Source organism: Rana temporaria, chromosome 1 (assembly GCF_905171775.1).
Source record: "Rana temporaria chromosome 1, aRanTem1.1, whole genome shotgun sequence".
Classification (NCBI taxonomy): domain Eukaryota; kingdom Metazoa; phylum Chordata; class Amphibia; order Anura; family Ranidae; genus Rana; species Rana temporaria.
The window spans coordinates 63,970,498-64,042,586 of record NC_053489.1 but is presented as its reverse complement, the minus strand read 5'-3'; the positions used below and the strand labels follow the sequence as shown (position 1 = coordinate 64,042,586).

At 43.8% G+C, this 72,089-nt stretch overlaps 1 long non-coding RNA gene across 1 annotated transcript; it reads right to left on the bottom strand.

Annotated features, from left to right (window-relative positions):
• Positions 1-24,707: 24,707 nt before the first annotated feature.
• Positions 24,708-53,462, bottom strand: LOC120927812. Its single transcript, XR_005747133.1, has 3 exons — positions 52,828-53,462; positions 46,187-46,260; positions 24,708-24,894 (listed from the first exon to the last, which is right to left on the bottom strand). It is a non-coding gene; the product is annotated as an uncharacterized LOC120927812 (long non-coding RNA).
• Positions 53,463-72,089: the final 18,627 nt, after the last annotated feature.

Genomic DNA, 72,089 nt, shown 5'->3' with positions numbered 1-72,089 from the left:
CTCAGTGGAAAAAGAAAAATCTTGATTTTCTCTATGAAAGCCCCTTGATGAGAGATGAGATGATTGTGGAAGAAGAGGTTATTCCTGCAGTAACGAGTGATCAGATCTTTTATTCTTCACTGTGCTGGCCACAGATTTCCCCATATATTTACAAGGTAATGTGCTGGGGATCATTCACTATAAGCTAGGTAAGTAAAGCTATTATTTATTATTTAGTATATTTATTATCTTTTTATTTCATTTATACACAATTAGGCCCTGTACACACAGGCAAGAATCTCATCAGGAAAAACCCGTCGTTTTCCCAGACGAGATTCTTGGCAAGAATCTCTTGCCGCCCGAGTGTACACACTGACCTTTCAAAAGAACCGCGGTTCTCTTGAAAGGCAAGAATGCGGTGACGTAATCGCGTACGACGAGCATGCACTCGTCACATTCAGTGCTGTCGCCGCCATCTTGCTTCACCCTAGCTATACAGTGGAAGCTACCGCGCATGCGTCAAAGTCATTTCAAACATGCAAATGTTTCCACGGCGACAGGCAAGTATACACACTCTCGGGTTTCTCGTCGGGAAACAGGCCGACAAGAATCTCGACGAGAAAAAAAGAGAGCAGGTTCTCTTTTTTTCTCGTCGAGATTCTGGCCAGATTTCCAGACGAGAAACCTGAAAGCCTCGTACACATGAACGGGAATCTCGGCAAGAAGCAGTTTTTGCAGAGAAAACCGGTCGTGTGTACAAGGATTAAAACCTTGGTTTGTGAGCATAATTCATTCCAGAAACATGCTTGTATTCCAAAGCACTTGTATATCAAAGCATTTTTTTTACAGGGTATAAAAGAGAAGAGAGGCACCTCTAAGTGTAGCAATAAGTTGCTAAATGTTGTACAGTCATTAAAGCGGTGGTTCACCCTCCTTAACAACAATGCAGCATAAAATCCGGCATAGTAGCGCGAGCTACACTATGCCGGTCTTAATTTTTTTATCCCCGTACTCACGGTTATATCGTACATAGACAATTCCGTCTGCCGCGGGGAATGGGCGTTCCTAGCAAGAGGGAGGGTGATTGACGGCCGGCTCTGGCACGTCACGCTCCCCGAAGACAGCCGGAGTAGGTCTCGGCTCGTCACGGCGCCTGCGCACAGGCAATGCGCAGGCGCCGTGAAGAGCCAAGCCTATTTCGGCTATTTCCGGAGAAGCGTGACGTGCCACGGCCGGCCGTCAATCACCTTCCCTGTCCATAGGAACGCCCATTCCCCGGAATCTTCTATGTGCGCTATAACAGTGTAGGGTGAACCCCCGCTTTAAATGTAACCATTTTGCTACACTTAGAGGCTCCTCTCTTCTTTTTTATACTCAGTTGTGACAATAGCGCTACTCTTATATCAAGACATCGCTTGTATATCAAGACAAAATGTATTACATTTTTTTACTCATTTTGCAAAACGCTCTCAAACCAAGTTAGGTTTTTCTGTAACTTAACTTTACATTAATGAGGTAAAGTATAGTTAAAGACAAAACTTTTTTTTTATTACATTTTTGATATAATGTATGTTTACCATTATCAATTGTATTTTATTGTTATTATTATAATTTATAACGCCAACAGTTTATGCAGCGCTTTACAATATAAGAGGAAGACAGTACAGTTACTATACAATAAAATACAAGAGGGTTAAAAGAACGCTGCTCATAAGAGTTTACAATCTAATATAGTGGTGCAAGTGGAACAAAAGGTTCTCTGATGGAGGCATTAAAAGATTAGTTGGAGGTGCAATAGGCTTCCCTGAAGAGATGAGGTTCAGGGATCGCCTAAAGGCAGCCAGAGTAGGAGATAGCCAGACAGATTGAGGTAGAGAGTTCCAGAGCATGGGAGAGGCTATGGAGAAGTCCTGGAAATAATCATGGGAGGAGGAGACAAGGGAGCCTGAGAGTAGGGGGTCTTGAGAGGAGTGGAGAGGATGGTTTAGGTGATATGTGGGGACAAGATTGGTGATGTAGCTGGGGGCAGAGTTGTGAATGGCTTTGTATGTCATTGTTAGCATTTTGAATTTAATTTGTTGGGCAATGGGAAGCCAGTGTAGGGATTGGTGGAGAGGGATGGCTGACACTGAGCGGTTGGTAAGGTGGATGAGTCTGGCACACTGAAGAGGGGTTAGATTATGGAGAGGCAGGTCTATGAGAAGAGAGTTGCAATAGTCAAGGTGTGAGATAACAAGGGAGTGAATGAGTTGTTTTTGTGGTTTCATTAGTTAAAAAGGGGCGTATTATAGAGATGATACAGAGCTTACGAGCTTCTGACAATGATTTTATTTTTTTTTTTTTATACATTTTAGCATTTTCATGTCTGTGCTATAGTATTTACTTACAAAATTTGTATTCCTCTTCTAGTGTATCATTCTCCCCTGAAGAATCATTTTGTGAAATGCGCAGGATCCTGGTGGACATACTGCATAGTATATATCTGCTTTATCTCCCTGACCTAGTATATCCACTTGCTGACTGCAATACGTATAAATAGGTTGCGTGTTGAAGATTTTAGCCATAACACCGGTATTTATATTTCAGCCGGCGATTAGCTTTCTCATGAAATTAGCTGCTGGATCACTTTCAGAATCAGCCGGAGGGCTCGCCCCCTCTCGCCACTTGCTGATGTTTCCTGTTTTTACCGGCGCACCTGGGAAACGATCCAGCGGTCTATGTGGCTGGCCATAGAGGTGCACATGCAAGTGAAACAGGCCATTGTAAGGCTTCAAAAATGAAACAAATGCATCAGAGAGTTAGCAGCAACATTAGGAGTGACCAAATAAACAGTTTGGTACATTCTGGTGAAAGAAGAATGCACTGGGGAGCTTAGCAACATAAAAAGGCCTGGATATCCACAGAAGACAGCAGTGGTGGATGATTGCAAGATCCTCTCTATTGTAAAGAAAAACCCATTCTCAACTTGAAGGACACTCTCCAGGAGGTGGGCATATCATTGTCAAAGTCTACAATCAAGCAAAGACTTTACAAGAGAAAATACAGAGGGTTAAGCACAAGGTGCAAACCAATTATAAGCCAGAAGAATAGAAAAGCAAGATTAGACTTTGCCCAAAAAACATTTTAAAAAGCCAGACCAGTTCTGGAAAAGTATTCTCTGGACAGATGAAACTAAGTTTAATCTACACCAGAATGACTGGAAGAAAAAAGTGTGGAGAAGGCTTGGAACAGCTCATGATCAAAAGCACACAACATCATCTGTAAAACATGGTGGAGCTTGCAGTGTGAAGCATGGGCTTGCATGGCATCCAGTGGCACTGGGTCATTTGTATTGATGATGTGACAGAAGCAGACAGATGAATTCTGCAGTGTTTAGAGATATACTGCCAGCCCAGATTCAGCCAAATGCAGCAAAGTTGATTGGATGGCGCTTCATAGTACAGATTGACAATGATCCAAAACACACTGCAAAAGCAACCTAGGTGCTTTTATAGGAAAATAAGTGGAATATTCTGCAATGGCCAAGTAAATCACCTGATCTCAAACCAATTGAGTATGCATTTCACTTGCTGAAGGCAAAACTAAAGGCAGAAAGTCCAACAAACAAAGAGCAACTGAAGACAGCTGTAGTTAGAGCCTGGCAAAGCATCATAAAGGAGGAAACCCAGTCGTTGGTAATGTCCATGAGTTCCAGACTTCTGGCAGTTATTGCCAGTAAAGGATTCTCAACAAAATATTAAAAAATAAAATTTTATGTATGATTATATTAATTTGTCCAATTACATTTGAGCCCCTTAACCACTTAAGCCCCGGACCATTTTGTTGCTAAATGACCGGGCCACTTTTTGCGATTCGGCACTTTAGTCGCTTTAACTGACAATTGCGCAGTCGTGTGATGTGGCTCCCAAACAAAATTGACATACTTTTTTCACACAAATAGAGCTTTCCTTTGGTGGTATTTGATCACCTCTGCGTTTTTTTTTTTGCGCTATAAACAAAAATAGAGCGAAAATTTTGAAAAAAATTCAATATTTTTTACTTTTTGCTATAATATCCCCCAAAAATATATAATTATTTTTTTATCAGTTTAGGCCGATACGTATTCTTCTACATATTTTTGGAGAAAAAAATCACAATAAGCGTTTATTGATTGGTTTTTGAAAAAGTTATAGCGTCTACAAAATAGGGGATAGTTTTATGGCATTTTTATTCATTTTTTTGCTAGTATTGGCGGCAATCAGCGGTTCTTATTGTGACTTCGACATTATGGCGGACACATTTTTGGGACTAGTGCTATGAAAATGACACTGGCAGTGAAGGGGTTAACCACTAGGTGGCGCTGTAGGGGTTAAGTGTGCCCTAGTGAGTGTTTCTTACTGTAGGGGGGATGTGCAGTGTGTGACATGACTATTGACGATTACACAGAGCGGAGATCAGTGTCATTGTCACTAGGCAGAGCGGGGAGATTCTTGTTTACGTTAGCATCTCCCCACTCTATCTCTCTGTGAGATGATTGTGGGTATCCCTACAGAGAACGAGTCTGCGGGACCCGCAGTCAGGTTCACGGAGCTCACGACGGGCATGCGCGTGCACAATGGTGCTTCCTTAAAGGGGATGTATTTATCGGGGTATAGCGCGCGTGCGCCGGCGTATAACGCGCACCCCAAGTTTAGAAGGGAAGTTTAAAGCGGTGTTTCACCCTGCAGAACAACTTTTTAGCATAAAATTCTGCATAGTAGCGCGAGCTACAGTATTCCTGTCTTAATTTTTTTATCCCCGTACTCACTGTTATATCGTACATAGAAGATTCCGACTGCCCGCGGGGAATGGGCGTTCCTTTCAAGAGGGAGGGTGATTCACGGCCGGCTCTGGCACGTCACGCTCCCCGAAGACAGCCGGAGTAGGTCTCGGCTCTTCACGGCGCCTGCGCACAGACTATGCGCAGGCGCCGTGAAGAGCCAAGCCTATTTTGGCTATTTCCGGAGAAGCGTGACGCGCCAGAGCCGGCCGTCAATCACCTTCCGTCTGGATTGGAATGCCCATTCCCCGTGGGCAGTCGGAATCTTCTATGTACGATATAACAGTGAGTACGGGGATAAAAAAAATTAAGACAGGCATACTGTAGCTCGCGCTACTATGCCGAATTTTATGCTAGAAGAAAAAAAAAATGTTTTTTTTTTTATAGGGTGAACCCCCGCTTTAAGGAAAAAACTTACATTTTGGATGTCTTGCCCGGCGTCCATCAGCGGCCTTGTCCGGCATAGCGGCCTTGTCCGGCTGCGGCCTTGCACAGGGTCCGTCCAGCCTTGTCAGTGTCCGTCTGCGGTCTTGCCCGGCGTCCATTGGTGGTTTTGTCCGGCGTCCGTCTGTTTGAGTTTGGCGCCTCGGTCGAGCTGTGTAGAGCCGGATTTCCGGTGTGTTCGGCTCCTCTCGCGTGACTGCCGGCAGAGCCGAGTGTGGCCGAGTGCCCAGTACACTCGGCTCAGTCTTTGTCGGCGGCGCTCTGAGACAGCCGACAAAGACAGGATTGGCGTAAAAAAAACCCCACGATTTTCCCCTGATTTTAAGGGGAAAAATTGTGCGTTATACGCCGATAAATACGGTATACGTCCTTCTGCCTAGGAGTGCCATTGTATCGATGTAAATGTATATGCGGCGGTCGGGAGAAATGTATATGCGGCGGTCGGGAGGCGGTAAAATGGTTGTTCCTAAAATTTGTACTTGATATTTATGTTCAACCCCTTGAATTAAAGCTGAAAGTCTGCACTTCAAATTCATTTGGATTGTTTTGTTTTAATTTTATTCTGGTGGCATACAGAGCCAAAGTATGAAAATTGTGCCCATGTCCATAAATATATGGACCTAACTGTATGTTACCAGAAATAAAATAAAACAAGCTTCAATTACGAATCACTATCAAAATAAAAAACAATTACAAGGAAATAACTCAGGCTTGTCTAGTGTATAATCAGCACTATATGAAGCATAGAAAATAACACTACACTCCAAAAGGTAAACAGGATCCATAAGACAGAAGATCAGCAGGAGACATTAACATGATGAAGATGATGGGGACACGTATGTCTCCCTCTGTAAATTGCGTTATACTATTTACTGTGCTCTCCATACCCCATCCTGTGTCAGGTCCAGTAAAGTGGAATATGTGTATTTTATGGCGGTGACACCGATGTGCGATGGATGAAAGGACAGAACTTTTATTGGTCCTCAACTGCGCTCTGGAACAACATATCTCTATGGAGGTCACACATATGTGTAAAATAAACAGATAGAACAAACTCACTTCTTGTCATTGGGGACCTACAACCACTTCGATCTACTCAGGAAAAAAAATGTGTTCTTTGCAGCCAGACTCTGACCTCATATTTACTTCTGGGAAATGAGAACGCAGCCCTACAGGGAGACATTCTCAGGGACGGAGTATGAAGGAAGATTGGACTCCATTTCTCTAGAGAATGATGAATACGTGGAGGATATCGCCTGTAATGACCAGTAATGGACTCGCCTGATCCAGTCATTAGGCTCAGTTCACAGAGCTATAATGTATTATTTAATATAACAGTTGGTATTTTCAGCTCTTGTTGGCTGTCATTGTCACACAAACAGTTGTTGCGACAATATTATTGTTGTGTGTGAACAAAGTGATTAAAAACACAAAGCCCACACAAAGGATTGGTCATATCTAGTGTTATGATGCTCCTCTGATTTATTCTGTGAAATATCAAATAGAGAGAATCTTATAGTGGAGAGGTGCCACATCCCACAGTATCAGCACATTCATCAAAAAAGAAAACAAAAGACAGATATTTAAGGCAACAGTTGTAGACAAAAGTTAGTTAAAATTAACAATTATTATATATATATTCATTTTAAAGACCAATTAAAATGTTCTTCTATAGAACATATTTACTGCCAATACAGTAACATGATTGCAACTTTAAAGTGTAGGTCCTTCTTTACAGGCTCAATGACAAAAATTGTCATTGGGACAGAAAGTGAGGTGCAATCTTCTGAACAGATGCGACAGCAAAACAAATGTTACAGGGGTGATAACCCTTCTCTATGTTTTCTGAAAAGCTTAAAAATAGATTTTTTGGGCTGGAGCTACACTTTAAAAAAGTACCAGTTCAAAATTACAAACAGATTCTACTTAACAACAAACATACCTGTTTGCACCGCCTGTATACTGCTGTTCAAAGTATATAGGGCCAAAGGGGCTGGTAATGACCTGGGGGGACACTGCAACCCATGCTATTTTTCTCAATGATTTTCATTCATATTGCAGGGACCAGACATTACATTAAAGCCGCAAGCAGTTTTAAATGACTTTTTTCCTATAGTAATGTCATTTTGTGCAGGGACAGTTATAAACACGTGCCACTTCACAGTCATACTATAGACACCCAACAGGTACGATATTTAAAGACATTTTTCATTTTAAGCGTCATTAAAATCAATGCTCCCGAAAAAACTTCAGTTTTAAAAAAAAATGTTTGCATTGATACATGTCCCCTGGGGCAAGACCCGGGTCCCCAGACCCGTTTTAGGACAATAACTTACATATTAGCAGGTTTGATTTCGAATGTTCGAGCCCCATAGACTTCAATAGGGTTCTAAAGTTTGCACGAACGTTCGGTCCGTTCCAAGGTTCTGATGCGAACCAAACAAGGAGGTGTTCGGCTCTTCCCTATTGGAGAACAATGGGGTCATTGGTCCCATCATAGTGGATAGGTTCCCCCTTTTTAATTCTGCGTCCCAAATTTTTAGTGTGGCTCTTGTAAAGATAGTTAATTTCTTATTTCCAGGTCTTAAATGATGTTTTATCCATCGGAGCGCTTTAAGTTGAATTCCTATAATATCTTCTTCTAGTTTAACCCATTGTTTATCCTCCCCATTATGATACCAGTCTATAATCCTAGTCAAGGAGGCAGCTTGTAGATATTTGGAAAAGTCTGGTAATGCTAACCCTCCGGCTTCCCCGTTCTTCACTGTGGCGCTGTCATCGATTGTCTGTTCCCTAATATAGGGACGCACAATCAATGACATCAGACCTACAGCCACACCCCCCTACAGTTGTAACCACACATGAGGTCAAACTTAATCCATTCAGCGCCCCCTTGTGGTTAACTCCCAAACTGCAAATGTCATTTTCAAAGTAAACAATGCATTTTAAATGCATTTTTTTGCTGTGAAAATGACAATGGTCCCAAAAATGTGTCAAAATTGTCCGAGTGTCCGCCATAATGTCGCAGTCACGAAAAAAATCGCTGATCGCCGCCATTAGTAGTAAAAAAATATTTTACTATCCCCTATTTTGTAAACGCTATACATTTTGTGCAAACCAATCGATAAACGCTTATTGTGATTTTTTTTTTACCAAAAATAGGTAGAAGAATACGTATCGGCCTAAACTGAGGAACATTTTTTTTTTATATGTTTTTGGGGGATATTTATTATAGCAAAAAGTAAAAAATATTGCATTTTTTTCAAAATTGTCGTACTATTTTTGTTTATAGCACAAAAAAAAAAAAAAACGCAGAGGTGATCAAATACCACCAAAAGAAAGCTCTATTTGTAGGAAAAAAAGGACGCCAATTTTGTTTGGGAGCCACGTCGCACGACCGCGCAATTGTCAGTTAAAGCCACGCAGTGCCGAAACGCAAAAAGGGGCCTGGTCTTTTACCTGCATTTTGGTCCGGGTCTTAAGTGGTTAATTACATTTTTTTTTTTTTTTAATAACTAGGGGAATTGTTTGGAAAAGAGTACCGCTCCAAGTCCTGCGACCTATGCTGTGCTCCCGCCCTGTAGTACTGACAGGTGCAGACTCTGCGCTGATCCGTGGAAAAGAAATGTTCCTGGACTGCCGCACTCTGATTTATTGAAACAAAATGAACAAAGGATAAAATCCAAAGCTGTAAAACATCCAAAAATTCATGCAATACTGCATCAATGGTAGAAAGTGGACATAGGGGACAAAAAAGCTAACATGTTTCACATCATGGATAGATGCTTAGTCATAGCTGGACTAAGCATCTATCCATGATGTGAAACATGTTAGCTTTTTTGTCCCATATGTCCACTTTCTACCATTGATTGCAGTGTTGCATACATTTTTGGATTTTATCCTTTGTTCATTTTGTTTCAATAAATCGCCTATCAGAGTGCGGCAGTCCAGGAACATTTCTTTTTTCCTAGGGGAATTGTTTAAAAAAATGTATAACAGTTTTGGCAATATATCTATTTTTTTTTTATATTGATTCTTCCCATCCATGAGTATGTTATCTTTTCATATTTTTGTAATCATTTTATTACTTTTCGGACAGTCGCATTAAATTGTTGCCATTTAAACGCAAAATCCATTTGCAATAATGATGTTACTTTTTCTGTTGGTGATATATTTAGCATTTCCGATTTTTCATAATTAACTTTGAAATTACTCATTACAAATCGTTTAAATTATTTGATTAAATTAGGTATTGTTATAATGGGGTTGGTTACATATATTAATTCATCTGCATAAACTGCTGTTTTATATTCTTTATCTTTAATATTAATACCTTGTATATCTTTTTCCTTATTGCTTGTATAAGATGTTCCATCACGAATTTATATAATAAGGGAGATAATGGACATCCCTGTCGGGTTCCGTTTGAAATTTCTATATATTCTGATACCGTTCCATTTGTTCTTATTTTGGCCCGTGAATTAGAATACAATGCGACAATCCTACTAAGCATTTTTGGGCACATTCCTATCTGAACTAATGTTTCCTCCAAGAGTTTTTTTTTTTTTTTTTAGCTTGCCTGAAGTTCCGTTTTAAGGTCTTTAATATACTGTACAAGCAGTTAGCAAAGTATCCTCCTAGCTGCTTGCATGAAGTTACATTGCCCACATGTTGATAACAATTACTTTATGTGGGTCTATTGTTCACAATAGCAATGATGTTGTAGTGGTCGTGGGAGTTTTACAATACAAGTTGTACACCTATCGGTCACATACCTACAATTACATATAGCATATTATTATAACTACTCAAATATAGTAACAATCAGTGATGCATCCAGGAATATTATGTAATTATCAATATAAAATAAGAAATTCAAGCACTGGTTTTAGAAATTGTAATAATGTAGTATTCAACAATAACATTTATAACAAAGAATTCCTCAAGGGAAGTATGACTATAAAGTAATATGATTAAAACGTATGTAACAAAATTATATCTTTCTATATGCACAGAAATACACTTCACACACTGACACACCTAAAAACGCTTACAATGTCTCATTATACAGAAGCAGAAATACCAATATTGCTAATGGTTTTCAATCACTGGTACAGATGACCTCTCACTTATCAATCCTCCTGGTGCATATTGAATTACCGTATTTAATCGGCGTATACCGCGCACTTTTTCCCCCTGAAAATAGGGGGAAAATCACGGGGTGCGCACTATACGCCAATAGCATACCTCGGAGGGGAAGGAGAGGGACGAGTGCCCGCTGGAAATCACCGAGCCTGCCCGCTGGAAATCACCGAGCCGTCATCTCCTCTCGGCTCTCACTTGGCTGTCACGTCACCTAGGCACAGTCCCGCCTCCGCCACCAGCATTGGACCAGTGTTCTGTCTGTCACAGGAGATGGTCCAATGCTGGTGGCGGAGGCGGGACTGTGCGTATGTGAAGTGACAGCCGAGTGAGAGCCGAGTGGAGATGACGGCTCGGTGATTTCCGGCGGGCGCTCGTCCCCTTCCTTCCCCTCCAAGATATGCCATAGGTACACGCTCCTTCCCCTCCGAGGTATGCATAGGTGCCGCGCTGCCCGCGTTTAAGGGTTTCCTCACCCTCCCCTTCACCACCGACTGCTGAACTTTGGGGATAGAAGCCCCAAGCCGCGCTACAGTCCCGGTCAGCGCTGCCTGCGTCTGAGGCCCCGTACTCACGGCCAAACATGTCTGCTGAAACTGGTCCGCAGACCAGTTTCAGCAGACATGTTTGGCCGTGTGTTGGCCCGAGCAGACCATTTTCGGGCGGATCGGACAGGTTTCCAGCGGACAACTGTTTCCTGGACTTGCTTTAAAACAGTCCGCTGGAAACCTGTCCGGCCGGACATGTACCTTCGTCTGTACAGACCTACCGTACATGTCCTGCCGCCCGCCATCCCTCGCATGCGTCGAATGACTTCGACGCATGCGTGGAAGCATTTTAAAGGCAGGCCGCCCACGTCGCCGCGCCATTGTCGCGGCGACACCGCGTCATCGACGTGGCGACACCGCGGACACGCCCCGCGTATTGTTTACGTGCGGACTTCTGTTCGATGGTGTGTATAGCCATCGAACAGAAGTCCCCGGGCAGTCCCCGGCCAGACATGTCCGATGGAAATGGTCTGCAGACCGTTTTCATCGGACATGTCCTGCCGTGAGTACAAGGCCTGAGAGTTCCAGCTCCCTCCCTTCCACCATCGAGTGCTGACAGCTAGAAGCCCTAAGGTACTGTGTATCTCCTTGAACATAGGAGCTGCTCTCTGAGTTGCTTGCTGTACATTGCTGCTTATCTTATTTTTAATTTTAACTGCATTTACTATTTGGACTAAAAAAACATTTTTTTTCCAGAAAATTCCCTCTTAAAATTGGGGTGCCTGTAATACGCCGGCACGCGTTATACGCCGATAAATACGGTAATCTGGGACACAACAACTTTAAATACATTCATTATTAGCACTGTGCTGATGTTCTGTGATTTGCCCCAGTATATTAAAGCTTTCAGTTCTGCGTTGCATATAGGAGATGAAATGTCTTCTCATAATGCAACCAATATATACAGAATGTTATTCCAATATTTTGGTTATTGATCATTAGTGAACATACAGTGTCTTGAAAAAGTATTCATACCCCCTTGAAATTTTCCACATTTTGTCATGTTACAACCAAAAACGTAAATGTATTTTATTGGTATTTTATGTGCTAAACCAACACAAAGTGGTCATTGGCTCTTGCGGCTGTCAATCAAAGTCAGTCAGCCAATCAGGGGAGAGAGGAGCGGAGCTGTGTCTGGGCTTTGTGTCTGAATGGATACAAGGAGCTGTGACTCGGCTCAGCTGCCCCCATAGGAAGCTGCTGAGTTGGGGGCACTTAATTGGAGGGAGGGGCCAGGAGCTGCAAAGAGGGACCCGAGAAGAGGAGGATCCGGGCTGGTCTGTGCAAAACCAACTACACAGAGGAGGTAAGTATAACATGTTTGTCATTTTTATTTTTTAAACAAGACTTTGAAATCATTATTTATTCTAACCATTGAAATGAATAAACGCTCAAATGCTCAAGCAAGCGTTTAGGCACGTTTACAAGCATTTAATCGCGTTGGGAAGTTTTTGTGCCCAAACGTTTTTCTCCTGAATGTGATTTTGGTGTGTTCAGATTTCTGCCCCTAAAAGCCCCTGCCTCTAAACTTCTCTAAAAGCCTGTGTGTCATGCCTTTAAAATGGGTGAATCGTCTTTTATTAACACAAAATCAGCAAAAGCAGCCCAAAAGGTTGCGCCATCCGAATGGAACTTCCCCCTTATAGTGCCGTCGTACGTGTTGTACGTCACCGCGCTTTGCTAGAGCATTTTTTTTTCACGATCGTGCGTAGGCAAGGTCGTTTAACGATCGGGTTGAAAAAAACGTTGTTTTTTCTAGACCATTAAAAATGTAATTTTTTACAACCCGAAAAACGGCCGTGTGTACGCGGCATTAGTCTTTTGACTAAAATGGCATTTTAGCTTTAGTCCCATTTTAGTCTTTTGACTAAAATGCCATTTTAGTTTTTGTCGTATTTTAGTCGACTAAAATAGCATTAATTTAGTCGACTAAAATGTTTTAGTAGATGAAATAAACACTGTTGGTAACAATATAAATTAATACAGCTAAATTATAGTCATCAATAATTCAGAATTTGGGAATACACCAAGTGCCATCCTGGAAACAGCATTTTAACCACTTACCCCCAGGACCATATTGCTGCCCAAAGACCAGAGTACTTTTTGCGATTCGGGACTGCGTCGCTTTAACAGACAATTGCACGGTCGTGCGACGTGGCTCCCAAACAAAATTGGCGTCCTTTTTTTCCCACAAATAGAGCTTTCTTTTGGTGGTATTTGATCACCTCTGCGGTTTTTAGTTTTTGCGCTATAAACAAAAATAGAGCAACAATTTTGAAAAAAATGAATATTTTTTACATTTTGCTGTAATAAATATCCCCCAAAAATATATAAAAAAACATTTTTTTTCCTCAGTTTAGGCCGATACGTTTTCTTCTACATATTTTTCGTAAAAAAAAAAAAATCGCAATAAGCGTTTATTGATTGGTTTGCGCAAAAGTTATAGCGTTTACAAAATAGGGGGTATTTTTATGTAATTTTTATTATATTTTTTTTACTAGTAATGGCGGCGATCAGCGATTTTTTTTTCCCGGTACTGCGACATTATGGCGGACACTTCGGACACTTTTGACACATTTTTGGGACCATTGGCATTTTTATATCGATCAGTGCTATAAAAATGCATTGGATTACTATAAAAATGCCACTGGCAGTGAAGGGGTTAACACTAGGGGGCGGGGAAGGCGTTAAGTATGCCTGGGTGTGTTCTTACTGTGGGGGGGGGTGGCCTCACTAGGGGAAACACTGATCCTCGGTTCATACATTGTATGAACCGAAGATCAGCATTTCCCCTGCTGACAGGACCGAGAGCTGTGTGTTTACACACACAGCTCCCGGTTCCCGCTCTGTACCGAGCGATCGCGTGTGCCCGGCGGCGATCGTGCCCGCCGGGCACACGCACGGGAGTCGGGGGCGAGTGGGGGGCGCGCGCCCCCTAGTGGCGGCTGGAAGAGAGGACGTCATATTACGTGCTCTCGCCCAGCAGAGCCACCTTGTGGACGTATAACTGCGGTGCGCGGTCGGCAAGTGGTTAAGCGGTAAACTAGTCATGGCCGAAATCGTTGGCACCCCAGAAATTTGTTTTGCTATACACGTTTATTCCCTTTGTGTGTATTGGAACAAAACAAAAAAAGGGAGAAAAAAAACAAATTGGACATAATGTCACATAAAAAACTCCATAAATGGGCTGGTCAAAATTCTTGGCACCCTTAAAAATATTTGGTTGCACACCCTTTGGAAAAAATACCTGAAATCAGTCGCTTCCTATAACCATTAATAAGCTTCTTACACCTCTCACCTGGAATTTTGGACCACTCTTCCTTTGCAAACTGCTTCAGGTCTCTCTTATTGGAAGGGCGTCTTTTCCCAACAGCAATTTTAAGATCTCTCCACAGGTGTTCAATGGGATTTAGATCTGGACTCATTGCTGGCCACTTTAGAACTCTTCAGCGCTTTGTTGCCATCCATTTCTGGGTGCTTTTTGATGTATGTTTGGGGCAATTGTCCTGCTGGAAGACCCAAGATCTCAGATGCAAACCCAGCTTTCTGAAACTGGGCTCTACAGTTCGACCCAAAATCCTTTGGCAATCCTCAGATTTCATGATACCTTGCACACATTCAAGGCACCCAGTGCCAGAGGCAGCAAAACAACCCCAAAACATCATTTAACCTCCACCATATTTCACTGTAGGTACGGTGTTCTTTTCTTTGTAGGCTTCATTCCGTTTTTGGTAAACGGTAGAATGATGTGCTTTACCAAAAAGCTCTATCTTGGTCTCATCTGTCCCCAAGACGTTTTCCCAGAAGGATTTTGGCTTACTCAGGTACATTTTGGCAAACTGTAGTCTTGCTTTTTGATGTCTCTGTGTCAGCAGTGGGGTCCTCCTGGGTCTCTTGCCATAGCGTTTAATTTCATTTAAATGTCGACGGATGCTCCCTGAGCCTACAGGACAGCTTGAATTTCTTTGGAACTTGTTTGGGGCTGATTATCCATCATCCTGCATTGCAGTCTTTCATCAATTTTTCTCTTCCGCCCATGCCCAGAGAGATTAGCTACAGTGCCATGGGTTGCAAACGTCTTACTAATGTTGCGCACTGTGGACAAAGGCAAATCTAGATCTCTGGAGATGGACTTGTAACCTTGAGATTGTTGATAAATTTCCACAATTTTGGTTCTCAAGTCCACAATCACCCCCTGCCTCCAAAATTCCCCCAGGACCACTGCCTCTAATCACCCCCTGCCTCCACCCCCCTCTGCAGTGCCACCAACAACCCCTGTCTCCATCCCCCACCCTCTGTGGTGCCACCATCCCCCTCTGCGATGCCTCCAATCTCCCCCTGCCTCCAATCTCCCCCTGCCTCCATTGCCCCCTGCCTCCATCCCCCTCTGCGGTGCCACCGCAGCCACCATTACCCCCTGCCTCCAATCATCCCCTGCCTCCAATCTCCATGCGCAGTTCCAAGCCGAACCGATCTCGGCTTTTTTACTGGCACATTCCCGCAACCATGGACATTTACGAACGGAGGAAAAAAGTGTCTCTAAAAATACGGACGGTTGACAACACTGGTGGGAGGAATAGCGCCTCATCATTGATATTAATGAGAGGAATAGTGCCTCATCATTGGTATCAGTGGAAGGAATAGTGTCCCATCATTGGTATCAATGGGAGGAATAGTGTCCCATCATTGGTATCAATGGGAGGAATAGTGCCCCATCATTGGTATCAGTAGAAGGAATAGTGTCCCATCATTGGTATCAATGGGAGGAACAGTGCCTCATCATTGATTATAATGAGAGGAATAGTGCTTCGTATCACTGGAAGGAATAGTGCAGTGGGCTGGATGCGGCTCTTTGGTAGCCTTTATCCAACTGGCAGGCCGCAATTTGGGGATCTCTAGTCCATACCATTGGTATGTGGGTCGTGACCATCTTCGCAACCCTTTTTATTTCATTTTTTATTGCTAACTTTTGGTATGTTTTTTTTTTTTTTTTTTTACTTTGTAGATATGAGCACACTAAATCCATACAATTAGTGCTCTAGCGGAACAAAATCAAGAATCCCAGTTCTGTACGGACAAATAATAACTACATAGCTGGCATTTACTGGCACCACAAGTTGCATGATTGCTTGTTGTCTTTGGTGAACTTCAAACCTGGAACCTTGCTTCCACTATTGCTTTCCATTGGGTCTTTGCCACTTAGACATCATTCTGTCCTAACCAACAAACTTTCAAGACTTCCAAACTTGAAAGAAAAGCTGTACCACTTTTTTTTATTTTGTTTGCTAACCTATTTTATTATGAGTGTGCGTGTGTACATTGTTATATCAGTGATCAGAGACAGTCACCTAAGAAATATGCACAGCTGCTCCTGTTGCAAGTCATGTCACATAGGAAATATGTAATTTGTTTTTATATTTTATAGAGTGTAATAAAAGAGAAGTTGTATAGACTGAGTGAAAATGAACTTAGTTGACATTACATGAAACACGTAGGCAGCAGCAGCCATGATCTTTTCAAGTTGGGTTTTCTTGTACAGGCAAGGCATATTGCAAAGCAGGGACAAGGATTGATGTCTTCCCCTAGTAATAGCACTTCCCACACTGTACAAAAACACTGGCTAGGCACACAGTTAATCATTTGATTGCCCCTGATGTTATCGCCTTTCCAGCCATTTATATTAGTACAGTGACAGTGCATGATTTGTAGCACTGATCACTGTATTATGGCGCGTACACACAACGTTTTTTCATGACGAGAAAAATGCAATTTTTTAAATTGGTCATTGTGTGTAGGCTCTAGAGAATTTTTCTCGATGTGAAAAATGGGCATAAAAAATTTAGAACATGCTCTAATTTTTCTCGTAGTTTTTAATGTCGTCGTTTTTCAGGTCGTGAAAAACGGTCGTGTGTAGTCTTTAATGACGGGAAAAAAACGCGCATGTTCACAAGCAAGTTATAAGACGGGAGCACTCGTTCAGTAACAGACTGAAAAGCACGAAGACTGAAAAGTGCGAATCGTCTCCCACCGAACTTTTACTAACACGAAATTAGCAAAAGCAGCCCAAAGGGTGGCGCCATCTGAATGGAACTTCCCCTTTATAGTGCCGTTGTACGTGTTGTACGTCACCGCGCTTTGCTTAAGCATTTTTTTTTTCACAATCGTGTGTATGCAAGGCAGGCTTGACAAGAATCACATTGAGAAAAACATTGTTTTTTTCCATGACATTAAAAACGGTCGTGCGTACGCGGCATTAGTGTAAATGGTACACAAAAAAGTGTCAGTTAATGTCCGATTTGTCCGCTGCAATATCGCAGTATATAAGTCGCTGATCGCCGCCATTAATACTAAAAAAATTAAATAAAGAATTCCATAAATATATCCCATAGTTTGTAGACACTATGGGCCATATTCTCGTAGATCGGCGCATATTTACTCAGGTGTAGCGCATCATAGTTGCGCTACGCCGGCTTAACTTGGAGAGAGCTCTCCCATATTCCCGTACCACATGCGTCCTACGTTGCGCTCGCGGAGCTGAAATGTGTCGGCGTAAGTAGGCGCAAGTGACGGTAGGAGGGATGTGGGCGTGAAGAATGCTAATGAACCGTGACCCCATGCAAATGATGTCCAGACCGAACGGAGCATGCGCCGGACGTGCCCCGCCCTCTGCGCATGCGCAAAACAACAGTAGTCGTAAATCCCTGCTGAGTTGGGCCGGCCCAGTGCATAAAAGCGTCACCACATGCGCCCAACGAGTGCAAAGTGACTCCATTTATTCTGTTGGTGGTGTCCGTGAGATTTTGCTCTTTAGCTTTGCAATGCCTGGACCCAGGAAGGAAAGGAGAAAAAAAAATTTCAGCCAAGATGAGAGGGCCATCATAGTCTCTGCCATGGAGAGATACGATTCAAGACTCCATGGTGCTGACAGTGGCAGCACAAGTAAAACAAAAAAGGAGGAGATCCTTAGGAAAGTGACTGCCCAGGTCAATGCCTTAGGCCATGAGGCAAGGACCCCCCAGGAAATTCTTAAAAAAATGAATGACCTGCGTGGTGTGGTCAGGAACAAGATGGCCATCATTGCAAAGCATGCCAGGGGCACAGGAGGGGGGCCACCCTGTTCTACCCGGCTCACTCAAGAGGAGGAAGTGATTGCCCACTGCCTTCGGAGGGAGCAGGTGGAGGGTCTGGAGGGCCATGACTCAAGTGAGCCACCCATGAGGACAGGTAAGTGTGTTTTATCTTCTATCTGGTGTGTTGCATGTGTGGTGGGGGTGGTGGGTTATGTGACAAATGTGTGGGTCCACCAACATGTGAATGTTTTGTGTCATCCACAGGTGAGCAGGATGAAGCGGGGCCATCCAATGCTGCCAGTGGCCGTCACAGACCATCATCCACTGAGCAGTCTGCTTCTGTGACTGACCTCCTGGGAAGCCAACAGGCCTTGGTGGAGGGGAGTGGTCAGTCCTCCGCACAGGAGGTTGTTGAGGAGGAGGTCCAGGAAGAGGTGGTCCAGGAAGAGGTGGTCCAGGAAGAGGTGGTCCAGGAAGAGGTGGTCCACAGCGAGCAGGAGGTCTTCCTTTTTTTGGAGGAGTCGCATGTGGTGGCAGGACCATCACAAAGCCCCCGCATCTCCAGCCCCTCAGGGTCCTCCAACACCCTCTCCAGTCCCTCCCGTCCCATCCCCCTCATCTCCAGCCCCTCAAGGTCCTCACTCTATGCAAGGGGCCCAGCCACTCCTGTCCCCAGGAGGGCTACCCACAGGACAAAGGGTGCGGCAGAAATGCTGCATGAGAATCTGGCCAGGCAGCAGGACCAGCAAAGCCGTCATATGGGGGAAATCTTGGTGGAGTTGAGGCGCCTGTCCGACAGCTTGGCCTCCTCGGGAGCAGTACCAGATGCTCTCCAAGATGTGGCTGGAAACAGCGCAGCCACAATCACCAGCCTGGGTGAGCTGCAGACTACAACTGCCGAACTTGTGGGGGAGGTCAGGTGCCTGTGAAGGGCTGTTCAGGCCCAGACAGCTACCCAGGAGTCATTGCTCACCCGCATAGCACTAGCTTTGGAGGGCAGACAGGCAGGCAGGGAGGCACCTGGGAATGTTCCTCCACCTGGAGATGTTCCTCCACCTGATGCCCCAGCTCCCCCCAGGCAAGTGAGGGCCAGGAACCTGGGCACCAGGCGTAGCCCGCGCCGGGGCAAGTGATTATTTATTCTTCATTTGCTCTGGTTAAGAGTTTTATTTAATATTTGCTCTGGTTAAGAGCTTATTTTATTATTTGCTCTGGTTAGGAGCTTTTTTTTTAATTTTGGGTGCTGCACACAGGCAGTGTTGCAGAGTACAGTGTGAATGGTGTGTGAATGTGGGGTGGTGACATTCCTGCCAGTAAGGGGGGGGGTCACCCTCGGGCGCTGGTGATAAGTTCTCCCCAGGTCCGTATGAATGACGTATGAATGGACAGCAACATCATTGGGGCCTTGACGCGGCGTTGCTGCTCCTTAGTACCGTGCGGTGTACTTCGGTCTAATCCAATGTTCTGTGCATGTGGGGTGTGTGTTAGGGACCACAGTGGTGTGCATGCATGCATTTTCTGTGTGCCATGTTTAATGTTTGTGTTTAACGTTCAAAGATTCGCTCCATGAGACATCTCCTGACTGCTGTACCATCAGCAGACGGGGTAGCCTCGGTTAGGGGGGGACATGGTGGTTGGGGGGTCAGGTCATCACGTAGGTCAATCTGCAGGCCCTTTCTCACTGCGAAGTTGTGCAGCACGCAACATGCAGCGATGATTTGGCACACGAAGTTGGGGGAATACAGCAGGGTACCCCCAGTCTTATCCAGGCATCGAAAGCGTGACTTAAGGAGGCCAAATGTTCGCTCAACCACTGCACGGGTGCGTGCGTGTGCTTCGTTATATCTTCTCTCTCCTGGTGTTTGCGGATTGTGGAATGGAGTCATGAGATGAGGTCCCAGGGCATATGCAGAGTCACCTGGAAGGGAAAAGACAGGAGGATGTTAGTAATGCATGTGCCCCTCGTGATGTCTGCATCATGGGGGGGGACAGTCATACCTGACACCCATGTCACTCACCAACCAGCCAACTGTCCCCATACACATTCTGCTCAAATTGTCTTGGGATGTCACTTTGCCTGAATATAAAGCTGTCATGGCTGGATCCGGGGTGTTTTGCACGGACGTGCCATATGAGGCCATGTGCATCCACGATCACTTGGACATTGATGGAATGCCAATGTTTTCTGTTGCGGTATATGTGCTCGGTCTCGTGGGGGGCTGTATTGCCACATGGGTACAATCAATTGCACCCACAGTGCGTGGGAAACCATCAATTAGGCAGAAATCTGTCATTGCCTTCAGCCGCATGTCCTCCTGGGTGGGTCTGATTATGTGGTGCGACATGTGTCGGAGTATTGCGGGGACAACTTGGTGCAACGCATCTACTCATGCTGGTTTGGGATATCCCAACCACGTCTCCACTGGTTCTTTGAAAAGAGCCTGTGGCAAGAAAATGCAATGTTGCCAGGACCTTCACCAGTGGCTGCACTGCATGGGATTGTTGTGTTGGGCTGCTGATGTCATTCTTCAGGGCTCTGGTAATTTCAAGGATGGCAGCAGGGCTGAATCTATAACGGTGATACACATCCACATCAGCCATGCCAAAGAGGCTAATGCGCTGTGGGTAGATCCTCTCACGTGCCCTCCTCCGTGCCCTCCTCCTTCTAAGTGCCTCTTCCTCCTCACACACTAGCAGTGCTAAGACCACGCCTGCCCCTGGCATGTTGGCATACGAATGTGTTGTCCTAAAAATTTGGTTGCTCAGCTCGTCCGGGATGGTGCTGCTGTATTTGCTTTTTTCAAGCTAACTTACTCAGGTCTGGAGCAAAGTTAACCGAGCTTTATAAGGGGTAACTTTCAGCCGGACAATCGTCTTACGCGCACAGCGCGTAGCCTAAGCCGATCGCGCGTAGGTTCGGGAATCAGCGCATCTACATCATTTGCATATTTGAATACTAATTCTATGGCAGCCTAGGATGCCATCAGCTGAAATATACGCCTACGCTGCGTAAACTTAAACTAGTTAAGACGGACAGGAGTAGCCTGATTTCTGGCGGATCTGGTTCTGTGACTACGGCGCATAGATAGGACGGCGCATCTTTACACTTACGCCGCGCATCTCCATATACGCCGGTGTAACTTGTTTGAGAATATGGCCCTATAACTTTTGCGTAAATTAATAAATGTACACTTGTTTTTTTTAACAAATTCGTTTTTTTTTCTTTAATTCGATATGTTTTATAGCAGAAATTAAACTTTTTTTTTTTTTTCAAAATTGACAAGCTTTTTTTTGTTTATCTCACAAAAAATTTAAATCACAGAGGTGATCAAATACCACCAAAAGAAAGCTCTATTTGTGGGGAAAAGGACATCATTTTTATTTGGGTACAGCGTTGCTAGACCATGCAATTGTCCTAAGTGGCCGTGAGGAGCATCAGTGTGTCAAAAGTGAATATTCATTCGCTATTGCCACACAAGTACCGTATTTGCCGGTGTATACGACGACCGGGCGAATAAGACGACCCCCTAATTGTACATTTTTTTTAAAGATTTTTTGCCTGTACTCATTGTATAAGACGACCCCCGTTCCGAGGCTTCCGACGCTTCATATTTCTTCCTTCTTGAAGCCATATTCTTCTTCATTCTTGCTGGAGCTGGAGCAAATCACGGCGAGCGATGTATTATATTAATGAATACAAAGCCTGCTTGGATTGGCAGAGGCTGTAACATTATCATCCCACGCCTCTCTGACTCTCAAAGCCAATCCGAGCAGGCTCTGTATTCATTTGAATACAACGCTCACCGGGATTGGCTAAACGGTATATACTGTATGTATCCGAAGCTACATACAGTATTACCGCACATCCAGCAGGCATCTGAGGAGCTGACCCGGTGTATAAGACGGTTTTTGGCCAGTTTTTTTAAGTGTAAAATGTAGTCTTATACGCCAGCAAATACAGTACCTTTTTTTTTTGATCTGATTTATTGCCATGGGCCATGACAGGTCCCCTTTATGGAAAGATCTGAGGTCTATTAAACACCAAATCTCTCTTCTGGCCTCCAAAGCATCTGATCAAACCGAGATAGGTTCAGATGCTTTCACAAGCTGGTAATGGCTTATTTACATGAGGCCGAAACCAGAAGTGATGAAATCCTCTACAACCTTGGTTTCTGACGTCACACAGTGGAAGGAACAACATAAGTTTCTCTCACTGTGTCACGGGAAGCAGATGCCGCCTGTAAAAGTCATCCAGTGGCTTTTTCACGTGAAACAAAATCACCAGCTGAAAAAAAAACCCACTATCGGGTTCATGATTGTAGCTTCAACCATGATCCCAGTACACCCACTTAGGTTTATAAATGGCCTAAGAAAGGGAAGTGCTTAAAACATATTTGCAATAACTAACATTCCACCTATACAAGGATGATACAAATGTGAGCTGAAAACATATACCCTCAGCATAGTTGTTGATGACTTCCCCTCAGGCAATGTAGAAGGCACCCTTAGGGCTCTTTCACACGTCCGTTCCGTTCGTCCGTTTTTTGGACGTCCGTTAACGGACCGCAATGATTTCCTATGGGCTAGCGTCCGTTAGCGGATGAGCATCCGCTAACGTCCGTTAGCATCCGTCTTCGTTAAGTTCCGTTTTTTTGGACGGAAGAAAACTCTATTTTTCTTCCGTCTAAAAAACGGAACGGACGAAAAACGGACGTTAACGGATGATCCGTTTATCATCCATTCCGCTAACATCCGTTTTTCTATGTAAAAAGCCCAAAAAAAAAAAAAAAAGCGGATGAAAAAACGGATGAAAAAACTGATGCAAAAACTGATGCAAAAACTGACGAAAAACTGATGGAAAAACGGATCAACTGATGAAAAAAAAACTGATCTGAAAAACTGAACGGACGTGTGAAAGAGCCCTTAGAAGTCAGAAAATGGTGACAGGTATGCAGATGGAGGACTTATACACTTATAGAAATATTTGTGCGTGTACTTCAGGTTTAAGGAAACAAAACTGGAGTAAAAATGGCATTATCGTTTTTGAAAAGTTTGGTTTAAAACTGATATTTATATGAATACTTTACCCATACACAGTTCCTTATAAGTCATATTTTTCATGAAGGCATGTCATTCAAATGGTGACACACATGCCTCCACCAATCCAACATTAATGTCACCTCTCTTCCTGTGACCGATTCCATGGTTGCTATGGGCTACAGGAAACACCCTCTCCACTCTTCAACCACTGTCCCAAAAGCGGGGAGACGTCCGCTAGGGGAGGTGACAAGCACCTAACCCCCCAGACTACCAGAGTGACTGTCACCTTTACCATGTCACTCGTCTCTTGGCTGGTTGGTTGCCTTGCATGTGACACAGATAACATAGTCCTGCTTCCTCTGGACAGTACACTGTGTGTTATGTACGACGGCACTATAAAGGGGAAGTTCCATTCGGATGGCGCCACCCTTTGGGCTGCTTTAGCTGATTTTGTGTTAGCAAAAGACGATTTTCAGTCTGTTACTGCATGATGAATGTGCTTACTCCATTATGAACGGTAGTTTTACCAGAACGAGCGCTCCCGTCTCATAACTTGCTTCTGAGCATGTGCGTTTTTTTCACGCCATTAAAGCCCACACACAACCATTTTTTACAACCTTAAAAACGACAACTTTAAGGCTTCATTTCCATGGACGTTTTTACAGCCACTTTTCTGAGCGTTTTTTGCAGCTTAAAAACAGCTCTCCATGTTAGTCTATGGCCTCATGCCCACCATGACGTTTTTGAGCTGTAGATGGCTGAGCCGTTTTTAAGCTGCAAAAAAAAAAAACAGGACCAGTGCGTTCTGAAGCTCCAGAGTAGAGCTGTAAAAACGCCAGACGTTAAAAAAACACAAACGCTCAAAAACGTGCAAAAACGCTCAAAAACGCTACGGCGGCGTTTTTGAGCTCCAGCTAAATAAATAAATAACATGGACAGGCGTTTTTAAGCTGTAAAAAAGGCTAAAGAAAGTGGCTGTAAAAACGTCCATGGAAATGAAGCCTAAAAACGTTGTGAAAAAAATAGAGCATGTTCGAAATTTTTAATGGCCATTTTTTAGATTGTGAAAAATGCTCTAAAGCCCACACACGATCGTTTTTAATGGCATAAAAAAAAGTTATTTTTTAGAACCCGAAAAACGGTCGTGTATACGTGGCATTAGACCCATGTATTGTATTTTCTTCTAACTCAGTCCCCTTGTGTTGCTGTCAGGGCTGGGCTCAGCCTCCTTCTCAGAGAAGGCCCCTCAGCTGTCGGTTAATTGCCAGCTCTAATCTTTCCACAGTGACTAACCTGGTGATGATATCCTGCTTGTCAGTCCTGCTGGTTACTTAAGCTGTTCAGTCCAGATCCTCTCTGCCTTCGCCTTAGTCAACATATCAAGAGACTATCTCCTGTGTGCCTGTTAAAGACTTGCTTGGCTGATGTCCATTATGGTTCCAGATCCTGCTTGCTGTTCCATTACACTGATTCTCCAGTTTCTTAAATTCCTGGCCTGTTCTGAAGTAAGCTGATCCCTGGCTCCCTGACGTCCTGGCTTGTCTGACTTTCCGTTCCGGTAACCAAACTCTGGCTATGTTTTAACTACGTTTGTTCTATTTACCTTTTCTTATTATTAAACCGTGTGATTTTACTGAAACAATACAAAGAGAGAGAGAGAGAGAGAGAGAGAGCGCAAAGGCTACCTAGTGTTACACTGTTTTTATTGTAAATTAGCAATTAAAAATACGAGGATTGCACTCACAATCATATGATCCAAGCCTCCTCTTCTGGTCTTTATAGATCGATCGGCTCACAAGGCAGCGATGTTGTATGGAGATGTTGGTGAGACATTGTGTTCTGATAGCGGGGACTCGCTCATTGGCTGCAGCTGCTGATTGAGAAAAATTTCCGAACAAGAATTTGATTCAAAATACTAACAATAACTTACAAAGCCATCCACAACTTGACCCCCAGCTACATCATTAAAGGATCACTAAAGGACATTTTTTTTTTAGCTAAATAGCTTCCTTTACCTTACTGCAGTACTGGTTTCATGTCCTTATTGTTCGTTTTTGCTTTGAAGTAGCTGTAATTCTGCTGTGATCTCCACACTTCCTGCTTGTCTGGCTCCTTATAACCACAGTACTGGGAGCTTTTCACGGTGGTCCAAGCTGTCATTACTGTGTGTCTAAAACTTAACAGAACCAATCAGATTCATTTTAAAAACAAAACACTGCCCTGGATTTGTTTGTTTTTTGTTCTGTGTGTCTCTCTAGTTCACAGGGACATGAAACCAGTTTAAAAGTGAAACTAACCTGCAGGCACATTATAGGATTGATTTCTATCTATTTGTAATCATTTTTAAAAGGAAAAGTTAACTTTTTATGTCTCTATACCCTGTAAACAGTCATTTCAGCAAAACATTTTTTTTTCCTTTAGTGACCCTTTAACCTAGTCTCAAAATATTAACCTAACTATTCTCTTCATTCCTCCCAAGACCTCCTGCTTTCTTGTGTGTCCACCATTATTTTTCAGCACTGTCTTAACCCTCTTGGGCATGGAGTTCACCAGAACTTCACAGGTTGCCACTGGAGTCCTTTTCCACTCCTCCTTGAAGCTGGTGGATGTTAGAGACCTTGCGTTCCTCCACCTTCCATTTGAGGATGCCCCACAGATGCTCAATAGGGTTTAGGTCTGGAGACATGCTTGGCCAGTCCATCACCTTTACCTCAGCTTCTTTAAAAAAAAAATGTAACAATTAAATCAGAAAGAAGCAGTCCTCTATTGTGACCACACACCAATAACAGTCCAAAAGTGTAGAAAAAACTCCAAGGTGGAAATGAAGAGTCCCACATGGATGTGACCCTCTCTGTGAAAGGATAGAGACACCACCACCGATGTAAGGAGGAGGCTTACCAGATGGTGTTGACTTAAAAAATGAACACTTACATCATCTAGTCCCCAGATGATGACTGTTTAGTTGAAACGCGTCGGGTGGGCCCATTCACACACATCGCTCTTGCACTTTGTGATATGCCTATGATGTTCTTCCAAATGTGACCGTTCATTTTTTTATCTTTTTAATGAATACTACCTTTTTTTCCTATTACGCATGTTATGTGGTTAACGTATCTCTGGCTCCAACAAGACTACATGTATTTATACTTCCTGGTGTTTACTGGAATTTGCGGTGCTGACTGATATGTGGATTCAGGACCAGCTGCATACATCTTGCTGACTGATTATACAGGTCTGTTTTGACTTGGGTGGTATACACCTCCCCAAGTCAACACCATCTGATAATCCTCCTCCTTACATCGGTGGTGGTGTCTCTATCCTTTCACAGAGAGGGTCACATCCATGTGGGACTCTTCATTTCCACCTTGGAGTTTTTTCTACACTTTTGGACTGTTATTTGTGTGTGGTCACAATAGAGGACTGCTTCGTTCTGATTTATTTGTTACATTTTATTTTTTTCACAGATCACACTCAGTCACTTGGTGTCACTGAAATTAAGATTTCATATATATGTATGTTTGCAACATTTAATATGAGTTATTAACTAACTTTTTCACAAACATAAGCGCTACACTTTTTTATATTCACCAGTTTTTGCTTTGTCTTGGCTGTGTTGGCAGCTAATTTTTGTGTTCACTTATCGCACAGCGCAGTGTATCCTATATATCATTTTTTACTTAAGAATTCCCTTCACTGGAACTAATGGGCCAAAAGCAACCCCTGACAAACAACACCATAATCGCCCCCTCCACCAAATTATGTGAACCAGTGCACAAAGCAAGGTCCATAAAGACATGGATGAGCAAGTTTGGGGTGGAGTTACTTGACTGGCCTGCACAGAGTCCTGATCTCAACCCAATAGAACACCTTTGTGATAAATTGGAGTGGAGACTGCGAGCCTGGGCCTTCTCATCCACATCAGTATCTGACCTCACAAATGTTCTTCTGGAAGAATGGTCAAACATTCCCATAGACACACTCCTAAACCTTGTGGACGGCCTTCCCAGAAGAGTTGAAGCTGTTATCGCTGCAAAGGGTGGACAAACTCAATATTGAACTCTACGGACTAGGACTGGAATACTTTTGGTAATACAGTGTATCTTCAAACCCATTAGTCCCAGTAAGCTGGGTATAAGAGGGTCAAGGGGCTATTTCCAGAGACATTGGGGCAGATTCACATAGATGGGCGTATTTTTGGGCGGGCGTAACGCATTTGATTTACGTTACGCCGCCGCAAGTTTTTCAGGCAAGTGCTTTATTCACAAAGCACTTGCCTGTAAAGTTGCGGCGGTGTAGCGTAAATCACCCGGCGGAATTCAAATTTGGCGGGTAGGGGGCGTGTTTCATTTAAATGAAGCGCGTCCCCGCGCCGAACTGCGCATGCGCCGTCCCTAAAATATCCCGACGTGCATTGCTCTAAATGACATGCAAGGACATCATTGGTTTTGACGTGGACGTAAATGGCGTCCAGCCCCATGCACGGACGACTTACTCAAACAACGTAAAATTTCAAAATTTCGACGCGGGAACGACGGCCATACTTAACATAGGATACGCCACCTAGGGGGCAGCTTTATCTTTACGCCGGCATACCTCTTACGGAAACGGCGTATCTTTACTGCGACGGGCAAGCATACATTCGTGAATCGGCGTATCTACTAATTTGCATATTCTACGCCAAACTCAATGGAAGCGCCACCTAGCGGCCAGCCGAAATATTACACCCTAAGATACGATGGTGCAGGCCATCGTATCTTAGGTAAGTTTAAGTGTATCTCAGTTTGAGCATACACTTAAACATACGACGGGCTTAGATTGCGAGTTACGTCGGTGTATCTACTGATACGCCGGCGTAACTCTTTGTGAATCTGGCCCGTTGCATGCAAAGGTTGCAGTGTCTCTTTAAAGCGGTAGTTCACCCCCCCCGACACGATTTTACCATCGAGACAGGCATTGTAGCGCGAGCTACAGTATGCCTGTCCCGATTTTTTTAACCCCGGACTCACCTTGTAATCGGACATCGTAGATTTCGGCTCCCGCGGGGAATGGGCGTGCCTATGGAGAGGGAGGATGATTGACGGCCGGCCCTGGCACGTCACTCTCCCCGAAGACAGCCGGAGTAGGTCTCGGCTCTTCACGGCGCCTGCGCACAGGCTATGCGCACGCGTCGTGAAGAGCCAAGCCTATTTCGGCTATTTCCAGAGAAGCGTGACGCGCCAGAGCCGGCCGTCAATCATCCTCCGTCTCCATAGGCACGCCCATTCCCCGGTATCTTCGATCTACGCGTACAAGGTGAGTACGGGGGTAAAAAATTCGGGACAGGCATACTGTAGCTCGCGCTACAATGCCTGATTTTATGGTAAAAGAAAAAAAATATTTTTTTTTTCGTCGATAGGGTGAACCCCCGCTTTAAGTAGATAAAACAATTACTATATATGTAATTCAAATGCCTATTTAGTTGCCTGTCTGGAGTGCATCTTATGTGCTGAAGTCCTTTTACGCATACGCCAGCTGTGTCCTTTATTAGACTGCACTGCATCATGTACTGCTTGTTAAATGAAGAGCTCCCTTTTCAGCATATGTCATCTTGTCAATATAATGGCTGTGTAATAGTGTCAGTACCTTCGCCACACACCTGTTTAGCCCTACAGCTCAATTAGCGCTGGCCTTTTCCAGCACTGAGCAGTGTTATAATGATTTATTGAATGCATTTATTTTTTGACACAAGAAAAGCAATCCATTCACTCTCATGCTGACATGTATAATATATTTATGCACAATAAGCTTCCATGGGACTTCAAGTACAGAAAAAGAGAAAATGCGGGAAAAAAATGGAAGACAGCTGTTTTATCATTTTTTAGTTATAAGCAAAAATAAAGCATCATAGGACTTTCTTAAAAACTGAACTCCAGTCAAACAGCTAAATAAACAGTTCAAATACTTATATGTAAATTGGTTTACCTTCCAAGGATAATGTAATTCTGTGCAGACACTCTTGTGATCTGTTCCTCCCTGCCAGATAGAGAAACTATCCTCTCACTTCCTACAGTCTGTGGGATACAAAGTGAGGGTAAATGTCTCTAGAGCAGGGGTCTCAAACTCAAATTACCTGAGGGCAACAAGACAAGTTTTCATATGCCATGGAGGGCCGCATACAAACTTTCAAACTTCAAAAACAACAGTACTGGTGTCAGCGAACGCATTATTAACCCCCAGCACTGGTGTGAGCAGACGCATTTTTACCCCCCAGCACTGGTGTCAGTGGATGCATTATTAACCCTGACCACTACACTGCACACTACACACTGACCACTACACTGCACACTACACACTGACCACTACACACTACACACTGACCAATACACACTGACCACTACACTACACACTGACCACTACACTACACACTGACCACTACACTACACACTGACCACTCACCATCAGGGCACATCACATCAGGGCACAGAGCCCAGCACATCAGGGTACAGAGCCCAGCACATCAGGGCACAGCGCACATCAGGGTACAGAGCCCAGGACACAAGGGTACAGGGCACAGCGCACATCAGGGTACAGGGCACAGCACACATTAGGGTACAGGGCACAGCACATCTGGGCACTACACATCAGGGCACAGCACATCAGGGCACAGCACATCAGGCCACATCAGGGTACAGGGCATGGCACATCAGGACAAGGCACATGGCATATCAGGGCATAGCACATCAGGGTACAGGACACAGCACATCAGGGTACAGGACACAGCACATCAGGGTACAGAGCCCAGCACATCAGGGTACATGGGGCACATCAGGGTACATGGGGCACATCAGAGCACAATCGTGGCACATCAGGGTACATGCGGCACATCAGCCACATCAGGGTACATGGGGCACATGCGGCGCATCAGAGCACATGGGGCACATCAGGGTACATGGGGCACATCCACGGTACATGGGGCACATCCACGGTACATGGGGCACATCCACGGTACATGGGGCACATCCACGGTACATGGGACATATGAGGGCACAATCAGGGTACATGACTTCACAATCAGAGTACATGGGGCATAATCGGGGTACATGGGGGCACAATCGGGGTACATGGGGGCACAATCGGGGTACATGGGGGCACAATCGGGGTACATGGGGGCACAATCGGGGTACATGGGGGCACAATCGGGGTACATGGGGGCACAATCGGGGTACATGGGGTACATGGGGGCACAATCAGGGTACATGGGGGCACAATCAGGGTACATGGGGGCACAATCAGGGTACATGGGGGCACAATCAGGGTACATGGGGGCACAATCAGGGCACATTCAGGGTACAGGGGGCACATTCAGGGTACAGGGGGCACATTCACGGCACATGTCAGCGTTTACTTGTTGTGTTTTTTTCTTCACATGCAGAGTAGCGCAGGAAGCGTCTGTCATAAGTTCACTTCTCAGTCTCATGCTGCGGCTGCTCCTCGCCCCCCCCCGGCGCGCCCCCCCCCCCCTCTTCTCGTCCATCCCAGGTGACATCACAAGCAAATGTGATTGGACAAGAAGAGAGGGGGGGGCGCGGGGGGGCAGGGAGCAGCCGCAGCGTGAGACTGAGAAGTGAACTTATGACAGACGATTCCTGCGCTACTCTGCAAGTGAAGGAAATCTACTCCCCCCACTTCCGCGGCATTTTCAACCAGTCCGCGAGCCGCAAATGGCCCGCGGGCCGGTACTTTGAGACCACTGCTCTAGAGAGTCCCAAGACAGCAATACAAAATCCAACAAAACATAACATAAGAACATTTTGTGGCTGAGGTTGCTTTTAGAGCGGAACTATAGTCATCTTGAATACATTGATGCGCCACCCCCGAAACTCCTCACTGGTCACTGAGTTCTTTGGGTGGCCAGCTTCCGGGTCCTGATCGTCATTTGCTGGGCCGAGATTGCCTTCATGATGGTATGTGTTGGAGTTCCGTCAGATTCGGCATTGCAGAATTTGTGCAGTAAGCTATGCTTGCGTAGATTTATATAAGGGAGCCGACAAAGCATGTCACTTCTGCATTAAAATCCTGCCGGTTCGCCCATTTTCATTCCTAGCATACATTTCCACTTTAAAGGTGAAGTATGGTCAATGCTCTTTTGCCAGTACTTCTCCTTTGGGTCAGAGGAGAGCAATTAGTTCTGCGGTTCTGTGACTAAGATTCATCCGACAGTGGACTAAAATCTGCTGTCTGTCAAATAGGATCCCTACAGAGCCTGGACCTGCTGACAACAATGGCCCGGATTCACAAAGCACTTATGCCGACGTATCTCAAGATACGCCGCGTAAGTGCAAATATGCGCCGTTGTATCTATGCGCCGTGCCCATAAACTGAGATACGCCTAAAAATAGGCTTGCTACGACCAACGTAACTTGCCTACACCGTCGTATCGTGGGCGCATATTTACGCTGGGCGCATTTGCAGCTCCCATTGATTTTCTATGCACATATGCATATGAGGGAGATACGCCGTTTCACGAACGTACTTGCGCCCGGCGCATAATATACGCGGTTTGCGTAAGTCGTAAGTCCGGCGTAAAGTTATTCCCCATATACAGTATGAGGCGCATCCCATGCAAAGGTATGGACCAGGGAACTCAAGCCGTCGTATTTTACGTTGTTTACGTTGTACGTGATTATGGCTGGGCGTAGGTTACGTTCACGCCGTAGGCAGTGATCCGTCGTATCTTAGGCATTCGTTCTGACGTGATTCTGAGCATGTGCACTGGGATGCGTTCACGGGAGGGCGCATGTGCCGTTCGTTATTTGTATCTGGCTAAGACTCAGCCCATCATTTGCATGGGGTCACGCCTCATTTGCATGGCTCACGCCCACTTCCACTTATGACGACTTGCGCCTAAGAAACCCAGTGCAGATTTGGTGGCAAGTGCTTTGTGAATTCGGTGCTTGCTTCTCTGCGCCACATCAGCGTAGCGTATACGAGATACGCTACGGCGGCATTAATATGCGCCGATGTCTGTGAATCCGGGCCAATGTCAGGATCCGCTCAGATGCCTAAACCAACATCTGAATCGGCCTCTGGACACGCCAATGAAAGCCTGAGCCAGCTGCACCCACCCCCTCCACAGCCTTGTGCTCTGTGCTCAGAACGAACCTGAGAACTGAGCGATCAGTGGTCTTTGACCTCTTATGCCGCGTACACATGACCGTTTTTCGGCTTGTAAAAAAAATCAGTTTTTTTATGTCATTAAAATCGATCGTTTGTGGGCTTCAGAGCATTTTTCAGGTTCTGAAAAATGGGCAAAAAAAAAAATTCGAACATGCTCTTTTTTTTACAAAGTTTTTAACGTTTTTAATGTTTTTCTGTCACAAAAAAAGAGAACATGTTCGTTGGAATTTCCAAAGGAAAAAATCCGATGGGGCATACACACGGTCAGAAAATCTGATTAAAAAATGTCGTCTGACTTTTTCCATTGGAAATTCCGATCGTGTGCAAGTGGCATAAGTTACACAAAGCCACAGGTTTCTATTATGCACCATTACGACTTTCTGGCATCATCAGTTAATAAGATGGATGTCTGTTGCCTCCACAACATCTTTGTTTGGCCCTCCTCTGCCACTCCCCCTCAGCACTGGGGTGACATTAGCGGACTGATGGAGAGAAACTGAGGGAGAAGAGAAACATTGGAATACTAGGCAGTACCAGTGTGCTAAAGTGTATTTGCTTTGGAAGAATAAATCGCCTCTAACGATGGGTGTCCTACGTGTGGATGATGTTGCATTGTTAGAATAGTTTTTTAAATTTTTTAGGGGTGCCTCGAGATTGTCCATCATTTTAAAGGGTGCCTTAAATGAAAAAAGGTTGAGAAAGTGTGGCCTAATGCCGCGTACACACGGTCGTTTTTCGGCATGAAAAAAAACAACGTTTTTAAAAACGTCATTTAAAATGATCGTGTGTGGGCTTCACATCGTTTATCGGCTTCTGAAAAAAAAAATCGAACATGCTGCATTTTTTAACGTCGTTTTTAAAAATGTCGTTTTTCGGGTTGTGAAAAATGATCGTGTGTGGGCTAAAACAACGTTTTAATCCCGCGCATGCCCAGAAGCGAGTTATGAGATGGGAGCGCTCGTTCTGGTAAAACTACCATTCATAATGGAGTAAGCACATTCATCACGCTGTAACATACAAAAGCGCAAATTGTCTTTTACTAACAAGAATTCAGCTAAAAGCAGCCCAAAGGTGAATAGAACTTCCCCTTCAGAGTGCCGTCGTACGTGTTGTACGTCACCGCGCTTTGTTCATAATTTTTCAAAAACGATGGTGTGTGGGCAACATCGTTTTTAATGATGACGTTTTTGGACATGCTGAGAAACATCGTTTTTTTTTCATGACGAAAAACGACCGCGTGTACGCGGCATAAGGGTCATAAACACTTACGTTGTAGTATTTCTTAATGGGATTGACAATAATTATTGCAACATGTAATTACATGTGGTAAACCATTAAATGGCATTTAAAAGCTTCACCAAATCAGCACTTCTAATGAGGCTTCCGAATACAAGCAAGGATCATTGGGTCTGCCTTTTACATCTTGTATAATAACGCTCTACGCACAAGACGTTCAGAGTATCATGCTGTCTCTGGAATACTTTCCCCATCCCCTGAAGGAGGCACAAGTGGTTCTGATCAATACTCACTAACCAAGGACAGAAAGAAACAAGAGGCTCTGTTCTCAAAGCTCCCACCTTATTCTTAAAGTGAAAGTTATTTCTCATTGAGTCCAAAGACATTTGACATGATTTCACATGACTATAAATAAAGATTTTTATCTGTGGGCTAATGCCACGTACACGCGACCATTTTTCATGTAATGGAAAAAAAACTATGTTTTTCTCGACATGATTCTTGTCAAGCCTGCTTTGCCTACACACGATCGTGGAAAAAAAATGCTTGAGCATAGCGCGGTGACGTACAACGGCACTATAAATCGACGTGAATAACGAAGACGTAAAAAACGACGAGGAAAAAAATAGAGCTTTTTAAAGCGGGGGTTCACCCTAAAAACGATTTTCTAATATTACATTGACATGACCCTCGACAATGACAGTATGCCGTTTTTTTTTGCTGTACATACCTTTGTACAGCTATTGTCTTCCGCGGGAGGCCCTACTCGGAAGCCAGGGGAGTGGGCATTCCTATCCAGCAGGTGATTGACGTGTTGACAAAAACTACCTCCCCCCGTCGCATAAGGAACGTCACGAGTTGCCGAAAGAAGCCGAACAGCGAGTCGGCGCTATACGGCGCCTGCGCACCGCCGTTAGGCTTCTTACAAAGGTACAAAGGTATGTACAGCAAAAAAAAACGGCATACTGTCATTGTCGAGGGTCATGTCAATGTAATATTAGAAAATAGTTTTTAGGGTGAACCCCCGCTTTAAACATTTTAATGCTCATTCTTCACGTCGAGAAAAATGATCTGGAGCCTACACACAACCGTTTTTAATGACCAATTAAAAAAATTGAATTTTTCTCGTCATGAAAAACTGAAAAACAGTCGTGTGTACGCCGCATAAAGCTTTGCCAATTTAGCTCAAGGTGGTGTTTACTGCAGATCACACAGTTCATTTTCCCATCGCACACGTTCCTGGAATGAGCTCTGGATCAGGCCTATTTTTCAAAATTGTTGTTTACAAGTTAAAATCATTTTTTTTTTTGCTAGAAAATTACGTAGAACTCCCAAGCTTTTAAAAAAATTAAAAAATAAATATATATATATATATATATATATATATATATATATATATATATATATATATATATATATATATATATATATATTTAGACACCTTGGAGAATAAAATGGTGGTTGTTGCAATACTTTATGTTACACCGTATTTACGCAGCAGTCTTACAAACACAATTTTTGGGAAAAAACACAGCGAAGTTAGTTAGTATTTTTTTTCCATAGTGTGAATGATAATGTTATGCCGAATAAATTTGATACCCAACATGTCATGCTTCAAAATTGCGCCTGCTCGTGGAATTGCGACAAACGTTGACCCTTAAAAATTCCCAGGTTACCAGTTTTGATTTACAGAGGTCTTTTGCTAGAATTATTGCTCTCGCTCTAACGATTGCGGCGATACCTCATGTGTGTGGTTTGAACACCGTTTACATATGTGGGCGCGACTTGCGTATGCGTTCGCTTCTGTGTGCAAGCACATCGGGATAGGGCGCTTTGAAAAAAAAAATTTTGATCACTTTTATTCCTATTACAAGGAATGTAAACATCGCTGGGTGGAAGTGACGTTTGACGTTGCCTCCATCATCCAACGTTATTTAGTTGAGTAGGGGCCATCATTCACTCACTCGACTCACAGCCTCTGTGGGGTAAGGACCGGATCGTCTCCTCTGCTGGTGAGCGGCAGAGATGACCAAAATGCGGCGGGAGGGGGGGTGTTCACCTCTCCTACCGCTGATAAGTGATCTTGCGGTGAATCCGCTGCAGAGACCACTTTTATCTGAAAGAGGACTGCCCGCCTTTTCAGAAAATACCATGGTTATGGCAACTTATCTGCTGCCATAACCCCCCAGTATTCTACATCAAAGTACCGATGTACAGCTACAGCAGATTGCGGTAAGTAGTTAAGGTGCTGGGTGCTGTAGCCACCGCTAGCTGGAAACTGAAACCTGTGCGATAAGCAGATATTAACCGATGGTTAACTAACCAATGGCGCCCACACACGATCGGTTTTGACCGATGAAAACGGTCCATCAGATCATTCTCATTGGTTTAACCAATCGTGTGTACGCGGCATGAGATGCAGCCTCTGGCTTAGTCAGCAGAAGTCTTATGCCCTGACTCGTAAATCAGATGAAAAATACCGCTTTCGACGCGATCGTACGATCATGACAGTTAATCCGATATTATTTTATCGGACATGCACGAAAATATTTGTTGTTGTCGTTCGAAAATACAATACAAATACACTACAACACATGACATCACTTGGTTCTGTGCTGATTCTTGAATTTTTGTATCCTTAGTAAACTCTAGCATGTAAAAAAAAAAAATGGACGATCTGTCGTTCGATTTTCAGATCATGTGTATGGGACATTAGGTCCCTTTCACACGGGCACCTCCGTGGGACGGAATACGCTTGCTCAGTGGGGGATCGCTCCGCTGACAGGTGCAGAGTAGAGACAGACCCAGTCTGGCTCTCCCCTATGGGGAAATCGGGTGAAAACAGATCGCCTGTCTGTTTTCAACCGTTTATATCCAATCCGATAGAAGGATGGAAAATAGGGTCACCATCCATCTGGATTTTGCGGACAGGAAAGGATCGGATAGCGGCGGACATGGGCGCCTGCTGAAATTTTTTCAGGGGGGGCTTCGGCAGAGGCGACACACAGTCGCATTTAACCCTTTCTTCCACCGCTAGCGGGAGTTAAAAGTGCCCCCCCACGTTAAAATGTAAAAACACCCCACTGTGCCCCCTGCATCTTTCAATATCTCTTTGTCACTACTGTGTACCCCCTCTCCACTACACAGCACCCTGCACCTCTAGACCCCTTTACATTACACAGCACCCCACAGCTCTGGACCCCTTTATATTACACAGCACCCTGCACCCCTTTACATTACACAACACCCTGCATCACTGGACCCCTTTACATTACACAGCACCCTGCATCACTGGACCCCTTTACATTACACAGCACCCTGCATCACTGGACCCCTTTACATTACACAGCACCCTGCATCACTGGACCCCTTTACATTACACAGCGCTCTGCATCACTGGACCCCTTTACATTACACAGCGCCCTGCATCACTGGAACCCTTTACATTACACAGCACCCTGCATCACTGGACCCCTTTACATTACACAGCACCCTGCATCACTAGAACCCTTTACATTACACAGCACCCTGCATCACTGGACCCCTTTACATTACACAGGACCCTGCACCACTGGATCCCTTACATTACACAGCACCCTGCATCACTGGATTCCTTTACATTACACAGCACCCTGCATCACTGGACCCCTTTACATTACACAGCGCTCTGCATCACTGGACCCCTTTACATTACACAGCGCCCTGCATCACTGGAACCCTTTACATTACACAGCACCCTGCATCACTGGACCCCTTTACATTACTTACATTACACAGCACCCTGCACCACTGGACCCCTTTGCATTACACAGCACCCTGCACTGTGCAGGACGTTAATACATAAGTTACCACGACCAGTGCAGGACATTTACCCCCCCCCCCCCATGTTGCATATTAAAAAAAAAATCACAGAAAGTCATCACAGTTAAAAATCTTCAGACTGCATCATTCCGTATGGCATGATGCCATACAGAATGCAGTCTGAAGATTATTAACTGTGAATGTGATGACTGTATGTGAGTTTTTTAATATGCAGCATGGCGAGGGGGGGGGGGGTAAATGTCCTGCACTGGTCGTGGTAACTCATGTATTAATATCAGACAGTCATCACATTCAAATTTAATAATTTTCAAATTGCATCATTCCGTATGTCATCAGCTTAAAGCGGAGGTTCACCCAAAAATCAACTTTCTGACATTAGATCCAGCAAACTGCTTTACCCTTTCACACCGAGGCGTTGCACTGGCGGGGCGTTGAGAAAAGTCCTGCAAGCAGCATCTTTGGAGCAGCTTTTGGGCGCTGAAGAAAACGCTCCAAAAATGCCCCTCTCCATTGAAATGAATTGAAAGCGCTGTAAAAACGCCTTACCCTTTCACACTGAGGCACTGCAAAAACGCCCTAAAACGTTAGGGTCTTAGCGGTGCTTTACCAGCGTTTTTCGGGCGCTGGCAGTGTGAAAGGGCTCTGAAAGCACTCGGTCTTTCACATCGGGATTGCAGATGAGGCTTCATTTAGGCGCTTTACAGGCTGTTTTTTAACGCCAAAGCGCCTGAACGACGCTCGAATAACGCCCGAAAAACGCCCCAGTGTGAAAGGGGCCTTATGGGCAGCCGGATGTAAACAGACCACCTGTCCATTTACACCTAACTGCCATCCCACACAATCCGCTGGATGGAAGGGGCATGGATCTCCATTTGTGAATTTTTGTCGGATCTAATCGGATATGATGTAGGCTGGTGTAAACAGACACATGTTTGTTTACCCCCACCACTCCATAGAGACGAATGGAGGTTCTGATTGGGTCAGCCTAAAAAACGGACAGATGGATCCGATCAGAACCTCCATGTGAAAGGGGCCTTAGGCTCTACTGTACCTGAATTTACACAGTCCTATTAGGACCCCACTCCATGCAGCAGTACACGTAGGGTTGCTACCTGCCCAGGATTCACCCGAACAGTTCGGGTTTTGAATATTGTTTCAGGCAGACTGAAACCCAGACACATTATTCAGACCGGGCTGTGGCTCCCCCAAAAAAACAAGATAGTCGCACACAAATCTGTTGCCATCCGGGAGCTGTGGGCGGCTGTCTGGGGGCTGGATAAGCATCACTGGGGGGCAGGGTGAGGATGTCAGCAGCCGTAATTTGGACACACCCACCGTTTGCTGTGGCACGCTATGCGCACCGCATTACTACACTCCCTGGGGCACCCAAAGGTGTCCCAGACCGCTAAAGTGTTTGGGGTTGGCTTGAAGAAAAGGTGGAAACCCTAAGTACACAACAGTCTTTATTGGTCTCCAAAAATGTTGCACAACTGTGTGCAAATCTGTATAAAATAATGGTGTTTCCTGCTGGGTTATTGACACATATCCTTTGTCATCCTTTGTGAATGAAGAGCTTTATATTAAAATGACTGAGTTACAATGCTCTGCCTCTTAAAACCCCTGTGCCGCCTAATGCAGTGTAGGGTGTCGATCAATAAGAGCAAAAGGTCAGATCGATATTAGAAAATTGGAGGCTTAATTACAAGACAATCCACTCTTATATACGTTCACCTGAAAAGTCCACTGAGGCTATATATAGCTCACCATACACGTTCTAATATACGAGAGGAGAGTTGGGGATTGTGCTTCACATACGGGCTAAGGCTCCATTCACACCTAGGCAGACAAATTCGCGGCGTTTTGTCGCCGCAAATCGCGGTACAAATAGCGGCGTTTTGTACCGCGATTTGCGGCGACAAAACGCCGGTATTGTCCGCCAAGATGTGCCCCAGATTGACCCCCTCTATGGAGATGCTTCCCATCTCCTAGCCGAACGCCGAAAGCCGCCTGAAAAAAAGGTCCGGGACCTTTTTTCAGGCGGCAGGCGGCAGGCGTCCGGCGTTCGGCGTGGAGATGTGAACCATCTCCATAGAGGGACATGTGTTCTCATCCCTCTGGCGGCAGCGGCGTAGCACTACAGGCGTGAAAACGCCTAGATGTGAATGGGGGCTTAGTATCAGCGGAGAAGTGACCTAACTTGGCTGTTAATTGCACTGCTTGTGAGTTAAATATCTTTTAGATATAGAATATATCAAATTGTGCCCCACAGTACTCCACGACAGTGTTATATTATGACTATAGGCATAAATAATTGTGACAAAGATCATACATATATTCCCTTACGTGAAACAAAATAGAGTGAACATTGATAAAAACAAAGGCCTAGATTTTCAAAGGGCTTACGACGGCGCAACGCCATGTACGCCGTCGTAAGTCCTAATCTGGGCCGTCGTATCTATGCGACTGATTCTTAGAATCAGTTACGCATAGATATCCATTTGATCTGACAGGCGTAAGGCTCTTACGCTGTCGGATCTTAAATGCATTTTTTTTTCGCCGCTAGGTGTCGCCTCCGTCGTTTTCCCCGTCGAGTATGCAAATTAGCTAGATACGCGAATTCCCGAACGTACGCGCGGTCGACACAGTGAATTTATGAGGTTTCCCTAAGTTTTGCGCGCCGTAACGTTGCCCCTGCTATATGAGGGGCAACCAATGTTAAGTATGGCCGTCGTTCCTGCGTCGAAATGTCAAAATTTACATTGTTTGCATAAGTCGTCCGTGAATGGGGCTGGACGCCATTTACGTTCACGTCGAAACCAATGACGTCCTTGTGACGTCATTTGGAGCAATGCACCATGGGATATTTTTCGGACTGCGCATGCGCAGTACGTCCGGCGCGGGAACGCGCTTAATTTAAATGCTCCATGCCCCCTACCCGGCTAATTTGAATTAGGCGGGCTTGCGCCGGGTGATTTACGCTACGCCACCGCAACTTTACAGGCAAGTTCTTTGTGAATAAAGCACTTGCCTGTAAAACTTGCGGCGGCGTAACGTAAATGAGATACGTTACGCCCGCGGAGTTTTACGCCCATGTATGAGAATCTGAGCCCAAAACTCCAGGTGTATATACTTTAAATCTTTACAGTGTCTCTAAAATATGGAAAAAAACTAAGAAAACATAAAAAATTGTCTGTATCTCCAATATTTACATGTGTACCACTGTGAACTTTTCTAATTACATGGGACAAAATAAAGTGAATATTTTAAAAACCAAGATGTCCATGTGTTTATCCTTCAAATCCTCACTGTGTCTTTAAAAGAATGAGAGAACTGTCCAAAAGTATCCGTGTGTACTCAATTTTTCCATGTGTACAACTTTAAACTTTTCTCATTTCATGTGTCCTCAGGGTGTATCAATAAGACTTCCTGAGCTCAGTGGTGTATTTAGTTTTTGTGCTGCCCTAGGCCTGACTAAACTTGTGCACCCCCCCCCCCCAATTTAAATATGACACACCCCTCCCTGTCAAGGCCACACCCCTTTATGTTTAAGTCCCACCCTAAACCCTAGACCTGCCCCACTTTTTGAGTGGGGACACTAGTTCTGAGGGCCTGGGGGGGCAATGAATTCCCTTAATTTGCATCGCGCCCCTTACATGTGCAATACAAAAAAAAATGCATGTACCCCCCTGATGGTGGCTCTGCCGGCCCATAAGACTAGCACTACACTAACAGTGTAGCACAAGTCGGCGGGGACACTTTCCGTGCTGCCCCCCTGCAAAGTGCTGCCCTAGGCCTGGGCCTTGTTGGCCTAGGCCAGGATACAGCGCTGCTTGAGCTTATTCGCTTCAATATCATCACACTTATACTTGTGACTTTAAAGCAGGGGGTAGGCAACCTTTGAGAGATGGAAATCTACCTGGACAACATTGAAGAGATCAAAGATCACTGGCATGCAGCACCCCCCCTTTTTTTTTAAAGAAATTAACTAGCAAGCCCCACAATAAAAAGTAACAGCATTAAACCCAAGAAAAATCTACTAAAACCAATGTCACAGTAAAAATATAAACTTAGTCTACCTTAAAAGTTATCTTCAGTGAGAAACTCGCCATTTACTTTTTTTCACAATTTGTTTCATGTCTGGGGAGCAATTGGTTACCCCCACAAGTCTGATGCCCACAAGTCTGTTTTCATGTCTCAACATGAAAGCAGAACATCTGGTACTGCAGGCTGACTTTCTTGGCTAATTTTAGGCCTGGCTATCTACTCTGATTTCTGGCCAGTGTAGTTTGTAGGGCAGTGTACAGAGGTCATTAGTAAGTAGGGCAGTGTACAGAGGTCATTAGTAAGTAGGGCATTGTACAGGGGTCAGTATTATGTAGAAAAGTGAACATGGGTCAGTAGAAATTAGGGCAGTAAACAGGGCTTAGTAGGATGTAGGGCAGTGCACAGGTCTAGTGAACAGGGCTCAGTAGTATGTAGAGCAGTGTACAGAGGTCAGTATCATGTAGGGCAGTGTACAGAGGTGATTATTATGTAGGGCAGTGCACAGAGGTCAGTAGTATTTAGGGCATGGTACAGAGGTCAGTAGTATGTAGGGCAGTGTACAGAGGTCAGTAGTAAATAGGATACAGGGGTCAGTATTATGTAGGAGAGTGTACAGGGGCGAGTAGTAAGTAGGGCAATGTACAGGGCTCAGTAGGATGTAGGGCAGTGTACAGGGGTCAGTAGTATGTAGAGCAGTGTATAGGGCTTAGTAGTATGTAGGGAAGTGCACAGAGGTTAGTAGTAGGTAGGGTGGTGTACAGAGGTCAGTAGTATGTAGGGCAGTGTACAGAGGTCAGTATCATGTAGGGCAGTGTACAGAGGTCAGTAATATGTAGGGTGGTGCACAGAGGTCAGTAGTATGTAGGGTAGTGTACAGAAGTCAGTAGTATGTAGGGCACTGTACAGAGGTCAGTAGGATGTAGGGCAGTGCACAGAGGTCAGTAGTGTGTAGGGCAGTGTACAGAGGTCAGTAGTGTGTAGGGCAGTGTACAGAGGTCAGTAGGATGTAGGGAAGTGTACAGAGGTCAGTAGTATGTAGAGCAGTGTACATAGGTCAGTAGGATGTAAGGCAGTGTACAGAGGTTAGTAGGATGTAAGGCAGTGTACAGAGGTCAGTAGTAAGTAAGGGAGTGTACAGAGGTCAGTAGTAAGTAAGGGAGTGTACAGAGGTCAGTAGTAAGTAAGGGAGTGTACAGAGGTCAGTAGTAGGTAGGGCAGTGTACAGAGGTCAGTAGTAGGTAGGCAGTGTACAGAGGTCAGTAGTAGGTAGGGTAGTGTACAGAGGTCAGTAATGTAGGGCGGTGCACAGAGGAAAAGTAATGAAAGAAGGTTCGGCACACATTTATTTCAGGCCTATAAAGGAACTAGTACTTTTTTGCCCAAAGTGGAAGACAAGATTGGTGCATATTGCTGCCTTCCCTCTTGAAGACGGATTTTTCCTTGTCACAGCCTGGACCTTCGAGACCAGCATCTGCAAGTATTATGTTAATGTTTGCATTGTTTTCCCATGTTCCTGGAAAAGAATCTTCATGTGTTTATATTTGGACTTGGACTAGAGTTTGTTAATAATAGAAATCATAGATTTCCACATGGAGTGTCATGTTTCACATGCTTGTGATATTCCTTTAAATGTTATTTGTATTCTGTCCCTAGTTCCTCCCCTTCCTGTAACTCAGTTTTATTCTGTATAAATAACTCCACCCTTTGTTAATTTTTCCCAGTAATGCATCTCAGCCTCATGTCTCATGGAGTGGATCACATTTTGGTCTTTTGACCTATCTGATGTTCATTGTTGTAAGATCCTCACAGTTTATGGATTAAACTTCACAAGATCTGCAAGGTGTCATCTGGATACAGTCACTGTCTGTTAATTCAGCTAAGATTTGGTTATCGATATCTCACAACTGTAAATTACAGAGATCACACTTTCAATGCTTAGATTGGAAAGTCTTCTATTTACGGATGATGGAGGCCACTGTGCTCATTGGGACATTCAATGCTGCAGAAAGGTTTCTGTACCCTTCCCCAGATCTGTGCCTCAATATAATCCTATCTTGGAGGTCTACAGACAATTCCTTGGACTTCATGTCTTGGTTTGTGCTCTGACATGCACTGTTAACTGTGGGACCTTATATGACAGGTGTGTGCCTTTTCAAATTATGACCAATCAACTGAATTTACCACAGGTGGACTCCAATAAAGTTGTAGATACATCTCAAGGATGATCAGTGGAAACGGGATGCACCTTAGCTCAATTTTCAGTGTCATTGTAAAGGCAGTTTTTAATAAATTAGCAAAAATGTGAAACACATTTCTTTCACGTTGTCATTATGGGGTATTGTTTGTAGAATTTTGAGGTAAATAATGAATTTAATCCATTTTGTAATAAGGCTGTAACATAACAAAATATGGAAAAAGTGAAGCGATGTGAATAGCGCTGTACGCACTGTCACTGTACTAATGACACTGGCCAGGAAGGAGTTAACATCTAGGACGATCAATGGGTTAAATATGTGCCTAATGTGTTTATATGTGTACTGTGTGCTGCTTTAACTTGGGATCTATTTGTTTTCATTCCCTGCTTAGCAGGGAATGAAAAAAGCAACAAGATCCTCTGTCACTTAACCCCCCTGGCGGTATTCCTGAGTCTGACTCGGGGTGAGATTTTTGTGCTAGGATCGGTAACCCCGAGTCAGACTCGGGCTCGCCTCGCTGGATCCACAGGCAGTGTTTACTTACCTTGTCCCTGGATCCAGCGATGCCACCGCGCTGTGTGAGTGAGCGGGACCTCGCTCGATTCACACAGTGTCCTCCTGTGCCGCCGATCTCCGTTCCCTGCGACGTTACGATGCACGGGAGCGGAGAACGGCGCCAAATTCAAAAACGTAAACAAACACATTACATACAGTATACTGTAATCTTATAGATTACAGTACTGTATGCAAAAAATACACACACCCCTTGTCCCTAGTGGTCTGCCCAGTGCCCTACATGTACTTTTATATAATAAAAACTGTTCTTTCTGCCTGCAAACTGTAGATTGTCCATAGCAACCAAAAGTGTCCCTTTATGTCAAAAATGGTTTTAGAGCAGCTAGAAAACAGCGATAATAAATTATAATCACTTGCAGAATTGTGCGATAGCGATTTGTGGGGAAATTCATCATAAAAAAATAAAAGTAATGACAGCGAAAATTTCAGTGATTTTGAGTTGATTACATTATTGAATAATTTTTATTATAATTATATTATTATGTGTTATAATTATTTATAATTATTTATTACATTATAATTTATAATTTTGTTTTTAAAAAAAATTCATACCCGGGATGCCTACAAGACTCTTGTTTGGTCAGATTTAAGTGAGTTATTCCTAAAAATTACAGGCCTACAGTATAAAACGCCAAATTTCCTTGCAAATAATGGTACCGCTTTCAGCACCTTTTTTCTGAAAGAATCATACTGCCAGGGAGTTTAACACCCAATGGGAGTCCATTGATTTGAATAGAAGTTGCATCAGAAGTCGGATCACCATCCCGGGGCATGATGGGAAGATGACGTCATAATGGGCAGGGGTCACCGGTTGACATCACTCTGTGACCCCGCCCCATGCCTATATAAGTCATTGCGCACCGCGCACACGGCATTACAGCGGGAGAGAACCTCGAGTCAACATTGGATCAAGAGCAGAGGGAAGAAGATGACGGAGAAGACCGAAGAGCAAGCCCCCCGCCCTCAGACCCCAACAACCAACGGCCAGGGTTGTTGGGAAGAGGCCCTTGTCTGTATCAACATGGGGACAAGGTGCTTTAGGGTGGGAGGCGCAGGGCCCCCCCCGCCCCAAAGCACCAACCCCCCCATGTTGAGGGCATGTGGCTTGGTATGGCCCCCCTTTCCTGACCTGCCAGGCTGCGTGCTCGGATATGGGTCTGGTATGGATCTTGGGGGGACCCCCACACCATTTTTTTTGGTGTGGGGCTTCCCCTTAAGATCCATACCAGACCGAAGGTTCCCCCTTCAAGATTTTCAGCACACAAGTCACACCGCAGGTCGGATCCTCTTGATCCGACTTCTGGTGCGACTTCTATTCAAATCAATGGACTCCCATAGGGAACCATTGATTTTGAATAGAGACAGAGAAACGCGTCTGAAAGCCAGCGCGGCTAAACGTGCATTAAATTCAATGCAAAATCGTGTTTTTAACGCCGCTTTTTCCTGGCGTCTGTACTGGCTTTACAGCCTATTTTTTAAACGTCTGTGGGCATGAGGCCTAAGTATGAATCATGTCTGGCAAGTTTTCCTGACACCAAGAGAAAAAAAGGTGACAGAGGAAAGTCCTCCAGAACACAGCTTGTGATTGACAGCCTCAGCTCTGTTCCTGTGTGCTATGTTAAGGGAAGTGTGTCTCTTCCCTCCAATCAGCTCTCAGGGCTCGCTTCACTGAGCTCTGCAAAGTGTAACTTCAGCTCTCCACCACCTTTTTTTCTGACAGTTCAGACAAGCTAAATTGTACAACTGATATGGGAGGATTTGTTTCAGTTCTGTGTATCACCAGTCACTTCACTAGGTACAGTATATGTAAGGGTTTACAACCACTTTAATATAAGGGGTTTCTGTAAGGGATACAGGGGAAGTTAGTGTGAGTTTTAGTATTTTAATTAACGCTAGAGGTTATATAAGCATTAACTACCACTGCTGCCTCCTGGGCACCTGAGATCCCGAGAGAATGTATTCCTGCAATGGGCTGAGGTGCACTTTTGCTGGATTTCAAATGCCCACATATGCCAGGAGGCAGTGGTGAGGCATACCTCATAGCAGCTAATAAAAAATTATAGCTAACAAAAAAAGTTTTTGACTGATCTGACTTGCATAAACTGAAATCTGATTGGCTCATAAGGATTAACATACCTTGCAGGTCAACATCGCTGGCTTTTTTCCCCATTGCTTTATTGAAAAGGTCTGTTTGAAGACGAAGATCCTTTCTGCGATAAAAAAAAGTTCTGTTTATAGGGCTCCACCATCCATACACAAGGCTTTGCTTTATTTTTACATCCTAGATAAAAAACCTGTTCTTTTAACAGTGTAAGTGTGATCTAAGTTCAGCATATCATATAACCAGGGTGTAGCTAAGCTATTCAGAACTGTAACGTGTCGTCTAGTTGGTTTGATAATGATTTCCCTGCTGGGATCATTTTTTCATTCTTCTTTAATGTCTTTAAATATTTAGTCAGTATTGCTTAAAGCTGAACTCCAGGCAGATCTAAAAGACACATATTAAAAGACAAGTATGAGATTTAGAAAAAATAAATAAAAATTATACTCACCTAGGTGGATGCAGCTTCAGTCCCATGCTGCATCTGTCCCCAGCTGGCTCTAACACTGAGAACTGAGCGATCAAAGACTGCTGATCATTCAATTCTCAGCATTCTGTGAGCAGAGAGTGGTGACTATCATTCTCCGGCTTTCTGCTCTACCCCTCCAGAGCTCATTGGAGAGCTAGGAGGGGCTGGGGTTGACTTAAAGCGGGAGTTCACCCATTTAAAAAAAAAAAAAAAATCTCCCCTTAGCTTCCTGCTCGTTCGGTCTAGGGGAATCGGCTATTTATATTAAAATATGTGCAGTACTTACCCGTTTTCGAGCTGCATCTTCTTCCGTCGCTTCCGGGTATGGGTCTTCGGGAGCGGGCGTTCCTTCTTGATTGACATTCTTCCGAGAGGCTTCCGACGGTCGCATCCATCGCGTCACTCGTAGCCGAAAGAAGCCGAACGTCGGTGCGGCTCTATACTGCGCCTGCGCACCGACGTTCGGCTTCTTTCGGAAAATCGTGACGCGATGGATGCGACCGTCGGAAGCCTCTCGGAAACCTGTCAATCAAGAAGGAACGCCCATTCCCGAAGCCCATACCCGGAAGCGACGGAGAGGATGCGTCTCGTAAACGGGTAAGTACTGCACATATTTTAAAATAAATAGCCGATTCCCCTAGTAATAACGAGCAGGAATCTAAGGGGGAAAAGTGCCCTCTAAGGGTGAACCCCCGCTTTAAGCCTCGTACACACAAACAGATTTTTTGATTGTGTGATCGCAGGCTGTTGGCAGAAAATCTGACAGTTTGTATGCTCCATCGGACAGTTGTTGTCGGATTTTACGTGGACAAATGTTGGCAGGCTTTATAATTTTACACAATTGTCTGGACAATTGTCTGTTGTGGGATTATCAGCCAGAGCTACAATGGAATGGTTTAGATCAAAGTATATTCATGTGTTAGAACGGCCCAGTCAAAGTCCAGACCTAAATCCAATTGAGAATCTGAGGTAAGACTTGAAAAATGCTGTTTACAGACGCTCTCCATCCAATCTGACAGAGCGTGATTTATAAAGAAAAATAGGCAAAAATTGTACTTTTTAGATGTTTAAAGCTGGTAGAGACATCACCAAAAATATTTGCAGTGAAAGGTGGTTTTACAAAGTATTGACTCAGTGTAGGGGTCCCATACATTGGTGGCCAATGTACCCCTTATACTAATGGTCAGTGGGAGAAGAAGAGTCTTGTGCTGCGTACACACGATCAGAAATTCCAACAAGAAAAGTCAGATGTGAGCTTTTGGTCGGAAATTCCGACCATGTGTATACTCCATTGGACTTTTGCTGTCGGAATTTCTTACAACAAAAGATTGAGAGCAGGTTCTCTATTTTTACGCCTATTGAACTTCATTGATCTCGGCTCATCGTACGTCACCGCGTTCTTGATGGTCGGAAGTTCCAACAAGATTTGTGTGACCGTGTGTATGCAACAAATGTTTGAGCCAACATTCCGTCAGAAAAAAATCCACGGTTTTCTTGTCGGAATTTCTGATCGTGTGTATGCGGCATTAGGTTGTTGACCAGTGTGAAAACTGCCCCCCCCCCCCTTACACACACCTAAAAAGATAATTGATATTAGTGGTTACTGGTAGTAAGAAGCTCTTTATATATCAAGGAACCATTGAACCCTAGTTGGGAAACCCTGACTTAAAAAAAATATAATAAAAAAGAGTTGCTGGGCTGGAAAAAACTAGAACAAATCACACTTGTCTGGTTACGTGATGTTTTATAAAATCTAACACTCATAAAAAGCCGTGTGTGCCCGACCATAGAAATCATTTCTTTTTATTTACTTTGTGTCAGGTAATTTAATGAAAGTTTCATGGAAGTCCTGTGGAGTTTCTAGAAATGTTTTCTTTTGACTGCCAAAAAATGACTCCTCAGTTGGGCACAAGAAAACAACAACAGGCTTATTGTTTATAAGAAAGGATGCACAGCGAAGAGACAACAACAGACTTCACTCTAAACCGTCTTGATATTATACGTAAGGAAAACTGTGTTGTAGGGCACCACTTCACATCTTGGCATTCTGAATCACAGACATAATTGCTACAATTCGAAATAGCGGCAAATCGCAGGACGCCCGTCCATTCCCTATCACTTCCAATGGCACCCCAATCATGGAGCAATTTTGCTGCAATTCATCAGGCGACAATCATGGTAAAGTCACACAAACAGAATCGCGGCATTGGAAGTGACAGGGAACGCATGGGCGTCCTCCGATTTGCCGCTATTTCACATCTTGGCGAATTTGGAACGCCAAGATGTGAACAGAGCTTTATTCCTTTGGCTGTGAACTCTAGAGTGTCATTGAACTTTGACTTCTCGTAGGGGTGTAATTAAAAAATATATTGCTATCTTGCTATATTGTTGTTGTTATATACTTACGATTCATAATAGAACTACTGGGGTTGATTTACTAGGGCGGAGAGTGCTAAATATGATGCAGCTCTGCATAGAAACCAATCAGCTTCCAAATCAACCCCACAGTCTCTTAGGGCTCGTACACACTACAAGAAAATTGGGCGAATGTTTTCATCTGAGGAATGATCATACGATTTTCTGATAGTGAGTACACAAGTTTCGACAGCCAATTTCGACTATCCGAATGCAAATTTCCTGAAGGGACAAACTTCAACATTTTTCTCATAAGGGAACAGAATGAACGATTTTCTTTTAATGTGTACCTTTGTCAGGTCACCTGTGGCCAGGTGACAAGTGCACCCCGTGGGGGTCAAGGATGCACCACAGGGTAGTGAACCCTATGGCCGACTGCTGCAATCAGAGAGGAAGCAAACCCAAGATCGCCCAGGGCGCGGAGTCTAAGACCCAGCTTTGTGTTCACCAGAGCCTCTAGTGGTGAGGATGGCCTTCGCCGCAGCTGGATCCAGGTCGCGACCCCTGGGATCCCCTAGGTCACGCTTCCCAGAGAGAGAGAGAGGGGAAGCAGCAAGCAGGACAACGGTAGTGATGGGTAAGCCGAGGTCAGGGCAACAGGCAGACTAGGGTAACTGAGGGTCAGGCAAAAGGTCAAGGGCACAGGCAAACAGGAGAAGTCAGGGACGAGCCAAAAACGGTACACAGGAAGGTAATCGTAGCACACTGCAGACAGGAACTTGAGCAAATAACACTGTTGAACAGCACTGCAGGCCTGTAGTGCAATAGTTAATATAGATTTCCTGGGATGGCCTGGGTGGGGCCATACAGGAAGGAGAGGAAAGTCAGGCCTCTAATGGACAGATGGAAACAGGTAAGCTGCCAGACTATTGCATATCCATGACAACCTTTTATTTAATTTTTTTTATACTATTTTCATACAAGAAACGAGATACGAAAGATTCGAAACAATAAACTTATTAAGAAACAATAAACAACCAAAAAAATGCCTTTGTCGTACAAGAATTTTTGTACATTATCTCCTTCCAAGGTTCCCTGCTGTAAAATGTATCTGCTAACGTTCAAGGGCATCTCATAAAATTAGAATATCATCAAAATTTTTATTGATTTCAGTAATTCAATTCAAAAAATGAAACTCATATATTTTATAAAGATGCGTTACACACAGGGTGATATATTTCAAGCATTTATTTGTTTTTATTTTGATGATTATGGCTTACAGCTAGTAAAAACTCAAATTCCGGTATCTCAGAAAAAATGTAATATTAAATATTTTTTTAATACATAAATGTTGGCTTACTGAAAAGTATGTCCATGTACAGTATAGTATGCACTCAATACTTGGTCGGGGCTCCTTTTGCATGAATTACTGTATCAATGTGGTGTGACATGGAGGCGATCAGCCTGTGGCACTGCTGAGGTGTTATGGAAGCCCCGGTTGCTTTGAAAGCGAACTACAACTCATCTGCATTGTTGGGTCTGGTGTCTCTCATCTTCCTCTTGACAATACACCACAGATTCTCTATGGGGTTTGGGTCAGACGGGTTTGCTGGCCAATCACACACACTTTTTCTGCACCTGATCAGCACAGGTCACTACAAGGGTAGGGTGGGTGCCATTTACACTACAGAGCAGCCTTGAAGTTCAGTGTGTAAAAATGCAACATGTCGGTCGCTGCAACTTTTATTTTCATATCCACATTCAAATGCATATTTTTTTTTTTGGGTGTTTACCCCTTAATCACAGATAAATAAATATAAGAAGGCACAGAGGAAACATAATAAATATCACAAGTATATATCACTAGGAATACACATATATTAATACATTCTTTATAGTCACAAACGCCTTTTTGCGTTCTCCCTATCCCCACCATATAGTAAAGGAAGGTAGTATCGAACTGCCTTTTAGGTATCAAGACATGTTAAATGTTATATGTAAAGAAAAATTTAATAAAGAAGAGATTAAACAAAAAAAATGCATATTTGATGGTTGCTCATTCATATGCAAATCCTACAGGAAAACACTGTCCCTGCCCCTTCTGCACCCCTCTCATCCCTTTCCCCGACCCTGGTTGTCACCAAGGCTAAACTTTAAACAGGTCTTCCTTTGTTTATCTCTATTAAACGGTTCCCAGATTGCAAGGCTAACTTGCCACACATTTGTGGCAGTGTTAAAGTATAACTAAAGGCAAAACTTATTTTTTTTGTTTTGTATAAAGTGGAGAGGGATTAGAACACTTCTCAGTTTTTATTGCTGTCTGTGTTTCCGTTAGGGAGATTCACCCTCTCTATTTGTTCTGTTTACTATTATCATTGAAAGTGAAAGTAAAAGAAAATCCCAAATTTTGGGTTGTCCCCAGTAATAGAGGACAAATCTTCCAATGGGGACACTAGTTCTGGTGATCTGGGGGTTCCCAAGGAATTCCCTTAATTTGCAGGGATTGCAAAAACAAATAAAACATTTTGACAGAGGTTACAACCCTCCCTTGCTCTATCCACAATGGAAAAAAAAAAGTCTTGCCTATAGTTCTTCTTTAAATTGTAATGCCGCGTACACACGGTCGGAATTTCCGACAACAAATGTTCGATGGGAGCTTGTTGTCGGAAATTCCGACCTTGTGTAGGCTCCATCAGACATTTGCTGTCGAAATTTCCGACAACAAAAATTTGAGAGCTGGTTCTCAAATTTTACGACAACAGTAGTTGTTGTCGGAAATTCCGATTGTGTGTAGCCAATTCCAACGCACAAAATTCTACGCATGCTCTGAATCAAGTAAACGCTCTGTCTGGTAAAACTAGTGTTCGTAATGGAGATAGCACATTCGTCACGCTGTAACGGACTGAAAAGCACAAGGCTGAAAAGCGTGAATCGCCTCTCACCGAACTTCTACTAACGTGACTGGTATTGAACTTCCCCTAAATAGTACCGTCGTACGTCTTGTACATCACCGCGTTCTTAGCGTTTGGAATTTCCGACAACATTTGTGCGACCGTGTGTATGCAAGACAAGTTTGAGCCAACATCCGTTGGAAAAAAATGTGTTTTGGAATTTTCGATCGTCTGTACGCGGCATAAGTCTGCTAACTTGCTGCACATTTTCACTGGATAGTTGTACACTTGCAGAGCACTTGAAGCACAAATTCTAGTTGGCACTTTTCCAATTTGTAGCAACTTTGCGTAGCAAGACTCTAGCAAGAGCAAAGTTGCAGTGGTGAGTCTACAGCAAGAGCTCTGCAGGTCACAGTGACCCCTGTGGTGGGATGTCTATTGCACAACATAACTGAACCAGAACTTGCAACAGACTTGCAGAATGTTTGCAAAGAAAGTTGATCTGGAGTCATGCAATGCGGACTTGCTGCAATTGTGCAACAAACTTGTGAAGCGTGACAAGTCTAACAATAGCTTAGCAAGTCATTTTCAAACTCACAGCTCAACTGCTTGTTATCTGGGTTGTTTATGAGATTAGTAGCTTACAAAAAAAAAGAGATAAGATTGTTATAGATATCTTCTCAGCTCACAAAACGTGACACAACATTTCTAGCAAACTCAACAGGTATTTTCTGTGTTTGCTGACAAGATCAAGAAAACTAAAAGAGCCAACACATCTGACTGGCAAGCTACAATATATGACATTTCTGCTTTTAGGTTTATCTATGCTTTGCTATGTACAATATATGGCTAAATTATAACTGGCTCCCTGGGACCTAACTCACGGCCCATGTATTTCCCTGTGAGAAGAATCTCAAGGATTGAATATTTGCACAGTACAAACAATCAAGCAATAACTCACGTTCATTGTACTTTGTTGCATGCATTTACAGGACAAATGATGTATGCTCCTTTTGCTAGTTCAATACAAAAAAAAGAGAAAAAATAAATAAATAAAACTGCAAAGAGTTCAAATTGTGCTGACTCCAAAGCTTCATGTCATCGCAGCAGAGGAGGAACATGTTCGAGGAAAGAAGGGTGTGTTAGTACTGAAGGTGTTCCCAGGCTTGTCATTTGTACAGTGTGATAGGTACAGCACTGGCAGTGCTTCTTCATTCAATGTGTTCAGTCAAGTCTATAGATGAACATTCACTGCCTCCAACCAAGTAGGATTACCTCAGGCAGGATGGAGGTGGAAGCGTTCTGCATATGTTCTAGCAGTGGAATGTGCTGCTATAGCTGAATTACGTATGCTGAGGTGTAAACTGAGATTCTAAAGCAAAACAGTGTATTCTCCTCTTTTTCATCTGTACCTACTTAGTCTCTCATGCCATTTATTTGGCAGAAGCAGAAAAAACTATTCAATGTGTATGGGGATGGAGGAGCATGTAACCCATTCTGCCTTCACTGGTAATTGAGATAGGCCTAGTTCTGTCACATGGGTAGGTGGACCTCAGACTAGTGAAAGCTCCAACTAGAGTGACTCAGAGCTTACACAGGGATTTTCCCATTCCTGGCAGTTAAATAGGGCAGTAGTGGAGTTATGCCGTGTACACACCATCACTTTATGTCATGAAAAAAAACGACGTTTTGAAAAATGTCAATTAAAATGACAGTGTGTGGGAGAAAACGTAGTTTTATGTCTTGTGAAAAACGACAAAAAAAAATTTAAGCATGCTTCAATTTTTTGTGTAGTTTTTCAAAACGTCGTTTTTTGTGTCAATTAAAATGATAGTGTGTGGGCAAAACGATGTTTAAAACAACGTTTTTAAACCCGCGCATGCTCAGAAGCAAGTTATGAAGCTAGCTTCAATGGAAAAGAGTGCTGAACGTAACTGCGCTTTGCTAGAGCATTTTGAAAAACCGATGGTGTGTAGGCAATGTCGTTTTTGAAAATGAAGTTTGGTCCTTCATGATTTAAAACAACGTTTTTTTTCATCACATAAAGCGGCATAAGGGAAATGTGAGTATGTGGGTTATTTACGAAAGGCAAATCCACTTTGCACTACAAGTGCACTTGGAAGTGCAGTCGCTGTAGATCTGAGGGGAAGATCTGAAATGAGGGGAAACTCTGTTGATTTTATCATCCAATCATGTGCAAGCTAAATAGCTGTTTTTTATTTTTCTTGCATGTCCCCCTCAGAACTACAGGGACTACACAAATTCAGTGCACTTTCAAGTGCTCTTGCAGTGCACTTGTAGTGCAAGGTGGATTTGCCTTTCATAAATAACCCCCAATGTGTTGCTAAGGAGGGACATTAAAGGGGTTGTAAAGCTTCCTTTTTAAATAACAAACATGTTAAACTTACCTCCACTGTGCAGTTCGTTTTGCACAAAGTGGCCCCGATCCACGTCTTCTGGGGTTCTCTCGGCGGCTGTCTCGGCTCCTCCCTGCATCAGCTAACCCCCGTTCTGGGTATCGCTCTCCCAAGGGGGTTAGCTTACGGGCACGCTCCCATGATACAGTGATACAGTCGGTGGCCATAGCGCGTCATTGATTTAATTGACCGCAGCGGGAGCGAATGGCTGCGCTGCTATCAATCATCCAAAAAACGACCCGAGAAGAGCCGAAAAGCCCGGTTGAGAAGCCTTGCGCGTTCACGATGCGGGACTTTCGAGGGCTCAGGTAAGTAAACGGGGGGGCTGGGGGGCCGGCAAACATCAGATGTTTTTTCACCTTAATGCAAAGAATGCATTAAGGTGAAAAAACATGAACCTTTACAACCCCTTTAACCACTTCCTGCCCAGTCAATAGTAAATTGACGTCCGGGAAGTGGTTCTGAAATCCTGACTGGACGTCTGACTGACTGTGGGGGCGCGTAGTGCGGCGATCGGTGATGCGGGGTGTCAGTCTGACACCCTGGATCTCCGATCTCTGTAAAGAGCCTCCGGCGGAGGCTCTTTACCACGTGATCAGTCGTGTCCAATTACGGCTGATCACGATATAAACAGGAAGAGCCGTTGATCGGCTCTTCCTCACTCGCGTCTGAAAGACGCGAGTAGAGAAGAGCCGATCGGCAGGTTCTCCTGACAGGGGGGGGGTTCGCACTGATTTTTTATAAGCGCAGCCCCCCCTCGGATGCCCACACTGGACCACCAGGGAAGCCACCAGGGAAGGGGGCAACATGTGGATGGCCAGGTACATCCCCCATGGCCATCCACATGTAAAAAAAATTTACAATAGATTCCAATCAGTGCCCACAAATGGGCACTGACTGGCAACATGGGCACTGTCAAAAATTAGTAAATAAATAAGTGATGCCCAGCAATGCCAGTGCACTCCCCTCAGTGTCCATCAGTGCCACCCCTCAGTGTCCATCAGTGCCACCCCTCAGTGTACCTCCGGGCCACCTCTCAGTGTCCATTCATGCCCAGTGCCCACCTATTAGTGCCCATCAATGCCGCCTATGAGTGCCCATCAGTGCTGCCTATGAGTGCCTAGTGCTGCCTATGAGTGCCCATCAGTGCCGCCTATGAGTGCTCATCAGTGCCGCATTCCAGCGCCGCCTATCAGTGCCCATTAGTGCCGCCTCATTGGTGCCCATCAGTGCCACCTCATCGGTGCCCATCAGTGCCACCTCATCGGTGCCCATCAGTGCCACCTTATCGGTGCTCATCAGTGCCGCCATATCAGTGCCCATAATTGAAGAAGAAAACGTACTTATTTACAAAAAAAATTACTGAAAAAAATAAAAACGTAATTTTTTTCAGAATTTTCGGTCTTTTTTTAGTTGTTGCGCAAAAAATAAAAACCGCAGAGGTGATCAAATACCACCAAAAGAAAGCTCTATTTGTGGGAACAAAATTATGAAAAAAATGTTTAGGTACAGTGTAGCATGACCGCGCAATTGTCATTCAAAATGCGACAGCGCTGAAAGCTGAAAATTGGCTTGGGCAGGAAGGTGCGTAAGTGCCTGGTATGGGAGTGGTTAATCTTGTACCCGTAGGCATGAAGGGGTTAAAGTGGAACATAGTCAGAAAATCCAATCCTACTAGATCATTTCAGGTTGGCCCCTTTTGCAGGTATAGCTATGTAAACCATTAAAAATAATTGGGTATAAAGAAAAACAACTGCGCTAAACAAACAAAGATAATTAAATAAGTGAATAGTGAGCAGCTAGCACACAAACAAACACACAAATATCCTACATTAAAAATAATTGCCTATACTATTTAGAATCCAGTAATGTGCCTCCCCCTGCTCTGCACATGCTCGGTTGCTCTCTATCTTTAGGCACAGTGCCATATTTGTAGAGGCCAATCTGCCGATTTATGGAGGGAGCCAAAACTTCGAGTTGCCAAGAGACAGCCAAGAAACCTTAAGGATTTAGAGAAGATCTGTAAAGAAGAGTGGATAAAAATCCCTTCTGAGATGTGTGCAAACCTGGTCACTAACTACAAGAAATGTCTTACCTCCCTGCTTGCCAACAAGGATTTCTCCACCAAGTACTAAGTCAAGTTTTGCTTGGGGATCAAATACTTCTTTACTCACTGATCTGCAACTCAATTTATAACATTTGTATCATGTGTTTTTTCTGAATTTTTGTTTGATCTTCTATCTCTGTAATTTAAAATACACCTATGATTAAAATTATAGACCCTTCATTTCTTTGTAAGTGGGCAAACTTACACAATCTGCAGGAAATCAAATCATTATTTTCCCCACTGTAGATCATTCCAGATATTTGATGAAAAAGGGTCAGTTGGTTAAAGGTTTGTTTTTGTATAGTTGAAATTCAAAAAAGGAGAGTGGAGTGGGACTTTAATTGTGCCTCGGGGGAATATGAACAAAAAATATAAATACCACAATTGTAAGAAAGTAGAAAAAGTTTTATTTGCCAAACATAGGCAGAAATTTCTTAAAGTCTATTGCAGTTTAAAACAAAATACAGTTTACTATATCTTGTGTCCAGGATGTGCAGGTCCTGATGAAAGATGACAGAAGGTATGGCCTACGTGTTTCGTCAGGGCCCTAGAAATAGCACAAATAAACCATTGTATAACATTGGGTTATCAAAAAACAGTGGATAAAGCTGGCATAAGTTTAGGTAAATAATAATGAATAAATATTAGCATTTCATCTATAGCATATATCTCAATTTATATATGAGTTATCATGTTATTTCAAAAGATATATACAAACTTTTTTGGGGGAACAGATTTTATAACCCATTAGAAAAATAGATAGACATACAGTTACATATTATACCCCTATAAGTGCAGCGGTGTCTCACAAATGCAAAGTGAGGTGATGGAAAAAACAGGAAAGGGGGGGGGGGGAGAAGTGGTGGGGAAAAGATAAAAGGGAAGGGCCAGATTCAGATACATTTGCCCTGTCGCAGCGTATCAGTGATACGCTACGCCACCGTATCTTACCTGGCGGAATTTCGAATCCACAGCGATTTCGCGCCGTAAGATACGGCGCCGTAGTGTTTTTCTGGCGGCGTAATTGAAATTGGGCGGGTAGGGGGCGTGATTAATTTAAATGAAGCGCATCCCTGCGCCGCTTGAACTGTGCATGCTCCGTTTTGAAAATTTCCCGCCGTGCTTTGCGCGAAATGACGTCGCACCAACGTGATTTTTTGAATGTCGACGTGAGTTACGTCCTTTCCTATTCACGGACGACTTACGCAAAAAAAATTCCACGCGGGAACGACGGCCATACTTTAACATGGCAAGTCTAAAGATAGGCCAAGAAATAGCAGCTTTAACTATACGCCGGGAAAAGCCGACTAGCGACGATGTAAGAGAATGCGACGGTCGCGCGTACCTTCGTGAATTGCCGTAAAAAGCTAATTAGCATATCCAACGCGGAAAACTACGCAAACTCCACCCAGCGGGCACCGAAGTATTACACCTACGATCCGAAGGCGTACGAAGCCGTACGCCTGTCGGATCGAATCCAAAAGCCGTCGGATCTTGATTTGAGGATTCAAACTAAAGATACGACGCGGCAAATTTGAAAATACGCCAGAGTATCAATAGATACTCCGGCGTATTTCTTCTGTGAATCTGGCCCGAAGTGTTTGCGGGGGGGGGGAGAAGGAAAGGGAGGGGGAAGGAAAAGGAAGAGAGAAGGGGTGGGAAAAGGGAAAAGAAAGGAGGAAGGGAAGAGTTGTTTGTTGGGGAAAGTAGGGGTGGGGGAAGGGAAAGGAAAGGGATGGAAGGAGGGAAAAGGGGGGGGAAAGGTGTGGGGGAGGACGAGATGGGGAGGAGGAAGAATGAGGAAGGGAGAAAAGAGAGAGGAGGGAAGGAAAAGGGGGGGAAGAAGGGCAAATAGAAAAGGAGGAGAGGGGGGAAGAGAAGAGAAAACGGAGGAGAGGAAGGGAAAAGATAACAATAATAGAGACATTTTCCCAGTGGGGTTTTTTGGCAGCTCAGGTAGACAAAGGTGATACCAATGTAGTAAAATATATTATTTATTAACATATATAAAAATGTTCTATATCAAAAAATGGGGCAAAAAATATTGCATGATAGAAGATGAGTTGCGGCATGACAAAGAGACATGTTTTACATGTAAAATATGAATAGTACACAACATTGCATTTATACGGCTAGTAATATGTGTTGCAGTATAAACTGTTCTAACGAGTTTTGACCCTACTGGTCTTCTTCAGAGGTTTTTATGTTGTGACTGGAAGGGAACAAAACAGGGATTAAACATCTCATAATATTTAATCAATTAAAAAGAGTAGCCCCTTAGAGCCCCCCATCATTACATTCATATGAAAAACCAATTAAATAAGGGAGAGGGGGGTTTTTTGAAAAAGGGGAAAAGAAAACATAATACTATAAATATACAAAATGAGAGAATGATTAAGTTTATTAATTACCGTTGGTAAAAATGTCTCGATGTGATTGCTCTGTGCTGGACAGGGGTATCCAACAGTCCTCCCAGGGGTAATCCAGAGACCGGGATAGCATGCGCAGGTGCCCGCGTCGGGAAACCCGTTTAACACAACAAGGGGTCACCCCCTAAGGGTGGAACCCGCGTGGAATGGACCGACAATGGGAGGGAGAGGGAAAAACAGAACCAAAAAAGCAAGAGTTGACCTGCAACAGAGTAGTATATATTACAGTTCTGAGGCTTTGTATGTGTGTACATACATAATAAGTATATGTGAGTAAATAACGGTGCCGCAGAATATAGGCCCTAGAGAATAGGTATTGAAAGGTAGCTAATGGAGTATCAAAAGTGGGGTACCTCCCTAGATGGGTAGGTGTGTCTCGCACTGAGCTTCCAAAGGGGGGGAAAAGCAGAGAAAAAGAAAGGGAAAAGGGGGGGGGGGGGGGGGGGGGAAAGAAGGGGAGGGGAAAGGGGGGGGGGGAGGGGGAGAGTAGTGAGGGATGGCTAGGTGACAAGAGAATGTGTGAAAGGGGAAGGTGAGGGGAGGGGGAGAAAATGGAAGGAGGAGGGGAGTGATAAGGGGTAAACAATGAGAGGGGAAAAGGGGGGGGGCAGAAACAGGGAAAGAAAGGGAAGAGGGGGGGAAAGAAAAGGTAAGGGAGTGGGAGAGGGGCATATGTGGGGACTTGCAAACAGAGAAAAGGGAATGTGAAGCGAGGTAGGTTGAAGAGAGTGAAAAAGTACCTTTTTCACTCTCTTCAACCTACCTGGCTTCACATTCCCTTTTCTCCGTTTGCAAGTCCCCACATATGGCCCTCTCCCACTCCCTTACCTTTTCTCCCCCCCCTCTTCCCTTTCTTTTCCAGTAGGGTCAAAACGCGTTAGGAACAGTTTATACTGCAACACATATTACTAGCCGTATAAATGCAATGTTGTGTACTGTTCATATTTTACATGTAAAACATGTCTCTTTGTCATGCCGCAACTCATCTTCTATCATGCAATATTTTTTGCCCCATTTTTTGATATAGAACATTTTTATATATGTGAATAAATAATATATTTTACTACATTGGTATCACCTTTGTCTATCTGAGCTGCCAAAAAACCCCACTGGGAAAATTTCTCTATTACTTTACCGGGGTGAGCAGCAACTCTCTCTCCACTCTACGTGATTTGTCCCTTCTATGGGAAAAGATAACAATAGGAAGGAGAGGAGACAGAAGAGAGTATTAATCCACTCTGTTCTTAATAGATACATTCAATCAGATTATAGTCCCACTCCACTCTCCTTTTTTGAATTTTTAACCATATATCTTAGGGATGGTGCCTCTGTGGTAGTATATGTGTTTCGCGCCTACCCCAACCCATATACATTTGTTTTTGTATAGCAGCCCATATGGCCAAGTGTCAGCAATGTACTGCCCACCCCAATGGCTGGCTTCCAGTTCCAATATTGACTGCAATTAGAACCTTAAGGAGCTTACAATCTAAGTATCTCTATAATACATACTAGGGCAAATTTTAGACAGCATCCAATTGACCTAAAAGCATATTTTTGGAAGGAAACCCATTCAAGTACAGAGAACATGCAAGCTTCCTGCCGTGGCTGAGATTTAACAGTGATCAGTCATTTCCCCTAGTCAGTCCCACCCCCCCTTCAGTTAAAACACACCCAGGGAACATAATTAACCCCTTCCTCGCCCCCTAGTGTTAACCTCTTCTCTGCCAGTGACATTTTTACAGTAATCAATGCATTTTTATAGCACTGATCGCTATAAAAATGCCAATGGTTCCAAAAATGTGTCAAAAGTGTCCGAAGTGTCCGCCATAAGGTCGCAGTACCGATAAAAATCGCAGATTGCCACCATTACTACTAGTAAAAAAAATATATTAATAAAAATGCCATAAAACTATCCCCTATTTTGTAGACGCTATAACTTTTGCGCAAACCAATCAATAAATGCTTATTGCAATTTTTATTTACTAAAAATATGTAGAAGAATACATATCGGCCTAAACTGAGGAAAAAAATTTTTTTTTTATATATATTTTTGGGGATATTTATTACAGCAAAAAGTCAAAAATATATTTTTTTTCAAAATTTCACTCTATTTTGGTTTATATTGCAAAAAATCAAATACCACCAAAAGAAAGCTCTATTTGTGGAAAAAAAAGGACGCCAATTTGGTTTGGGAGCCACTTCGCACGGCCCCGTAATTGTCCGTTAAAGCGACGCAGTGCCGAATCGCAAAAAGTGGCCCGGTCGTTGACCAGCAAAATGGTCCGGGGCCGAAGTGGTTGAATTAAATTTAAATTTTTTTTCATGAATATCGTTTTTTTAATAATCTTAGTTACATTATTTAAGCTTTACGTATGGATTGCCGCTCGATTGCCGATTTCCCAAACTAATAAAACTTTTATTCTGCCTCGCTGGCATTTTCCATATTGTTTGAGGGCATGTGCGTGACCAACATGCACCGCCCCTTCTCACACATGCGCAGTATGTACGGCTCGCAGCGCTGTACACTTCAGACGTTGCCATCACAACGGGTGTTGTCGCCGGAAGTGCCCGCCCCATTGTGATGACAATGAAGCTCTCGGCGCTGCCTACTGACTCCTGGAAAATGATGACACACATCTCCCAGGAGCACCAGCAAGCACAGGCGCTGAGGGAAATGACGTCAGGCGCCACAGAGAGGAAGTGGCAGAATATAAAAGACCACATAGCCCCATGTGATGAAGGGGTGAGTAAATTTTTTTAGAATTTCCAAATGTTTTTGCTGAAGCATAATGCTGTTGATTTTTGCAAAGTTGTTTTTTTGGCTGGAACTCCAATGAAAGGTCAATGAAAAAAAAGAGATATGTAAAAAAAAATGGAGGTGTTGGCTGTTGCCTGTATTATACATTTAGACTACTGGTTTAAGCTTTATCATTGTAGTGCAGTAAAAAAACATTACTTCATTGAGCGGTTTTAGCGTATACAGCTCCAAAGTCGGTGATAGGTGTCTTGGAAAATGTTTGAAAGCCGCAGGACAGATTGACATGTGGTTCTAAGTACACTGGATTGAAGGACCCTTAATGTGATGTTACTTTTCAGTTAAAATGTCATAACTACATACCTCTTCCCATAAACTATTCTCATGAGACCGCTGTGGTTTCCAGCATCAAATGGGATGTGGTCTGTTGATGTGCGGCCTAGAGCTTCTAAGTTGGCATGTGACTTAAATGGCTCAATTTTGTAAGTTAAGTAACCACAAAACAGAGAAATGCTATGATTCATATTTGTCTCAAATTCTCTCTCCTTGCTCTGCCCAACGCTCACATCAGGCATCAATTGCTGCTTGTTTCTTGAGTAGCTGTTAACTTTTACAGGACCAAGATGCTAGTGCTATACCCAAGTCTTCTTTTTTCATCACAGGCCTGGGATCATTAACCACTTGCCGACAGCCCACCATTTGACGGCGGCAGTATGGCACTCCTGCGCAAATCATGTAGGGCGGGCACTTTAAGGAGTATAGGGGGCGCTTCTGAGGAGGACAGAACGGAGATCTGTCAATGTAAACAGGCAGATCTTCATTCTGTCAGGGGAGTAGAGACTGTTCGTCTGTTCCTAGTACGTAGGAAAAGCGATTGGTCTCATCCCCCAGTCAGTCACATGCCCCCACAGTTACAAACCCACTGGGTGAAAAACGTAACCCCCTTGATCGCCCCCGTAGTGAGTGAGTGAAAAATGTATATAGCGCTACACATGCGAACTGAATCGCCTCTGGGCGCTTGTTTGACCACTTCTCCCTTGAGCTCAGAAGAGGTGGGTTTTGATCTTTCTCCTAAAGGCCATGTGGTTCTCCTCCAACCGAATGGAGGTTGGCAAAGTGTTCCAAAGTCGAGGGCCTTAACCACTTCCCTATAAATGATATTTACACAGTAATCAGTGGCTATTTTTAGCTCTGATTGCTGTATAAATGTCACTGGTCCCAAAATAGTGTCCGATATGTCCGCCGCAATGTCGTAGTCCCGATAAAAATCACAGACCGCCGCCATTACTAGTAAAAAGAAAATAAGTAATTAAAATGCCATTAATCTATCCCCTATTTTGTAGACGCTATAACTTTTGCGCAAACCAATCAATATACGCTTATTGCGATTTTTTTACGAAAAATATGTAGAAGAATACATATCGGCCTAAACTGAGGAAGAAATTAGTTTTTTTAACAATTTTTTTGGGGCTATTTATTATAGCAAAAAGTAAAACATATTGGGGCAGATCCTCGTACAATTGCATGGGCAGATACGCTACGCCGCTGTAACTTACTTTTTTAATCTTTGAATCCACGAAGAATTTGCGCCATAAGTTACGGCGGCGTAGTGTATCTCTCACGGCGTAACGGCGCGTAATTCAAATCGGCGAGTAGGGAGACGTGTTTCATTGCCGTCCCTAAATGACGTCGCAAGGACGTCATTGTTTTGACGTGGACGTAAATTACGTCCAGCCCCATTCACGGACGACTTACGCAAACAAAATAAAATATTTTCAAATTAGACGCGGGAACATTTAACATTGCGTACGCCAACCAAATAGCAACTTTAACTATACGCCGAAAAAAGCCAAACGGAAACGATGTAAAAGAATGCGACGCCCGCTCGTACGTTCGTGGATCTTTGGAAATAGCTTATTTGCATACTCGACGCGGAAGGGTACGCCACCCAGCGGACGCCGAAGAATTGCATCTAAGATCCGAAGGCGTACGAAGACGTACGCCTGTCGGATCTAACCCAGATGCTGTTGTATCTTGTTTTGAGGATTCAAAACAAAGATACGACGCGGGAAATTTGAAAGTACGCCAGCGTATCACTAGGTACGCCAGCGTACTCTCTTTGTGGATCTGCCCCATTGTGTTTTTTTCAAAATTGTTAATTATTATTTGTTTATAGCGCAAAAAAAAAAAAACTGCAGAGGGGATTAAATACCACTAAAAGGAAGCTCTATTTGTGGGTAAAAAAGGACGTCAATTTTGTTTAGATACAATGTTGCATGACCGCACAATTGTCAGTTAAAGAAACGCATGTGTCTATCCCAAAAAATGGCCCGGCAGAAGGGGGTAAATCCTTCCGTAGGAAGCAGGAGGCAGGACACTGCTTTTATCTGATCACTAGGAACAGACAATCTCTCTCTACTCCACTGACAGAACGGGGATCTGTTTGTTTACATTGACAGATCCCTGTTCTGGCTCTCTGTGGAACGATCCCAGGTGGCCAGGGGACATCGTGGCCGCCGGCCATGTACATCAAATTCCCCACCTTGCAGCCGACGAGCGCGCCTGCTATAGCTCTTTGAAGGGCCGATGTACAGCTACGGCGATTTGCGGGAATGAGCCGACCTGCCGCTGTATAATGACGGCGGCTGGTCGGCAAGTGGTTAATGCATTCCATGAATTAAGGTGAAAAATCTTCTGTGCTGCAGCTCCCCCCAGACCCCCCCCCTTTTTTCTTACCTGAGCACGATCCGATCCAGCGAGGTGCATGAGCGCAGCGGCTCCACTTGTTTACACTCTCCTCATTGGACAGATTGATAGCAGCAGGCGCCATGGGCTCCCGCTGCTGTCAATCAAAAACTGTGACACTGGAGCAAGAGGCGGGGGCCCAGTCCCACTGTCTTTGTCAATGGATGCAGCAGTGGGACTTGGGAGCTCGTGTGCCCCCATGGAAAGCTTTCTGTGGGGACACCCGATGGAGAGGAGGGGCTTGGAGCCTCTGCGGGGGTCCCCAGAAGAAGAAGAAGATCGGGGCTGCTCTGTGCAAAACGATAAACTCAGCAGCAAACTCCTTTTCCATGGACGTTACTTTCATAGACAGCATTACAATAATATTAGGTAGGATAACCTGGACTACATACAGGATGTATTCAGTAGGAATGCCGTTCAGTTCACCAGCTTGTCATTAGTGACAGGATAATTAGCAGCCAAGTTCCTGCAAACCAATAAATAAGAACGTTCTCTGCCTGTCCAGGTTCTCTGTATATTGTTCAGCTCAGTGCTTCATAGAAAGGAAACAACATATACAAATGTCACATTCTGTCATTAAATAGAACATGTCTAGCACTGGATGATTCTTTTTTTGGATTAAATTCTTTTATTTTATTTTCTATTATATTATATTCAAATTTATTCTATTCGAACTTCGAATTTTGAAAGATAGTTATATTCTTTCTATTTTTTTTTATTCTATTTTTGAATTCTATTATTTTATTATATTGTAGCATTACCCCCATCGGAGCTGCTGGATTTTTGGGCGGCATGTTACCTCGTGGCTCCTCTGAATTCTCTAGGGGCGAGTGATGCGTATGTGCATAAACAGAAGTAAAGGAATGTCCACGACAGGTGCTCTTTTGCTGTGCTCTTTATTACCCAGCTGGGTAAAAACAATAAAACTTGCGGTGAGGAAAGTAAAGTTGAAAGGAGGAAGGATAGCAGATTCAGGCGTAATGATAGGAAACAGTGCTGCTCCCAAACATAACACTTATCTGCGCCACTCCCGCTGGAGTGGGTTTAGTGTACAGGCCTCTCTCACTGACCTGGCAGCCAGAGTATCACTCGGACAATTATAGGATAAAGTCTCTGCCACAGACCCTCCTTGGTGAACTTGAACTTGGGAGAAAGTCTCTGCCACAGACCCCTCTCAATAAAACCTCAGAAGACACCTCTGCCACAGGTCCCCTCTGGGTAGAATTCTTGGAGATATGCCTCCTTGGTTGAGTTACGTCTGGATCTCCTGCAACTTGTCGCCCAGGTACCGACAGACAGGTGATCAGTCCCGCAGTGTCCGGCTACCTGTGATCCCCGGTGGTTTCGTCCAAGCCCTATTGGACCACCAGCCTCTTAATGGCGCTCCTCAGACCGACTCCCAACCCAACAGCAACACAGCTTGGTATCTTCAAAAGAGGGAACCCAGTCGCTCACTGGATCACGGTCGCTGGTTTAGATGCTCTGGGCCAACATGGTCCCAGAACCGGGAACACTGCATGGCACGCATGCCCCTGCCAGGTAGGCCATAGCGCCGGGGGAAACCGTGATGTGGCCACCCTAAAGGTGGGTGTCACACTGGACGAAGAAGCAATGGCGTCTGTGCCATAAATACCCCTCCCCAGCATGCACAGCGAGGACAAACCCTTGTGATTGGCTGCTGGGAAGAGCACCCAAACCTCGACTCCACTGCTGCCACCTGCAGTACTGGGGTTGGAAGAACACCCCAGCACAGCAGAATGGGCCAAGCTGAAACAAAGACCGCAATTTGCTACTAACAATCAGGATCAGAGTCTAACCATACTCTGATCTATACTTAAATTTGACTAGCACCAGTACTATAGGCGCTACACTATTATATTATATTATATTATATTCAAATTAAAATGTATTCTATTCGAACTTTGAATTTTGGAAGAAAGTTATATTCTTTCTATTTTATTTTATTCTATTTTTGAATTATATTCTTTTCTTTTCTATTATATTCTATACTTTTCTAATCTATTTGAATTCTTTTGTTTCATTCTTTTGTTATCTGTATCTGTATTTTATTTTAAACAACTTTTCATACAAACAAACAAAAAAGATACAGTTGCGTGTGTACCATGAAATATAGCTTTAACACAATAAAAAATTTAGGTAGGCACACAATATCAAAAAAGTCATATTCCTTGTATTATGGTTCCAGTGGTAGCAGACTCTTGGACATCTGTACAATAATCCTAAAACAGCAAAACAACAATAGTTTAAGGCCCCTATATTCCTGCCTCCACTAGTGCAAGGCCATATTCCTTATGCCGTGTACACACGATAATTTTTCGGCATGAAGAAAACGTTGTTTTTCAAAAATGTCATTTAAAATGTGTACGCGGCATTAAAGCAGACAAAAAAAGGGACCACTAAGTAATTTTTTTGTCAAATTTCTCCTCTTTACCTTTTTCTGTTCTTCTCTTTTCTAATCTATTCCTTTATATTCTATTTTTTTCTTTTAATTTATTTTATTACATTTTCTTATCTTTTCTTTCCTATTATACTCCTTTATTTTCTATTCTATTCTAGTCCTTTATTTTCTATTCCATTTTATTTGAACTGGAAATTGAATAAAAAAAAATTGAAATTGAATCAAATTCAGAAACGTTTTGAATTTGATTCAAATTCAAATTTCGTCCGAAATGTTGTTTTAATATTTCGGATTTGTTTAAATTTGTTACCATTGTAATTCAGACATCCGTATACATTCAAATTTCTGAATAATGAACAATGTGTCCAAATTCATCAGAACAAAACAAACCACAACCCATTGGCAGCAGCCTGAGGCCCGGTTCACACTGGTGCGATGCGAGAACCCTGCAAATCCACTGCAGGTTTCCGCTTCGCACAGCAGTTCACACTGCCATATGCAAACTGCTGGGGAGTGTCATTACATGTTAATGACACCCCCCATTTCAGCTCGCATATCACACTGCGAACTGACAGTTCGGACATGAATCGGATCGCATATGTGTGAACACACATGCGATATGATTCTGGTCCGAACAGAAAAAAGGGTCCTGTGCGTGTTTGGACCGGATGCAGTGCGATATCAGCCATATCACCCTGCACCTCTGGACCCCTTTACACAGCACCCTGCACCTCTGGACCCCTTTACATTACACAGCACTCTGGACCCCTTTACTAGACATGTGCATTTGTTTTCGTTAGAATGCATTTTCGTCCGAAAATATGTTTTTTTTCGTTATCGTTTTAACAAACGATAACGAAAGTGCAAGAAACGAAAACCGAAAGATCCGACATAAAAAATATATATATAGAGAGATTCGACATTATAGGGAAAAGATTCGACATTATAGAGAAAAGATTCGACACCATAGAAATAATAGATTCGACATTACAGAGAATAGATTTCGATTTATGAGAAAATAGATTCGACATTATAGAGAATAGATTAGACATTATTACTAGTCATACAACATTAGAATTCTTGTAGGCGGAATATTCGAACGGAAATGTACGATTCGGCGTAAAGATTCGACGTTCCGTCGAATATTTTTGACCATTAGATATGAACCAACAAAGATTCGACGTTCCGTCGAATATTCTTTTGACCATTCGACAGAAACCAAGTATTATTGGATTTTCGGACGAAAGCTATTCCCCAACGAAAAACGAATTAAATCAAAACGATTTTCGGGAGTAACTAAATAAATGTATTTTCCAAACGAAAACGAAAAAACGAAACAAAATATTCCAGTCTGCACATGTCTACCCTTTACATTACATAGCACCGCACCTCTGGACCCTTTTACATTACACAGCACCCTGCACCTCTGGGCCCCTTTACACAGCACCCTGCACCTCTGGACCCTTTTACATTACACAGCACCCTGCACCTCTGGGCCCCTTCACATTACACAGCACCCTGCAGCTCTGAACCCCTTTACATTACACAGCACCCTGCACCTCTTGACCCCTTTACATTACACAGCCCCCCACAGTTTGTTACACAGACACTCCCTAACAGTTCTGGACCCCCTGCATGTTACACTGGGGGGGAGACGTGACATGCGGCCTTTGGACCGTCGCGGCCCACCAGGCATATGTCCGGTATGCCCTATGGCCAGTCCGGGCCTGATACAGACTGATTTTACTGTTGTGGGTTTAGAAACACTTTAAGCTTCTTTTGCTGGTTGTCACCATAGGCTTCTCTTTTTATATGGACTAGAGACATGTCTCTATCTCTTTTCCTCCATTACATGGAATGGAGGGGCCATGAAAATTGGTAATTTACAGAAGATACCGTAGCTAGAAAGTAAGATATTCTTCGCAAGTAACAAGGACACTGCATTTCTGGCAAGATCAACAGGTGTTTTCTGTATTTGCTGAAATGTTCTCAGTGCACCCATTACATCTAACGATTGTAAGCTGTAATATATTGCATTTTTGATCCTAGGCCTGTTATCCTCTATTTGTTTGTAAGGCAGTACCCTAAAAAATGTACCTTTTTGTCTGGAATCATAAACAAATTGCAGTTTACTTGCTGGTATATGATAGTGTGTATGAGCTCTAGGGCACCGTTAATACTGTGATTGCTATTCTTAGGACATTAGGTGATGTCATTACTGAGTTGCTTCCGGTTCTTCTTGCTGGTGGTTCCAACATGAGAAAGCAAAACCCTGCCTTTACCAATATGACCTCAGATGACAAGATATCTCTGTAATGGAGAAAAGATCAACTGCAAGGAGTCCACAAGCAAAACCAGTGACTAGTCCTTTGGCCTTGGGGACATTTTTTGGGGTCAGCTTCCAGAGTTTAATGCCCAAATACGGTTTAGTAGATACAGTGATAATTTCCATAGCAGGAGGAGGAACAGAGAAACCACACAGACCAAAGTGTCATTATCTCGTCTCCGTTGATATCATCAGTGAACTGTGAACAGGAATGTGCTCAGTGTAAGTCACCCAAACCTGCCCAGGCACATTCACAGCTATCTATGTGTGAAATTGTTCTATTGTGACCTAATGTTCATTTATTTTTAGGCCATAACAATATAAACTAAGATGAGTTTTAAATGCACAAGATAGTGATGTCACATTGTTCATTTCACCATGGGTGCCACATGAAGATTACCAAATGCAAGCGTCCCGCTAGTGCTACAGTCAAGGTCCTTTGACATTGTTGTGTTGTTTGAAAACATATGCACTTTTCAAAACTTTGCATTTTACATAGTTTAATAAAAAACTTCAGCTCAAAACTTTTCAGGTTGTGTTGGTGCTGCTAGGGTTGAGCGAAACAAAGAATTTACATTTTCTCAAAACTTTGAAAATCAGGAAATTTTGTTAAAAATGTCTCCACTTTGGCAAAATACTTTGGGGAACATTACATTTTGTAGTTTTAATAGGCACAGTGGGCACAAAACAGGCATTAAATGGCTCCTGGTGCTTAAAAAAACTAATTTTAACTATCCTGGACCTGTTCTTGTGCCCAAAAATTGCCCCATTTAACCTCAATATATAACATATGTTTCACCTAAAGGAAACAGAGTACAGTAAGACCAACTAAAAATGTTTCACGAGGCATTACACAAATAATCAAATACACACAAAGAGAAAAAGAAAATTACAAATACAAAGAACAATAAGATAAATAAACCAAACTAGCCTGAATACCCCCCCCCCCTAAAAAAAAATACACCCTCTAAATAAAAGTGAAAGATAGGGTAGATGCATTTTTTTTCCTAAGCAACTTATTTAGAAAAAGTGTACATTTTCCTTCGGCAAAATGTCATCATCTTTAATTTTTCAGAAACATCAATGAAAGCATAAATCAATTAGCTCGTCCTTATTCCAAATGAAGAACCCTTTTTCCTGACAGCTCCATGTCAGCACAGCTGAGCATAGGCTCCCCCCCCCCGAAGCCTACAGGACTTAACTCATATACATTTGAGCCCACCTACAGCCTGGGCATTCTTTTTTCCTTTTATACACAGGACGTAGGTGTGCTCTTCTACCTGGCTGGTCTAAAGGGCTTGCTGTCCGTCCATGCGTGTGGATTAAGCTTTACACAGTCCCTGGTGTCTCGTCTAAATGACCCATAATCCAGGGAGCCCCACTGCTGGTCCTCAGGGCGGCTTTTATTATGGCTAACAGGCATGTTTGGGGTCCTCTGGGTCCAAGTAAAGTGGGCAGCGGTGTTGGCAGAGTCTCCCTTACGCACGCGCACCTGCGCTGTGCTGGTGTTTACGTTTGGATGACGGAGGTTGGGTGAGCTAAATTTGTAAAATGCTTTGTATCCAAATGAATGCTGCATTGCCGAGTATTGTTGTGCCTTGCTCCCTGCAGCGATTATGCTAAGCCTGAGCTCCTCCACAGGGAGTAATTTGCTTAACAGGTCCACAAAGTAACACCTTGTCTGTTCACACAGGCAATAATCTGTTGGTGGCGTCTCATGTTTACTTTACTGTTGTGCCATTATGCCAACCCCCCCAAAGACCAGCATTTCCAGAGAAGGTAGAGGAGTCACCTGTGGATGTCTACTGGAGCCAGCCATGGCCTGTTGAGATATGGGATATCCTTTTATATTTCTATGTGCTCTTCAGTTTTTAAAAAAAAAAAAAGAGTGGAGAAGCATGTTTATGATGTTTACAATTCCCTTGGTTTGTGTCTATTGCAGATTATTATTGTAATTCTGTTGCAAATTCCTACCATTTTTGTTGCTGTTCTGAACAAACTTTTTCATTATGTCCTGATCCCTTGCAGAACTAGGGTTTAGCTCATTAACCTCCACCTGGTTAATCAGGGCTGTAGATGGAGGCTTCAGTCTCCCTCTAGCAGTGGCTAACCCTTTAGGGTATGTTACTAAGCAAACTATTTTACTGCATTTTAACCTTTTTTTCTTGTACCCAGGTTCACACTGGACTGCGGGAATGAGGCCGTGCAAATTCAGCTTTCACTCCCGCTTGTTAGTCTTGATTTTGGTCGCGATTTCAGAGACATCTGTGCAGGTTTCTGCACGGATATCAATATAGGTCATGACCAGGGCTCAAGTCCTGCGGGAACGCGTGGGAACGAAGTTCCTGCACTTTTTTCACAGCAGTTTTATGTTAATTTTACTTGACCCGACGTAAATGACGTTTTTTTTTTGAATGGCGCATGCGCCATCCGTGGGGGTATCCCAGTGCGCATGCTCCAAATTAACCCGCAACAAGCCAATGCTTTCGACGTGAACGTAATTCTACGCAAAGCCCTATTCGCGAACGACTTACGCAAACAACGTAAAATTTTCAAAATTCGATGCGGGAACGACGTCCATCCTTAACATTAGGTACGCCTCATATAGCAGGGGTAACTTTACACCGAAAAAAGCCTTACGGAAACAACGTAAAAAAATGCGCCGGCCGGACGTACGTTTGTGGATTCGCGTATCTAGCTAATTTGCATACTCTACATGGAAATCGATGGAAGCGCCACCTAGCGGCCAGCGTAAATATGCACCTTAGATCCGACGGCGTACTAAGACGTACGCCAGTCGGATCTAGCCCAGCTTCAGGCGTATCTTGTTTTGTGGATACAAAACAAAGATACGCCGGAGCAAACTAGAAGTTACGCTGCGTATTAATAAATATGCCAGCGTAACTTCTTTGTGGATCTGGCCCTAAGTTGCTGAAGTTCCATTCCAGGGCCCAGAATTCACAAACTATTGGGGTGGAGGTGCTGACCGCAAAATGGATCTCCAAGACAGCTTTCTGCTGCTCCC